Raw genomic sequence first — 61,227 nt, 5'->3', positions numbered from 1 at the left:
TTGGCCTTGGAGTACGGAATGAAGCAGGGCAAAGGCTAATAGAGTTTTGCCAAGAGAACACACTGGTCATAACAAACACCCTCTTCCAACAACACAAGAGAAGACTCTACACATGGACATCACCAGATGGTCAACACCGAAATCAGATTGATTATATTCTTTGCAGCCAAAGATGGAGAAGCTCTATACAGTCAGCAAAACAAGCCTGGGAGCTGACTGTGACTCAGATCATGAACTCCTTATTGCCAAATTCAGACTTAAATTGAAGAAAGTGGGGAAAACCACAAGACCATTCAGGTCTGACCTAAATCAAATCCCTTATTATTATACAGTGGAAGCGAGAAATAGATTTAAGGGACTAGATCTGATAGACAGAGTGCCTGATGAACTATGGGCGGAGGTTCGTGACATTGTACAGGAGATAGAGATCAAGACCATCTCCATTGCAAAGAAATGCAAAAAAAGCAAAATGGCTGTTTGGGGAGGCCTTACAAATAGCTGTGAAAAGAAGAGAAGTGAAAGGCAAAGGAGAAAAGGAAAGATATAAGCATCTGAATGCAGAGTTCCAAAGAATAGCAAGAAGAGATAAGAAAGCCTTCCTCAGTGATCAATGCAAAGAAATAGAGGAAAACAACAGAATGGGAAAGACTAGAGATCTCTTCAAGAAAATTAGAGATATCAAGGGAACATTTCATGCAAAGATAGGCTTGATAAAGGACAGAAATGGTATGGACCTAACAGAAGCAGAAGATATTAAGAAGAGGTGGCAAGAATACACAGAAAAACTGTACAAAAAAGAGTTTTACAACCCAGATAATCACGAAGGTATGATCACTCACCTAGAGCCAGACATTCTGCAATGTGAAGTCAAGTGGGCCTTAGAAAGCATCACTATGAATAAAGCTAGTGGAGGTGATGGAATTCCAGTTGAGCTATTTCAAATCCTGAAAGATGATGCTGTGAAAGTGCTGCACTCAATATGCCAGCAAATTTGGAAAACTCAGCAGTGGCCACAGGACTGGAAAAGGTCAGTTTTCATTCCAATCCCAAAGAAAGGCAATGCCAAAGAATGCTCAAACTACCGCACAATTGCACTCATCTCACACGCTAGTAAAGTGATGCTCAAAATTCTCCAAGCCAGGCTTCAGCAGTACATGAACTGTGAACTTCCAGATGTTCAAGCTGGTTTTAGAAAAGGTAGAGGAACCAGAGATCAAATTGCCAACATCCACTGGATCATGGAAAAAGCAAGAGAGTTCCAGAAAAACATCTATTTCTGCTTTATTGACTATGCCAAAGCCTTTAACTGTGTGGATCACAATAAATTGTGGAAGATTCTTCAAGAGATGGGAATACCAAACCACCTGACCTGCCTCTTGAGGAACCAGTATTCAGGTATGCAGGTCAGGAAGCAACAGTTAGAACCAGACATGGAACAACAGACTGGTTCCAAACAGGAAAAGGAGTATGTCAAGGTTATATATTGTCACCCTGCTTATTTAACTTATATGCAGAGTATATCATGAGAAACGCTGGGCTGGATGAAGCACAAGCTGGAATCAAGATTGCAAGGAGAAAAATCAATAATCCCAGATATGCAGATGACACCACCATTATGGCAAAAAGTGAAGAGGAATTAAAAAGCCTGTTGATGAAAGTGAAAGAGGACAGTGAAAAAGTTGGTTTAAAGCTCAACATTGAATACTAAGATCATGGCATCTGGTCCCATCATTTCATGGGCAATAGATGGGGAAACAGTGTCAGACTTTATTTTTCTGGGCTCCAAAATCACTGCAGATGGTGATTACAGCCATAAAATTAAAAGATGCTTACTCCTTGGAAGGAAAGTTATGAGCAAGCTAGATAGCATATTAAAAAGCAGAGATATTACTTTGCCAGCAATGGTCCATCTAGTCAAGGCTATGGTTTTTCCCGTGGTCATATATGGATGTGAGGGTTGGACTGTGAAGAAAGCTGAGCACAAAAGAATGGATGCTTTTGAACTGTGGTGTTGGAGAAGGCTCTTGAGAGTCCCTTGGACTGCAAGGAGATCCAACCAATCCATCCTAAAGGAGATCAGTCCTGGGTGTTCATTGGAAGGACTGATGCTGAAGCTGAAACTCCAATACTTTGGCCATATCATGCAAAGAGTTGACTCACTGGAAAAGACTCTGATGCTGGGAGGTATTGGGGGCAGGAGGAGAAGGGGATGACAGAGGATGAGATGGCTGGATGGCATCACCAACTCGATGGACATAAGTTTGAGTGAACTCCGGGAGCTGGTGATAGACAGGGAGGCCTGACATGCTGCAATTCATGGGGTCTCAAAGAGTTGGACACGACTTAGTGACTGAACTGAACTGAAATGATTATCTTTATAAAGCCTTTAAAAAACAAGATGCTCAATTCTCTTTGTCACTCATTCTTTAGCAGTCTTCACTCTCAGAGAGTTCTTCATTATGTTTAACTAAATCCTTTAAATCTCATTAGCAGTACACTTTCCGTATCACTAATTCTTAAGAAAATAAACAACTTGAATTTTTGCTGGTTTTCTTCTCTGCAGACACATACTTTTAATTCTAGTATATTTAGTGTAATTTAAAACTACATGATTTTACTTTATAAATCAAGGATGATTTCTGATCTATTTTTGAATATTCTAAAATACATACTAGGATTATATATCATATATTATTTAAGGAGAATATTTCATGGATTGAAAGCTTAATTGATAGAATCTTGGGGAAAAGGGTAAAGCTGGTGTACTGCCATAATATTTGAATGAGGGGATATTTTTAAAGAAATAATGAATATGTGCAGTTATTTAATAAATATTTATTGAGTGCTAAGTATTTGCCAAATATTGCACATACTTAACTTATCAAAGTACAATTTGGGCCAGTTGTTGCCCAATCAAAGTCTTTCAAGAACATACTTTTGAAAATAAACAGTCATTTAAAACTTCCTCATTAGTCATGTGAACATGATTGCTTCCAAAGTATTTAAAATGTTCTGTACTTTGTAATAGTGTGTTTTCTCTTACAATTTTTTTATAGTGTTAACTGTTCATGAAACTTCCCTTTTATATATAAGAAAAAGTGATACCTTACTCACATCCTTATTGGAATTATCACATCTTCTGAATTATTGAAATAAGGCCTGAATTATTGCAATAGGTTTCTAACTAGTCTTGTTTCCACCATTGCCCATTTACAACACATTCTCCATCCTGAAGCTAGAGAAATTTCTTATATAGCTAGTTTAACTTATGTCAGTTCTTTGCTTAAAAAACCCTATTTGGTTTCCCATTAAATTTTTTTGAACCGTTTAGTATATGTTATAAATTTTTTAGGCTAGTCACATTTTGCATGTGATTTTTGTGTAACAAATTTATGCAACAAAAATTTCACAGTATGTATGGATGAAATGATAAATCTAGTCAACATCAAACTTTGAAACAACTAGATAATTTAAAAAATGCACAAACATAAAGATCCCTTCAAGAAAATTAGAGATATCAAGGGAACACTTCATGCAAAGATGGGCTCAAAAAAGGACAGAAATGGTATGGACCTAACAGAAGCAGAAGATACTAAGAAGAGGTGGCAAGAATATACAGAAGAACTGTACAGAAAAGATCTTCACGACCCAGATAATCACGATGGTGTGGTCACTCATCTAGAGCCAGACATCCTGGAATGTAAAGTCAAGTGGGCCTTAGAAAGCATCACTACGAACAAAGCTAGTGGAGGTGATGGCATTCGATTTGAGCTCTTTCAAATCCTGAAAGATGATGCTGTGAAAGTGCTGCACTCAATATGCCAGCAAATTTGGAAAACTCAGCAGTGGCCACAGGACTGGAAAAGGTCAGTTTTCATTCCAATCCCAAAGAAAGGCAATGCCAAAGAATGCTCAAACTACCGCACAATTGCACTCATCTCACATGCTAGTAAAGAAATGCTCAAAATTTTCCAAGCCAGGCTTCAGCAATATGTGAACCGTGAACTTCCTGATGTTCAAGCTGGTTATAGAAAAGGTAGAGGAACCAGAGATCAAATTGCCAGCATCTGCTGGATCATGGAAAAAGCAAGAGAGTTCCAGAAAAACATCCACTTCTGCTTTATTGACTATGCCAAAGCCTTTGACTGTGTGGATCACAATAAACTGGAAAATTCTGAAAGAGATGGGAGTACGAGACCACCTGACCTGCCTCCTGAGAAATCTGTATGCAGGTCAGGAAGCAACAGTTAGAACTGGACATTGAGCAACAGTTAGAACTGGACATGGAACAACAGTCTGGTTCCAAATAGGAAAAGGAGTACATCAAGGCTGTATATTGTCACCCTGCTTATTTAACTTATATGCAGAGTACATCATGAGAAACACTGGACTAGAAGAAACACAAGCTGGAAGAAAGATTGCTAGGAGAAATATCAATAATCTCAGATATGCAGATGACACCACCCTTATGGCAGAAAGTGAAGAGGAACTAAAAAGCCTCTTGATGAAAGTGAAAGAGGAGAGTGAAAAAGTTGGCTTAAAGCTCAACATTCAGAAAACGAAGATCATGGCATCCAGTCCCATCACTTCATGGGAAATAGATGGGGAAACAGTGGAAACAGTGTCAGACTTTATTTTTGGGGGCTCCAAAATCACTGCAGTTGGCGACTGCGGCCATGAAATTAAAAGACGCTTACTCCTTGGAAGAAAAATTATGACCAACCTAGATAGCATATTCAAAAGTAGAGACATTACTTTGCTGGCTAAGGTCCGTCTAGTCAAGGCTATGGTTTTTCCTGTGGTCATGTATGGATGTGAGAGTTGAACCGTGAAGAAGGCTGAGTGCTGAAGAATTGATGGTTTTGAACTGTGGTGTTGAAGAAGACTCTTGAGAGTCCCTTGGACTGCAAGGAGATCCAACCAGTCCATTCTGAAGGAGATCAACCCTGGGATTTCTTTGGAAGGAAAGATGCCAAGCTGAAACTCCAGTACTTTGGCCACCTCATGCGTAGAGTTGACTCATTGGAAAAGATTTTGATGCTGGGAGGGATTGGGGGCAGGAGGAGAAGGGGACGACAGAGGATGAGATGGCTGGATGGCATCACAGACTCGATGGACATGAGTCTGAGTGAACTCCAGAAGTTGGTGATGGACAGGGAGGCCTGGCGTGCTGTGATTCATGGGGTCGCAAAGAGTCGGACATGAGCGACTGAACTGAACTGAACTGAACTGAATAGTGATGTGGAGAAAATCCCCACATGTTAGAACAAGATCCATAATCACAGTCTCCGTGGCTCTAAACTCTAGAAAAAGCAAAGACATTTACTTTTTTCTTCTTTCTATATTATTCCTCCAGTTTTATGATGCTACTTTGTGTTTCCTTTACGCTTTCAAGGCTGCCCTTGATTTTTTTATGACTGGACAATTATGACACATGGCGAAAATTAGAACGGTAGTTGTTATGGTTCAAAGGAGAATCCTTTGTTAATTGAGATTGTTGAGGAAACTAGAGAAAATGGGACTGTTCTATTAAGAAAGAAGTAAAAGATTAGTTATTTGATGAACTATGTATGGAGGTTCCTGACGTTGTAGAAATACAAGGATCAAGACCATCCTCATGAAAAAGAAATGCAAAAAAGCAAAATGTCTGTTTGGGGAGGCCTTACAAATAGCTGTGAAAAGAAGAGAAGCAAAAAGCAAAGGAGAAAAGGAAATATATAAGCATCTGAATGCAGAGTTCCAAAGACTAGCAAGAAGAGATAAGGAAACCTTCCTTAGCGGTCAATGCAAAGAAATAGAGGAAAACAACAGAATGGGAAAGACTAAAGATCTCTTCAAGATAATTAGAGATACCAAGGGAATACTTCATGCAAAGATGGGCTCGATAAAGGAGAAAAAAGGTATGGACCTAACAGAAGCAGAAGATATTAAGAAGAGGTGGCAAGAATACACAGAAGAACTGTACAAAAAAGATATTTATGACCAAGATAATCATGGTGCTGTGATCACTCACCTAGAGCCAGACATTCTGCAATGTGAATTCACATGGACCTTAGAAAGCTTCACTATGAACAAAGCTAGTGGAGGTGATGGAATTCCAGTTGAGCTATTTCAAATCCTGAAAGATGATGCTGTGAAAGTGCTGCACTCAATATGCCAACAAATTTGGAAAACACAGCAGTGGCCACAGAACTGTAAAACGTCAGTTTTCATTCCAGTCCCAAAGAAAGGCAATGCCAAAGAATGTTCAAACTACTGCACAATTGCACTCGTCTCACACGCTAGTAAAGTGATGCTCAAAATTCTCCAAGCCAGACTTCAGCAATACGTGAACCGTGAACTTCCAGATGTTCAAGCTGGTTTTGGAAAAGGCAGAGGAACCAGAGATCAGATTGTCAGCATCTGCTGGATCATGGAAAAAGCAAGAGAGTTCCAGAAAAACATCTATTTCTGGTTTATTGACTATGCCAAAGCCTTTGACTGTGTGGATCACAATAAAGTGTGGAAGCTTCTTCAAGAGTTGGGAATACCAGACCACCTGACCTGCCTCCTGAGAAACCTATATGCAGGTCAGGAAGCAACAGTTAGAACTGGACATGGAACAACAAACTGGTTCCAAATAGGAAAAGAAGTATATCAAGGCTGTATATTGTCACCCTGCTTATTTAACTGATATGCAGAGAATATCATGAGAAACGTGGGCTGGAAGAAGCACAAGCTGTAATCCAGGTTGCCAGGAGAAATATCAATAACCTCAGATATTCAGATAATACCACCCTTTGGTGAAAGTGAAGAGGAACTAAAAAGCCTCTTTATGAAAGTGAAAGAGGAGAGCAACAAAGTTGGCTTAAAGCTCAACATTCAGAAAACGAAGATCATGGCATCTGGTCCCATCACTTCATGGGAAATAGATGGGGAAACAATGGAAGCAGTGTCAGACTTTATTTTGAGAGGCTCCAAAATCACTGCAGATGGTGACTGCAGCCATGAAATTAAAAGATGCTTACTCCTTGGAAGGAAAGTTATGACCAACCTAGATAGCATATTCTAAAGCAGAGACATTACTTTGCCAACAAAGGTCCATCTAGTCAAGGCCTTGATTTTTCCAGTAGTCATGTATAGCTGTGAGAGTTGGACTGTGAAGAAAGCTGAGGGCCGATGAATTGATGCTTTTGAACTGTGGTGTTGGAGAAGACTCTTGAGAGTCCCTTGGACTGCAAGGAGATCCAACCAGTCCATTCTAAAGGAGATCAGTCCTGGGTGTTCTTTGGAAGGACTGATGTTGAAGCTGAAACTCCAGTACTTTGGCCACTCATGCAGAGTTGTCTCATTGGAAAAGACTCTGATGCTGGGAGGGATTGGGGGCAGGAGGAGAAGGGATGATATAGGATGAGATGGCTGAATGGCATCACCAACTTGATGGTCGTGAGTTTGAGTGAACTCCGGGAGTTGGTGATGGACAGGGAGGCCTGGAGTGCTGCAATTCATGGGGTCTCAGAGTCAGACTGAGCGACTAAGTGAACTGAAAAGGTTAACAAGGAGAAGGTAGAGGAGGTGGTTTGTTTGGTACTGGAGAATGGAGTAGCAGTGGTTAGAAAGGGTTGAGAAGATGATGAGAATGACATAATAATCAAAGAGAAGCTTTGCGAGGAAGTGGAGGTATCTGATGAAGATTTTTCGATGAAGTTTTCCCTTAAGGTGCCAAATGTATCCCTTTGTTTTCCAACAGGACAATCTGAATTGTTTGCTAATGCTTCATGGAATTAGATTTATTTAAGGGAATAGTGAGAACAAGAGCAAAGGTTGCCCACAAAATTAATTAGTTTATTTTAAGGACAACGTACTCCACAGTCAAATTTGTGTGTATGTAGATGGAGGAAAGCAAGAAGAATGCAGATATGTTGGGTTTGACCTTTTCTATTTTCAGGACCTGATGACTTAAAAATAGGTATAAATAGCTAAGAAGAGAGAGAGAGAAAGGAAAGATTATTTGTAAGATTTTTAGCCTTGTAGACCATCATATACTCGGATAAAGAGCCCTCTTTTTGTAGCCTATTTGGAATTGGCTTTAGAAGTGTTGCTAGAATGCCTAAAAGACAGCAGAATATCTGGGCCTGAGCGATAGCTAGGTAAGGGCTAAAGATAGATGAGGTGAGAGTCACGGCAAAGAGAAAACTCACAGAAGAATGAGTATGTGAGCCCTCTAAGGTTGGACTTAGGAGAAAATCTTTCTCTCAGTATTTTACCCAGGAGTGGTGGGAAGGCTCTTTTCAGATAAGTGCCTCTCCATCTCTTGACAGGTGCTCAAAGCCCCACTCTTGGGTCTTTATCCATTTCATTTAGGTGAAGTCTTTGATACTTTTTTCCTTCCTGTAGCATTAGCACTAGAGAAGGCAATGGCACCCCACTCTAGTACTCTTGCCTGGAAAATCCCATGGACGGAGGAGCCTGGTGGGCTGCCGTCCATGGGGTCGCTGAGAGTTGGACACGACTCAGTGACTTCACTTTCACTTTTCACTTTCATGCATTGGAGAAGGAAATGGCAACCCACTCCAGTGTTCTTGCCTGGAGAATCCCAGGGATGGCGGAACTTGGTGGGGTGCCGTCTATGGGGTCACACAGAGTTGGACACGAGTGAAACAACTTAGCAGCCGCAGTAGCAGCAGCAGCATTAGCAGAACACCTTACCAAGTAGTCACTACATTGGTGATTCTGACACCCTGGTGTTGGAGTTTCCAGGTGAAATACAAATATTCCACAGGCTGCATTTATACTAAAACATTATTTGTTGTTTACCTGAAATTTAAAATTACCTGGATGCTCCGTATTTTTATTTGCCAGTTTTATCAGGCTTCTTTGGAAGGGCTCACCAGTGTTAGCAGATGTCAGTCACTGAAAATGGAGTGTGAATTAATTTGTCAGATTTCTTTTTTACTGAAAGAAGTTTTTTTTTTTTTTCCTTTAAGAGGAGAAGTAAATGTATGGGCCAACTGTGAGCAAAAGAAGAGTCAGGGCAATGACCTCCAGGAATAGCCACTATGGATAAAAATAAATAATAAAATATCAGGAGTTATCCCAGGGGTCGTAGAAATGAGTATGAGGTCATGGGGGCTCTCTTGCAAGGGGAATAGCATGAACTGTTGAGGGAAAGCAGTGAGTCATGGTATGAGTTTAGGAAATATGCCCTGTTCAGTGTCACCAGAGTATCAAGAGGGCAGCAGGGAGAGGTAAGAACAAGGTAGGCTACAGCCAGATAATGGGTTTGGTATGCTATCAAGCTTGAACTTTATCCAAAGGGTGATGGGAAGCTTTTGAAGAATATTGAGGATGGGCTTGCTGTGCCAGACTTGTAGCAGTGTGAAGGAGGATGGATGGGGGTGGCAGGGCATTATCAACACCCTATTATTGTCTCTTTTGCAGTCCTGTGCATTTGTCTGGATGATGTGTTATGAAACATCATTTGTATCAGTTACCTGGAGACTTTCACAATTCATTTTTCTTTCTTCCTTTCTCTTATCTATAAGGCAAAGTATACTGTTATTGGCTTGTGACACTCTGACCCCAGAGTATTTATCCCACAGGCTGGGCATTGTGAGTTTGTCCACAATCTTGCCTGAGCTTTTGTTAACTCATCTATGACGGTTTATTTAATGAAGTGCATTCTAATAGTGAGTACAAAATTCTCTAATTACAGTCCTCTAAGACAGAATTGCAGTAAACATTGTTATATAATGGATAAAGCTCAGTCATCTGAGCACAGGGAGTGGTAATATGATACACATCACAAAGGAATGTCACTGAGAAAGCAGGAAAATTAATTTGCAGTTGAGGGTGAAATTCTTATACACAAAATCTTTTATTTCCTCTCGTCTTCATGAACTTAATCAAACATCTTGTAGGTGCTTTGTAGACTGAATGATACCTCTTAAAAAATTTTAAGAAAGGTATATATGAACATAATCATATTGAAAACATACATGTACATATATACATGTGCATTTACATAAATGAGAAAACACTGCACGTATTATTTAATTACTAGTTTTTTTTCATTAAACAATATGTTTTGTAGAGTTCCATGTCAAGTTGATTTCATATATTTTTCAGTATATTATTTTACATTATGGTGGATATTTGAATTGTTTCCAGTTTCTCATGATTACAAACAAAGCTGCATTGAATCTCCTTGTCCATCCATCTTTGTGCATTTATGCAAACATTTGTATAGGATAGATTCTGGGAGGTAATGCTGTCTTTTTCAATATTCATTTAAGTAATTAAAACCATAGCTTGGAATGAATTCAGTGCTTTACTTTTGGTTGTTGAGCAAGTAGAACATGGCTCCTTCATTTGACTCTGAAAATTACAGACATCGCAAGGTTAGTCACCACTGTGAATGAATAGTGATCATACTGGATATGTGCTAGAGGCAGTCAGTGATCTGAAGCCTGCTCCAGAAGGTCATGCATGAATCATATGCCTAAATAGGTATCAAAGAGGAGGCTGGATATTGTGCAGAAAACACAAACCTTTATCAAGGAATGGACTAGGCAGTCTTTAAAATTCCTTTGATTGGGAACGCATGTACACCCGTGGTGGATTCATGTCAATGTATGGCAAAACCAATACAGTATTGTAAAGTAAAATAAAGTAAAAATAAAAATAAAATTCCTTTGAACTTTGAAATGGTGACCAAATGAAGGCAATACTTACTGTTTCAAGGAAGGCAAGAAAGAGATCTTAAACTAGAAGCCCCTGAAAACTGTACTTACTGGCCTGTCCCAGGCTTAAAAATCTCAAAAAAGTTGCCACACTAAAAATCCATAAAATAAAATAACAGATATAAATATCAATACTAAGCTTTCAAAAATTTTAGAAAATTTGACTGTAATGGACCTGCATTCTTCCCTTTTCAATTTAGTGGAATTATTTGAGATGGATTAGTGTTAACTCTTATTTAAGTGTTTGGTAGAATGCAACTGAAGCCATGTGTTCCCAGACTTTTGTTTTAGGAATTTTAAAATTATTAATTTCATTACTGATAATTTGTCTGTTTATACTTTCTACTTCTTCCTGATTTAGTCTTAGGAGATTTAACATTTCTAAGAATTTATTCATTTCTTTTAAGTTGTCCATTTAATTGGCATATAATTGTTTATATATTCTCTTAAGGATCCTTTGAATTTCTGTGGTGTCAGTTATAACTCTTTCATTTTATTTATGTGGGCCCTTTCTCTTTTGTTCTTGTTCAATCTGGTTAAGGTTTTCATCAGTTTTGTTTATCTTTTCCAAAGAACCAGCCGGTTCTTAGTTTTATTGATATTTTAAATTGTTTTCTAAAGTTTCCATTTTGTTTATTTCTTCTCTGCTCTTTATAATTTATTCCTTCTACTAACTTTGGATTTTGTTTGTTTTTCTTTTTCTGTTTCCTTTAGGTGTAAGATTAGATTATTTATTTGAGATTTTCCTTGTTTCCTGAGGTAGTTTTGTATCACTATAAACTTTCATTTTAGATCATCCCATAGATTTTGGATCATTGTGTTTTCTTTTTCATTTGTCTTAAGGTATTTTTGGATTTTCTCTTTGATTTCTTTGGTGACCCATTGATTGTGTAGGAATGTATTGTTTAACCTTTATGTGTTTTGGGGTTTTGCAGTTTTTCTCTTGTAGTTGATTCCTAATCACATCCTGGTATAGTTAGGAAATATACTTCATATAATTTCAAACTTCTTAAATTTATTGAGACTTGTTTTGTGGCCCAGCAAGTGATCTATCCCAGAGATTATTCCATGTGTGCTTGAAAAGAATGTGCATTTTGCTGCTTTTGGATGGATACTGAAAAAAGCTTGAATTCCCAGATGATTTTTAGGTAAGTTTTTTTTTAATTAATTAATTAATTAATTTTTTACTTTACTGTATTGGTTTTTACATACATTGACATGAATCCGCCACAGGTGTACATGAGTTCCCAACCCTGAACCCCCTCCCACCTCCCTCCCCATATCATCTCTCTGGGTCATCCCAGTGCACCAGCCCCAAGCATCCTGTATCCTGTATTGAACCTAGACTGGTGATTCGTTTCTTACATGATAGTATACTTGTTTCAATGCCATTCTCCCAAATTGTCCCACCCTCTCCCTCTCCCATAGAGTCCAAAAGGCAACATTTGAGGTGATGGCTTGATGGCTGCATGATGTGTGACTTTACTCCTATTAATTGGTGGTGAGGTAGCAGGGTTCTGTTCCAGGAATCTTGTGCTCAGAAGTTACCATCCTCTGTCTCACCTCCTTGATCACTGGGTTGGCCAAAATGTTTGTTTGCGTTTCCCAGCATATCTTATGGAAAAACCCGAATAAACTTTTTCAGCAACCCAATAGCAAGTGTTATAATCTGCCCTTTGGAACTCAGGGAAGATCTGGGAGGCTGAAACATTTTCCCTTCAAATATGAAATGGAGAGAACAGAATTTTTAAACAAGAGGGACCCATAGAGTTCTACTGTTTCAGTGACCCCTTTTCTTTGATACTCCTCAGTCTTTGGACTGTAAGCAGACAGGTTAAGGGGTCCTCAAAAAAGCCTCCTGATGAAAGTGAAAGAGGAGAGCAAAAAAGTTGGCCTAAAGCTCAACATTCAGAAAACGAAGATCATGGCATCCAGTCCCATCACTTCATGGGAAATAGATGGGGAAACAGTGGAAACAGTGTCAGACTTTACTTTTTTGGGCTCCAGAATCATTGCAGATGGTGACTGCAGCCATGAAATTAACAGACGTTTACTCCTTGGAAAAAAAGTTATGACCAACCTAGACAGCATATTCAAAAGGAGAGACATTACTTTGCCAACTAAGGTCCGTCTAGTCAAGGCTATGGTTTTTCCAGTGGTCATGTATGGATGTGAGAGTTGGACTGTGAAGAAGGCTGAGTGCCGAAGAATTGATGTTTTTGAACTGTGGTGTTGGAGAAGACTCTTGAGAGTCCCTTGGACTGCAAGGAGATCCGACCTGTCCATTCTGAAGGAGATCACCCCTGGGATTTCTTTGGAAGGAATGATGCTAAAGCTGAAGCTCCAGTACTTTGGCCACCTCATGAGAAGAGTTGACTCATTGGAAAAAACTCTGATGCTGGGAGGGATTGGGGGCAGGAGGAGAAGGGGACGACAGAGGATGAGATGGCTGGATGGCATCACAGACTCGATGGATGTGAGTCTGAGTGAACTCCAGGAGATGGTGATGAACAGGGAGGCCTGGCGTGCTGCGATTCATGGGGTCGCAAAGAGTCGGACACAACTGAGCAACTGAACTGAGAGAAAGAGAAGCTTAAAATTTCTCTGATTTTTGCTGTTTGAGGAAACGCTGCTTTGGGAAAGATCTCTAGTGTTCTTACTTGCTGCTGCTGCTGCTAAGTCATTTCAGTCCTGTCCGACTCTGTGCGACCCCATAGACGGCTGCCCACCAGGCTTCCCAGTCCCTGGGATTCTCCAGGCAAGAATACTGGAGTGGGTTGTCATTTCCTTCTCCAATGCATAAAAGTGAAAAGTAAAAGTCAAGTCGCTCAGTCGTGTCCGACTCTTAGCGACCCCATGGACTGCAGCCCACCAGGCTCCTCTGTCCATGGGATTTTCCAGGCAAGAGTACTGGAGTGGGTTGCCATTGCCTTCTCCAATGCATGAAAGTGAAAAGTGAAAGTGAAGTCACGTAGTCGTGTCCAGCTCTTAGGGACCCCATGGACTGCAGCCTACCAGGCTCCTCCGCCGTGGGATTTTCCAGGCAAGAGTACTGGAGTGGGTTGCCATTGCCTTCTCCGTCTTACTTGCTACAAGTAATAATAAATCCTTCCTTTCCCTGACCTTTGGTGTGGCTGTATCTTTTGGCTTGACAGCCACCAAAAGGTGAACCTTGCTTTTGGGTAACAGGACAAGAAAGGGTATAAAATTTTGGATAGAAAGGTTAACTTGGCAGAGGAACTAGGTTTTAGGGGGAGTTGGTTTCAATGCCCACTCCTGTTTCAGCCTTCTCCCAATCTTTGAGGGAATGGGGTGCTAACTACTCTGGCTATTTCCTGCTGAAATGGGACATAGTTCTGCCTCAGTTTGTGGAATGGACACCAAGGGGTTGGAAATATCCGTGAATTCCAGGTTGTGAATCAGAGTTTTGTGATTAATATCTCAGCCCTCTTCTCCATCATTTTGAAGATATTAGACCCAGTTAGATTTAGAAGGAGAGGTGACAAGCTGAGTTTTAATAAACTTTGGAAAATAAATCTTTTTCCCTTGTGGATTCAGGGGAATAAGTCTAAAAACAAGTCTGCACTTGGCATTTTGGGTTAGGCTTGTTGCAATCAACACAGATTTTCTCCTGAGGACATCATGTTTTCTTGGATCATTTTTTCTCGTCCATGAATCTGTGTATTCGTTTGAAATAATAGTATATTTATCATATTAAATCTTTACACAATACTTAAACATCTGACAGAGATATATTTTCTCCCAGATTTGTCTTCATCAAAATTTTCTAGGCTCCTCTTTTTTTTTTTAATTATTTCAGATTAATTTTGGAATTGTCATCTAATGGGTAATTTGTATTTTGTTGGGTTTATAAACACCTCAAAACTCCTTTATTCATATTTCAGCATGTTACTTATTCCTAGTTTCTACTCCTATCTTTCTAAGTATTTCTTTTTAATTTCCTTCTTTTACTTTTCCTACTAGGGCTGTCTATTTTCTTTTGACACTACATGTTCTCCCTAGCTGATTTCACTCATGGTTTTAGCTTCAACAACTATTTTTGCCCATGTTAATTTTGAAACTCTCACTCTTGTCTTCTAGAACTATACTTCCAAATGCCTCTGGGACATTTTCAAAATAATTTCAAATTTCACTCATTCTAACTTGTCATCACTGTTTCTAATCTCAACCTGGTCCTTTGAGATTATTTAGTTCAGGTGGAAGAGTTACCATCCACTTAGGTTCCCAATGGAAATTGTAATGTTGTCTCTGTCTCTACCTTTCTATGTATTCTACATGTTCAGGTAGACACTAACTCCATCAATTTCCCCTGGAATTTAGCCTCTCTTTTCCAATATCATCACCACCACATCAGTTTAAGTTAGGAGATTACCATCTTTGTTTTCCAGAACAGTCTCCTAACTGTGATCTTTCGTACCAAACTGTTCTTTTGTGAGGCCAACTTCCATACAACTGCCAGAGACTTTTCCTAAAAAAATTCAGGTCATAGAAATTATAAAACTCATAGAGAGAACTAGGCAGTATACTCTTTGACATTGGTCTTAGCAATATCTCTCTAGATATGTCTCTTCAGGCAAGAGAAATAAAAGTGATAGCATTTTGAGTTTATTTTTGTGTATGGTGTTAGAAAGTGATCTAGTTTCATTCTTTTACAAGTGGTTGACCAGTTTTCCCAGCACCACCTGTTAAAGAGATTGTCTTTAATCCATTGTATATTCCTGCCTCCTTTGTCGAAGATAAGGTGTCCATAGGTGTGTGGATTTATCTCTGGGCTTTCTATTTTGTTCCATTGATCTATATTTCAGTCTTTGTGCCAGTACCATATTGTCTTGATGACTGTGGCTTTGTAGTAGAGCCTGAAGTCAGGCAGGTTGATTCCTCCAGTTCCATTCCTCTTTCCCAAGATTGCTTTGGCTATTCGAGCTTTCTTGTATTTCCATACAAATTGTGAAATTATTTGTTCTAGCTCTGTGAAAAACACCACTGGTAGCTTGATAGGGATTGCATTGAATCTGTAGATTGCTTTGGGTAGTGTACACATTTTCACTATATTGATTCTTCTGATCCATGAACATGGTATATTTCTCCATCTATTAGTGTCCTCTTTGATTTCTTTTATCAGTGTTTTATAGTTTTCTATATATAGGTCTTTAGTTTCTTTAGGTAGATATATTCCTAAGTATTTTATTCTTTTTGTTGCAATGGTGAATGGAACTAGATCACTTTCTAACACCATACACAAAAATAAACTCAAAATGGATTAAAGATCTAAACGTAAGACCAGAAACTAGAAAACTCCTAGAGGAGAACATAGGCAAAACACTCTCTGACATAAATCACAGCAGGATCCTCTATGATCCACCTCCCAGAATACTGGAAATAAAAGCAAAAATAAACAAATGGGATCTAATTAAAATTAAAAGCTTCTGCACAACAAAGGAAACTATAAGCAAGGTGAAAAGACAGCCGTCTGAATGGGAGAAAATAATAGCAAATGAAGCAACTGACAAACAACTAATCTCAAAAATATACAAGCAACTTATGCAGCTCAATTCCAGAAAAATAAAGGACCCAATCAAAAAATTGGCCAAGGAACTAATTGGACATTTCTCCAAAGAAGACATATGGATGGCTAACAAACACATGAAAAGATGCCCAACATCACTCATTTATCAGAGAAATGCAAATCAAAACTACATTGATGTACCAGTTCATACCAGTCAGAATGTCTGCAATCCAAAAGTCTACAAGCAGTAAATCCTGGAGAGGGTGTGGAGAAAAGGGAACCCTTTTACACTTTTGGTGGGAATGCAAACTAGTACAGCCACTATGGAGAACAGTGTGGGGATTCCTTAAAAAATTGCAAATAGAACTGCCTTATGACCCAGCAATCCCACTGCTGGGCATACACACTGTGGAAACCAGAATTGAAAGAGACACGTGTACCCCAGTGTTCATCGCAGCACTGTTTATAATAGCCAGGACATGGAAACAATCTACATGTCCATCAGCAGATGAATGGATAAGAAAGCTGTGGTACATATACACAATGGAGTATTACTCAGCCATTAAAAAGAATACATTTGAATCAGTTCTAATGAGATGGATGAAACTGGAGCTGATTATACAGATTGAAGTATGCCAGAAAGAAAAACACCAATACAGTATACTAATGCATATATATGGAATTTAGAAAGATGGTAATGATAACCCTGTATGCGAGACAGCAAAAGAGACACAGATGTATAGAACAGTCTTTTGGATTCTGTGGGAGAGGGAGCGGGTGGGATGATTTGGGAGAAAGGCATTGAAACATGTATACTATCATGTAAGAAACAAATTGCCAGTCTATGTTTGATACAGGATACAGGATGCTTGGGGCTGGTGCACGGGGAAGATCCAGAGAGATGATATGGGGTGGGAGGAGGGCGGGGAGCTCAGGATTGGGAACTCATGTACACCCATGGCGGATTCATGTCAATGTATGGCAAAACCAATACAGTATTGTAAAGCAAAGTAACGTAAAAATAAAAATTAAAAAAAAGTGATAGCAAACAAATGGGATTATATCAAACTAAAAAGCCTCTGCACAGCAAAGGAAACCATTAATAAAATAAAAAGACAACCTACCGAATGGGAGAAGATAGTTGCAAATAATATATCTGATAAGTAACTATATCCAAAATACAGAAAGAAGTCATACAGTTCAGCAAAAAAATAAATAAATAAATCAACCCAAAGAGCCCAATTAAAAAATGGGCAGAGGAATTGAACCAACATTTTTCCACAGAAGACATGCAGATGGTCAACAGGCACATAAAAAGATGTTCAGAATTACTAATTACTAGGGAAATGCAAATCAAATCACAATGATATATTACTTCATGTTTGTTAGATTGACATTATCAAAAAGCTGAGAAATAACAAATGTTGGCAAGGATATAGGAAAAAGTAGGAATGGAAATTTGTGCAGCCATCCTGGAAGACAACATATAGATTCCTCTAAATATTAAACTTTTAAGAATAGAACTGCTATATGATCCAGCTATCCCACTTCTGCATCTTTATCCAAAGAACTATAAAAAGCACTAATTTGAAAAGCTATTTCCACCAGTATGTTTACTATGGCACTAGTTACAATAGCCGATATATGGAAACAACCTAAATGCCCATCAGTGGATACATGGATAAAGAAGCAGTGTATATAAAGGGTTGTATGTGTGTGTGTGTGTGTGTGTGTGTGTGTGTGTGTGTGATGGAATACTACTCAGACATAAAAACAACATCTTGCCAACTGTGACAAAGTGAATGGACCTTGGTATTTTGCCAAGTGAAATAAGTCAGACAGAGAAAGGCAAAGCCATATGATTTTATCATATGTGAGATATAACAAATCAAAGAACAAACTCAACAAAACCCCCCAACCTTGTAGGGAACAAAGTAGTGTTTATCAGAGGGAGAGGATCAAATGGGTGAAGGGGATCTAATGTATTGTGATCAATGAAACCTAAATTTTTGGTGTTGAGCACACTGTAGGTTATATAGAAGTATAGATATAAAGTTGTATGCTTGAAAAAATAAATTGAGGTTAATTTTGAACTCCTAAAGTTTCAAAAAATTCAGATTGTATGATCTATTTTTTCCTCTATTGGCTCTTGGCAGTAGACATTCTAGTGAAGGAAAAATAATTTTCCCCCTAGACTTCTAAGTTCTTGGCTGAGACCCTTGTAATTAAAGATAAGTTCATAAGAGAAAAAAATAGAAGTTTATTAACATGTATACCTCATATATACATGGGAAATGCCCAGAGGAAAATGAGTAACTCCCCAAGATGGCTTAGAATTCCAATTTATATAGCATTTTCAACAAAAAGATAATAAGCTTGTGGAGAAATGACAGGACAAAATAAAGCAGATTTTTGCTTTCAAGGGTGAAGATAGACACTATTTAGTAAAGTTTGTTATGTAGATTCCTCTAGTGCTTTTTCCAGGCTGATAGAGTCTAAAGTTGTCTTTAGGTATTAACCTTTGTTCTTTGTCAATTTCTGTCCTGCATTTGGGCAGATAGCTTTTCTTGTGTCTGATTCCCAGTTGGCTTCACCTCAAGATAATCCTTTTGCCATAGTGGCATATTTTGGGGTGACTTGTGCTGCACTTCAATGTCATAAAACTGAAAGCCCTTAGTATAAAATATACCACTGTATCTAGTTTGGCCCTACCTTCCTGTTCATCCTTATTTTCTATCACTTGCCTTTTTATATCCTTTACTTCTACCACTGAACTTGAATTTGTTTTATTCATGGCTTTGATGAGTTCATTCCTTATTAGAATACTGTTTTCCATCTTCTCCTGCATATTCTTCATATGTCCAAACAAATAACACCTCCTCTGGGAACCTTTTCTAGAGAAGTCCAGGAAATATTTCTCTGTTTCCTACACTACTCCTCTCACATTGTCTTTGTAATCTTGGTTACATTTTTGCTATGTTTTATATATGTACACACACACACACACACAAAGACATATACAGTATATTCACATATGAAGTATAGTACTCTTCAGAAAGACGATTAAATGCATTGTGCCATATTTATACATACACATGCAAACAATATATATGTATATATGCATTTGTATATACAAACATGTATATGTGTGTTATATAGACACACACATATATGTGTATATACCCATACACATATATAATGTACACAGTACATTTAATCATATTCCTGAAGAGTACTTCTGTGTATGAAGAATGTTATCAATACATGGGTGGTGACATAAATATGTCCTTTTTGTTCTCAATGCCCTCATGTGTTGGTTAGAGAAAATAATAGGAACTAGTCAATTAGCTCTTGGAAAGGACTCCTTAGTGCTATCCTTAATCCTCATGTTACCTCAAAGTTCCCACTTCATTGTAAAATGGGGCAAGGTGATGATAATAGAGTCACTCAGTTGTGTCCGACTTTTTGTGACCCCATGGACTGTTAGAGGGAATGCCACAAAGATTAATGAAGTACTCTCAAACATGAAAGAGAGTCAATGGTAACGAGTTCTGTGATGGTCATACTAAGTATATTATCTCACTTTAATTTATTACTGTATGCTAGGATTTTAGGAGGAAAAGAGAACATTAAAAATAGTTTGTGTATGGCTGAGTCCCTTTGCTATTGACCTGAAACTACCACAATATTGTTAATTGGCTGTACCCCAATACAAAATAAAAAGTTTAAAGTTTGGGGAAAAAGAAGTTTGTGTTTGATGGGAAACCAGCAGTTGCTTAACTGTTAGATTTTCTCCCAATCTGATGTAAAAAAAAAAATCAGTGGTTATCAATGATAATGAACAGATAAAAAAGGTTTTGTTTGTTTACTTTGTTAATGAGTTTGCCTGCTATAATCCTCACACAGAATTCAGTAACAAACATATTCACACACCTACATTCACACATTCTTATACAACATGAATTTCACCAAAGATCCAGCTAAGTACTCAGTCAGGAATATGAAGTGCCCTTGAGTTGCCTTGCTCTGTAGACCCCTGTTGCTCCTCAGTGTTCCTTTGTTCTCATCTTATTTTGCATAACTGCTAAATATGATGCGAAAAAGACATACTTAAGTCTGTTTACTACACAGGACTAAGTACACAGACGTTGTAAATAGCATCCCATCAAATTTAGTTTGATAAAAATCAGTATAGTCCTGTTGATTGAATAAGATACCAACTACTTCAATTTGCCAATGAAATTTCCAGTTGGCTTATTATTATTATTATTATTTTGATCAAAAGAGCCAACACTGTACTTATCCACACTTCCATGAGAATCTTGGTTGGGGAAAGCATCCCGTAGCATTGGGTCTGGATTGGGAAGAGACTCTTCACACCCTGAAACATGTTCTTGAAGCACAGACATCTTTACTCAGAATATCGCTTTTCTTCTTTTTTTAAAAAAATATTTCATTCCATTCTCTTCTATTTATTTATTTTTATTATTTTTATTTTTGGCTGCATTGGGTCTTTGTTTCTGTGCACGGACTTTCTCTAGTTGTGTGTGGGGTTACTCTCTAGTTACTGTGTGTGGGCTTCTGCTTATTGTAGTTTCTCTTGTTACAGAGCACAGGCTCTAGATAATGAGGGCTTTGAAGTTGTGGCACATGGTCTCAGTAGTTGCCGCACATGGACTCTAGAACATGGGCTCAGTATTTGTGGCACACAGCCTTTGTTTCCCTGTGGCATATGGAATCTTCCTGGACCAGGGATTGAACCCATGTACCCCACATTAATAGGCAGTTTCTTAACCACTGTGCCACCAGGGAAGTTCAAATTTTCACTTTTCCTGTTCTCAAGTGTTTTTATGTTTCAAATAACTATTTTTATATCATATAAACATCCAATTGTTCCAGTACCACTTGTTGATAAGACTATCATGTCACTATTGAATTACCTAAGGTAAAAGGTACAGATTGCTTGAAATACTCATATTGCCAAAACTCTCTTAAGAAGAAACATATAACCTGAATAGTCCTACATCTATGAAAGAACTTGAATTTTTAGTTTAAAATTTTTCCCACAAAGAACTTCAGATTAAAGATGGCCTCACTGGTAAATCCCATTAAAAGTTTAAGAAAACAATAATGCCAATTATGTACAACTCTGCCAGACAAAGAGGACAGAATATTCTTCAACTTGTTCTATGAGTCCATCATTACATGGATACCAAAACCAGACAAAAATATTATGAGAACTTAAAGACAGATTAATATCCCTGACAGAAAAGAGTATAAAATTTCTCATCAGATGTTAACAAATATAATCATACTGCATATAAAATGGATAATATCATCGTGACCAAGTTGGGTTTTATTTCAGGAATGCTAGATTGGTTTAACAGACAGTGGAATTCACCATATTTATAAATACCATATTTATAAACTAAAACAAACAAAAAAGAGACCATCTCAACTGATGCAGAAAAAAGTAGTTGAAAAAGACAAAATCCATTCTTGGTGAAAATTGTCAGAAAACTAGGAACAAAAGGAATGTTCTTCAATTTAATGAAAAATCTATAGCTAGATCATGTTTAATGGTAAAAGATTGAATGTTTTATTCCTAAGACCAAGAACAAGGCAAGGATGTCTGATCTCCCCACTTTTATCCAAAATACTGGAGTTTCTAGTCAGTGCAATAATGCAGAAAAAAGAAATAAAAGACATTTAATTATAAATGAGAGAAGTAAAATGTCTTTATTTTTAGACAACATGATTGTTTATGTAGAGTATATAGGATCTACGTAAAGTTCCTAGAACAAAGGAGTGCATTTCTATATATTAGCAATAAACAATAAGAAATTAAAAAATTAAACTATAATATTCAAAAATGCTGAATACTCAGGATAAACATGACATAAAATGGGCACAGTGCTAAAAACTACAGAGGGAGAAATTAAAGATCTAAAATGGAGAGATATACAGTGTCATGGGTTATAAGACTTCACATTTTTTGTGATGTGAATTCTCCCCATGACCAGACACACTTTAAAAAGCTTATTAAACTTTATTCAGCCAACAAATCTGGGCTCACTCCCATATACCCTCCCATCTTTTTCTTTATCTTGATCATCTCCAAACTTGCCAATTCAGTATGTGAAAATCTATTTAAAGTATAGATTCTTATCATAAAGATAGATACTAGTTTCCATTTTATTTAGACTTTAGTCAGATGGGCTAGGATTTATTCTTACATCTGCAAGAAAGGAAACAACAGCTGTAAAATTTAATATATGTATATACATATCTGCAATTAAAATTCTAGGCTGAATTCTGAGACCCAAATAAATTTCTTATCAATGAAATGTAAGTAAAACAGCCAGAAGCAGCACTGGGAATAAAAGTATTTTAAGCAAATTGTAAAAGGGTTGGGGTCTTTTAGCTTCACTGACAGCTCTTGTCCTGGTTGGCTTTAATGTCCTGTCCCATTGGGTCAGGATGGCATTTCTGGCCCCATCCCACTTCCCTGGTCCCATCAGTCGAAACTGGTATGGGCTACAAGGACCAAAGTACACCTCCAGGGCCAGCTGGGGATCAGTCAGGAAGAGCCATGGTATGTTAGGTTTGGCCCCTATGAAGGAGCCCAGTTCATCCATGTATGTGATGTAATCTGTCTGCAAAGTCTGGCTCTGGCCAAACCTGAGGAAACAAAATAACACATTGCAGTGAGTGCCACATTTGTAAACAGAGGCACAAATTTCTTTTTTTCTTTTTCTTTTTTTTAACTTTCAGAAAAGTAGCGTTTTACTCGGACGGTAAAGCGTCTGTCTACAATGTGGGAGACCCGGGTTCAATCCCTGGGTTGGGAAGATCCCCTGGAGAAGGAAATGGCAATCCACTCCAGGACTATTGCCTGGAAAATCCCATGGACAGAGGAGCCTGGTAGGCTACAGCCCATGGGGTCGCAAAGAGTCAGACACGACTGAGCGACTTCACTTTCACTTACCTCCAGTAATACCCCATGACTCCTCTCTTTTCTCACAACATAGAATGCATCATATGTTCTTTGACTTAAATGACCTGTTTTTGTTTTTTCCTCTCCTTTCTAGCCTCTATTCAACTATGATGTCATTTTGGGCTTTTGCTTCTAGCCATGGGTGAACTGACCCTAGGGTCTCAAGGTGACTGATTAACTTAGTCTTTGATACATGATTATTCTTTATATGACACTTGCTTAAGATCTTCTCCAGAGTTAGATTTTTATATTGATGTGTTTTAAATTGGGTTTATGAATAGTTTTAATATTTGCTGAAATTTATAAATTGTTTCATACATTTAGTTGGAATGTGATCTCATTTGCTTTTAGAAACTCTTAAGAATAAGATTGACATTGAGGCCTCTCTTTCCCCTCCTCTTTCTTCTTATTGGCTTCAGTCATAAAGGGTAGTAAGCAGAGTAAGCTGCATGAACTGTTAGCACATAGGAGTGCTCATTTCACAGAGCTATCCTGTGAACTGGAGGAGGTGCAGGGGAGGTATTTTTTGGCTGATCTTTTTATTTTAAAAAAATTATTTATTTTAATTGGAGGATAATTCCAATATTGTGATGGTTTTCTATATGAAATAGGGAAGGTTTTGTTGAGTCTGAGTATACCCATGTCTTCTCTTCTTTAGGCCCTTAGCCAATGACTTTCTTGGGCCTTTAATGAATGACATGTTAGAGATTTTAAAGTAGAAATACTTCCTATATGGTCACTTATTCATCTATATGTGATCCATTACCTAATTATTTTTAATAGATTTTAATGTTTAATTTAAAAAGGACTGATTTTTATAGGAGTGATTAACACAAAAGAGTACATTTATACATCTGATGTTGAGTCACTTAACTTCCTACCAGTCCCATTTATAGTTATGTGAAAACTCATGATTGGATGGATCAGAAGTGACTATTCTTTTAGTAGAAAATATTAGGGCAGGTGAACTCTATTTAATACTGTATTTGGTTTTCTTGTTACAGCATTGCCACTGCTCACTTTCCAGTTAGATAATTTGTGGTAGACATGTGGCTGATGGGAAAGAAGCTCTTGGGAAAACAGTCATTTCTCAACCTCAGCACTATTGACACTTTGAGATGGATAATTCTTTGTATAGGTGGACTGTCCTCTGCATTCCTGGTTTCTACCCATTAGATACCAGTAGCATGCCCTCTTCACTTGCAATGACCAGAAATGTCTCCAGATTTTGCCAAATGTCCCCTGCGGGGGAAAATCACCCCTGTTTGAGAACCTGTGTGCTAGAGTTATAGAGGAGAAATATAATGATTATTATTTGCCCATCTAATACTGCTTGATTATAGCAAGTATTTCAAAAATGTGAACTGACTAATGACAAGGTTATAGAATCTATTAATGTTTTCCTATATAAAAGGCAAATTTTAAGATTTGTTCATTGGCAAATACCATCTCTTACCATTTGAGTTTCTTCCCCATTTTCTCCTCAATGTCATCCATCATTTCATTTGTAGTTGGCAAGGTACATGAATCTAAAAAAGAAATGAAGTCAGAGATATTGAAAAAGAAAAAGAAATCAGAAATATGCAATTACACATGATGAATTTCATTTAGTGTTTATGAACTATATCCATAAAAGATTTTCTATCAAGAGGAACTATCTTTAGTGTGTTTAGCAGAATAACAATTCACAGAAACAAAGATTTGAGAAGCCAATGAACTTTCTCTGGGAATGCAAAGCAGGCCTTCCATGAGATAGTGACAGTGGAAAAGTTTGTAGCTTCAAGTGACTGAGTCTTATACTTCTGATGACATTATGGAGGGCCTAGTCCTCAACATGACTCATGCATATAATAGCTTACCAGTGTCTTCATATTTCTTTCTGCATCCTCTTACTAAGAATTATCTCAAGAGATAGTCTGGTAAAATAATTCAATCTAAGGTCCATGGCAATTCAGTTGGGACAATGGAAGGAAATCTGGATTTTCCAACATCAGCCTGCAGCCAAGGAGGATATTTTAAGGGATGACAGAAAATTTTTAGTTTTTTGTAAATTTCACATTAATAGAGGCCTCTTCCGATTGCTAACTGTAGCTCATTTGGCTCTGTAATAATGGCAGGGGATATATGACATTCTCATGAATACTCCCCAATCATTGTTAGTATTTCACCTCAGCCTGCTGGTACCCTGTGGTCAGATATTTGCTGTGCCCCTATGAGAAAGTAAGGGACCAGAATTCTGGTCATTTTGCTCGATGTATCTTAAGTGCCAAGACAGAGCCTTGTGCATAGCAGGTGTTCAGTGAATATTTGTTGAATGAATAAATGATGCCCTTAGTTTTATGTGGGCTTCCCTGGTGGCTCAGAGGTTAAAGCATCTGCCTGGAATGCAGGAGACCCGGGTTCGATCCCTGGGTCGGGAAGATCCCCTGGAGAAGGAATTGGCAACCCACTCCAGTACTCTTGCCTGGAGAATCCCATGGAGGGAGGAACCTGGTAGGCTACAGTCCATGGGGTCACAAAGAGTCAGACACGACTGAGTGACTTCACTTTCACTTTCACTTAGTTTTATGTAAATTTCTTGGATATATGAACTGTATCTGATCTTCCCATAAGAGTGTTGTGCCTTTCAAGAGAAAAAGATAATAGGATCACTTACAAAAGATTTCATGATGGGTTTTTGATAGTAATGATCCTTCATGGTACATTTGAAATAGAAATTTACTTATCCACAACATGTTAAGAAAACATACACATATGCTCTTTGATTATAACTTTTTCTTTATTACCTATAGTCTAAATTTCTATGGACAGTATGTTAGGTAAGGTACAACTATACTGGCCAAGGTTTTTGAATCCTTGAATAAAAGCACACTTTAACAGTGGTGATCAATATGATTCAGTTCAGTTCAGTTCAGTTGCTCAGTCATGTCCAACTCTGCGACTCCATGAACTGCAGCACACCAGGCTTCCCTGTCCATCACCAACTCCCCGAGTTTACTCAAACTCATCTCCATGGGGTCAGTGATGGCATCCAACCACCTCATCCTCTGTTGTCCCCTTCTCCTCCTGCCTTCAATCTTTTCCAGCATCAGGGGCTTTTCAGATGAGTCAGCTCTTTGCATCAGGTGGCCAAAGTATTGAAGTTTCAACTTCAGCACCAGTCCTTCCAATGAACACCCAGGACTGATCTCCTTTAGGATGGACTGGTTGGATCTCCTTGCAGTCCAAGGGACTCTCAAGAGTATTCTCCATCACCACAATTCAAAAGCTCAATTCTTCGGTGCTCAGCTTTCTTTATAGTCCAACTCTCACATCCATACATGACTACTGGAAAAACCATAGCCTTGATGAGATGGACCTTTGTTGGCAAAGTAATGTCTCTGCTTTTTAATATGCTGTCTAGGTTGGTCATAACTTTCCTTCCAAGGAGTAAGCGTCTTTTAATTTCATGGCTGCAGTCACCATGTGCACAGTCAGCCACTGTTTCCCCATCTATTTGCCATGAAGTCATGGGACCAGATGCCATGATTTTAGTTTTCTGGAGTAAATTAAATCAATATTTGAGACATTGTTTTTCTCCATGTAACCCTTATATTCTTGATTTGTCCACACAGACATACTCGTTGCCCCTGAAGCCCACAGGATCCAGGTGGAGGAAGGGGGAGAAGATTATCAACAGAGCATAGAAGTGGCCTGACACTGCTATTTTGACAGAGTTGACACCAAAAATGTCTCCAGCATGACCTGACACCCATCAGGGCCCTTTCAATCTTTGCAGTGTAACTTGACATTGCAGTGACCCACTGCTGTCCTCTTGCTTTTATAAGGCTTTCAAAGTCCTATCAATCCCCTATGAGAAGTTTAAGCCCTCTGACATAGCTTGTAAGGCCCTCCATGCTCTGGTTCCTTCCTTCCTTCCTTTCTTGTTACTCTCTACCTCTGCTTTATATTTCATTACACCAAAATGCTTCTCATTCTTCACACATTCCATGCTGAGTCTTACCTTTATACCTTTCCTCAGGCTGTTCTATTTTTAGACAATAACTTACAACCCAGTTATCCTCACCACAACACCCTAAACCTTTCCCTGTTGTAGCATTCCCGCTACCCTGTTTGAAGCTCTATGAGGTCAAGGCTCATGTCTGTCTTATTCCCTTTATATCCCCAGTGCCTGTCACAGAGCTTGGCATGCAGTATGTGCTTAGTAAATATTTGTTGGCTAAATGAATGAAAGACAGAATGGCCCACTTACTTGCAAATACTTTAACAGCCCAGCGGGCCTGCAGGTCAGCTGTGGGGATGGCAGCACCAAGGGACTGGACAAGGCCAATCACAGCCAAGGTTGGCTTTTCCAAGAATGGGGGGAAGATGCCTTTGAACAAGGTGACCTCATTATTTCTGCTTTTGATGATGGAGTCATCAAGGAAGGGGTAGGCATAACCATAGCCGGTTGCGAAGATGACATAATCAATGGCCTCATACACTGTCCCATCCTCAAATATGGCTGAAGTCTCTGTAAACTCCTTCACATTGGGCTTGATGGATACAGTGCCACATAGGATGCGGGAGGGGAGCTCATCATTGAACACAGGCTCTTTCCTCAAGGTGCTGTGGAGAAATAAGAGAAAGAGGCCCATGCTATAAAGTACCTCATTTCCAAGAAATATCTGCAACAGTCCATAGCACTGAAACCAAATTTAAGCAGTTGAACATCAGCATGAAGACATAGAGGGCAACTAAACTCTCTTCTTTTGGGAAAATTCTTTCCTGTTGATATTGATAGTCCTTAAGACATCTGTTTGACATATGGATGGCCAACAGGCACATGAAAAGATGTTCAACATTGCTAATTTTTAGAGAAATAATAAATTACAATGATGTACTAACTCACAGTGGTTAGAATGGGAATCATTGAAAAGTCTACAAATAATAATTAGGAATTTCAGATACATACTACTATATAAAATAAGCACAGGGAAATGTATTCAGTATCTTTTATTAACCTGTAATGGAAAAGAATCTGGAAAAGAATATATTTTAACTGAATATATCTATATGTCCTCCATCCCTTAGAAGAAACAGAGTAGCCCTCATAGTCAGTACTTGGGTGCAATCTCAAGAACGACAGAATGATCTCTGTTCAGTTCAGTCGCTCAGTTGTGCCCAACTCTTTGTGACCCCGTGGACTGTAGCACACGAGGCCTCCCTGTCCATCACCAACTCCCGGAGTTTACTCAAACTCATGTCCATTGAGTTGGTGATGCCATCCAACCATCTCATCTTCTGTTGTCCCTTTCTTCTCCTGCCTTCAGTATTTCCCAGCATCAGGGTCTTTCTAGGTGAGTCTGTTCTTCACATCAGGTGGCCAAAGTATTGGAGTTTCAGCTTCAGCACCAGTCCTTCCAATGAACATTCAGGACTGATTTCCTTTAGGATGGACTGGTTGGATCTCTTTGCAGTCTAAACTCTCAAGAGTCTTCTCCAACACCACAGTTCAAAAGCATCAATTCTTCGGTGCTCAGCTTTCTTTATAGTCCAACTCTCACATCCATACATGACTACTGGAAAAACAATAGCTTTGACTAGACCAATCTTTGTCAGTAAAGTAATGTCTCTGCTTTTTAATATGCTGTCTAGGTTAATCATAACTCTTCTTCCAAGGAGCAAGGGTCTTTTAATTTCATGGCTGCAGCCACCATCTGCAGTGATTTTGGAGCCCCCCAAAATAAAGTCTGACACTCTTTCCATTGCTTCCCCTTCTATTTACCATGAAGTGATGGAATCAAATGTCATTATCTTAGTTTTCTGAGTGTTGAGTTTTAGCCAGCCTTTTCACTCTCCTCTTTCACTTTCATCAAGAGGCTCTTTAGTTCTTCTTCACTTTCTGCTATAAGTGTGGTGTCATCTGCATATCTGAGGTTATTGATATTTTTCCTGGCAATCTTGATTCCAGCTTGTGCTTCATCCAGCCCAGCATTTCTCATGATGGACTCATTTCAAGGCAAAAAGGACATCTTTTTTTGGTGTTAGTTCTAGAAGGTCTTGTAGGTCTTCATAAAACCATTCAGCTTCAGCTTCTGTCTAAAAGACAGAAATGGTATGGACCTAACAGAAGCAGAAGATATTAGGAAGAGGTGGAAAAAATACACAGAAGAACTATACAAAAAAGATCTTCATGACCAAGATAACCATGATGGTGTGATTACTCACCTAGAGTTAGACGTCCTAGAATTTGAAGTCAAGTGGGCCTTAGGAAGCATCACTACAAACAAAGCTAGTGGAGGTGATGAAATTACAGTTGCGCTATTTCAAATGCTAAAAGATGATGCTGTGAAAGTGCTGCATGCAATATGCCAGAAAATTGGAGAACTCAGCAGTGGCCACAGGACTGGAAAAGGTCAGTTTTCATTCCAATCCCAAAGAAGGGCAATACCAAAGGATGTTTAAACTACTGCACAATTGCACTCATCTCACATGCTAGCAAAGAAATGCTCAAAATTCTCCAATCCAGGCTTTAACAGTATGTGAACAGAGAACTCCCAGATATTCAAGCTGGATTTAGAAAAGACAGAGGAACTAGAGATCAAATTGCCAAAATCCATTGGATCATAGAAAAAGCAACAGAATTTCATAACATCTACTTCTGCTTTATTGATTATGCCAAAGCCTTTGACCATGTAGATCACAACAAACTGGAAAATTTTTCAACAGATGGGAATATCATATCACCTTACCTGCCTCCTGAGAAATCTGTATCCAGGACAAGAAGCAACAGTTAGACCCGAACATGGAACAACAGACTGGTTCCAAATTGGGAAAGGAGTACGTCAAGGTTGTATATTGTCACCCTGCTTATTTAACTTATATGCAGAGTACATCGTGCGGGATGCCAGGCTGGATGAAGCACAAGTTGGAATCAAGATTGCTGGGAGAAATATCAATAATCTCAGATATGCAGATGACACCACACTTATAGCAGAAAGTAAAGAGAAACTAAAGAGCCTCTTGATGAAAGTGAAAGAGGAGAGTGAAAAAGTTGGCTTAAAGCTCAATATTCAGAAAATGAAGATCATGGCATCCAGTCCCATCACTTCATGGGAAATAGATGGGGAAACAGTGGAAACAGTGTCAGACTTTATTTTCTTGGGCTCCAAAATCACTGCAGATGGTGGCTGCAGCCATGAAATTAAAAGACCCTTGCTTCTTGGAAGAAAGGTTATGACCAACCTAGACAGCATATTAAAAAGCAAAGACATTACTGACAAAGGTTGGTCTAGTCAAAGCTATGATTTTTCCAGTAGTCATGTATGGATGTGAGAGTTGGATATAAAGAAAGCTGAGTTTTGAAGAATGGATGCTTTTGAACTGTGGTGCTAGAGAAGACTTGAGAGTCCTTTAGACTGCAAGGAGATCAAAGAAGTCAATCCTAAAGGAAATCAAGTCCTGAATATTCATTGGAAGGACTGATGCTGAAGCTGAAACTCCCAATACTTTGGTCCCCTTGATGCAAAGAACTGACTCTTTGGAAAAGACCCTGATGCTGGGCAAGATTGAAGGCAGGATGAGAAGGGGACAACAGAGGATGAAATGGTTGGATGGCATCATCTATTCAATGGACATGAGTTTGAGAAAACTCTGGCAATTGGTGATAGACAGGGAAGCCTGGCATGCAGCAGTCCATGGGGTTGCAAAGAATTGGACACGACTGAGCGACTGAACTGACTGAATATATATATATTTAATTGAATTACTTTGTATACCTAAAACATTGTAAATAAACTATACTTCAATTAAAATGTCTGCAAATATTAAATGCTGGAGAGGGTATGGAGAACAGGGAACCCTCCTACGCTGTTTGTGTGAATATAAATTGATGCAGCCACTATGAACAACAGTATGGATTTTCCTTCGAAAACTAAAAATAGATTTCCATATGACTCAGCAGTCCCACTCCTGGGCATATATCTGGAAAAGATAAAAACACTAATTCTAAAGGATACTTGCACCTCAATATTCATTGTAGTACTGTTTATAATACCCAAGACATGAAAGCAATCTCAGTGTCCATTGACAGATGAATGGATAAAATAGATGTGGTACACACACACACACACACACACACACACACAGGAATATTACTCAGCCATAAAAAAGAATGAAATAATGCTATTTGCAGTAATGTGGATGGACCTAGATATTATCATACTAAGTGAAATAAGATAAAGACAAATATCATATGACATCACTTACATGTGGAATCTTTAAAAATGGTACAAACGAATGATATAAACTCACAGACAGAGAAAACATACTTATGGTTACTGAAGGGGAAACGAGGAATGGATAAGTTGGGAAACTGGGTTTAACGGATACACAACTACTATGTATAAAATTCCCTTCTCTAGTGCTTCAGATGGTAAAGAATCAGCCTGCAATGCCGGAGGCCCGGGTTTGATCCCTGAGTCAGAAAGATCCCTTGGAGGAGGGCCTGGCAACCCACTCCAGTATTCTTTTCTGGAGAATTCCATGGACAGAGGAGCCTGGCATGCTACAGTCTGTGGGGTCACAAAGAGTTAGACATGACTGAGCAACTTCCACTTTACGTTTTTTGTATACAAAATAGGTAAACAGCAAAGACCTGCGTAGCACAAAGAACTATATTCAACATCTTATAATAATGTATAGTGGAAAAGAATCTGAAAAAGAACACATATGTATAATAATCACTTCACTACACCTGAAACATTGTAAATCAACTATACTTAAAAAAATAAAGGATATCTGTCTGAGCTGCTTCTTTTGGCTTCTTGAAACTTGAATATTCTCTTGTGGATAACTTAAACTATTTGAAGACTCACCAAATAGATGAGGATAAAACTAATTCCTAGTCACAATAAAGTTGTTAAGAGTGCTGACTGTGGAACCAGGTGGCCCAACTTCATAACCTAGCTCCTTCTCTTACTAGCTGCTGCTTCTCTGTATTTGTATTTTGTATTATATGGAAAATAGGGATAGTACAGAAGCTATCTCGTAAAATTGTTGTGAGAGTCAAATGAACAGTTATCTGTAAAGCACCTAAAACAGTGCCTGGCATGTGCAAGCATCATTATTCTAAGTGAACTGTTATTATAAATAAGCTCTCATTTTACATGAGGAAATCAGATCTACTGTGGTGAGATGTTTTAATGCTATGTTTGGTTTCCTTTCATTAACTGTAGTTGCAAAAAAAAAAAAGTACAATGTTGATACTGCACTTCAGTTGCCAAGATTCTAGGAATGCTGTTTTTTGATGACATTCTTCATTTTGACTTAAGTTTCAAGGATTCTGGAGTTTCCTCTAACTATCTCAAAGACTAAGAAACTTTATAAATTTTAGAATTTATTTCTATATTCCACACTGTTCTCTACCTCTTTAATTCTGCAACCTCTTCTTTAACCCTATGGGCAATAAGTAAGTCACAGCCAAACCTGTTTTTCTCCCCTGTTACCCTCCCTACAAAGGGAGGAGTGAGAAGGTATCATCAACACCTTTTGGTAATTGGAACCCTTCCTGGATAAGTGGATTTCCAATTCTATGTTTTTATTGTCTGAAGGAAAAAGCCAAAATATGGTTTGCAGTTACTATTACAAGACAAAAAATCTTTACCAGTTCAAGCTCTGAAACTTCTATTACATTAAAAAATTTTTTTAAATGCATGAAATCAACATTTTTCTCAAGAGGGTATTGCAGTCTGCCAGACAAAGTAAGATAAGTGCTACAGAGTGAGAATTTGCTACTAAACCTTGTATTTATTACTACAGTTTACAATTTGCTCTCACTTTTTAAGCCTGTATTTCTAATCACAATGAAAAGCTTTTGCTTTTCATGGACCAAAGATGAAATTTCTAAGGAATTCTTTTTTTTTCTTACCCACTTAAATGTTCTTTTTTTTCAGATATACTGATTCATCTACCTAGATACCTTTTTAATTAGTAGCTGTTGGACTCTGTCTTTATAGAGAAGTAAATAAATGAATCATTAATTTGCCAGGTTACATCAGTTCTGTGCCTCTCCCCTGTCTTATATGTTCCACGCCTCCTCACTGTCCTGCAGAAATGTCAACCCTTCCATGGAGGCATGCACATTCATTTTGAGACTCTACTTGCTGAGACATGTTGATTAACACTACTTTGTTAATTGCTCCTCATGCCCATTAGAAGACACTAATATGAACTGATATTTGCAAAGCTTTATAGTTCACAAAGTAATTCTTATATTTTAAATTTCACTGAATACCACAACAGTCTTGAGTACATCTTACTATTGCTATCCATATTCATCTATAAGCATGGACAAAATATTCCTCAAGAAAAACATTTATGAGATGTCTCAGCCCTCAAAATTCTGTGTTATTGCTTGTGGCAACCCCAGATGAAACTTGCATGTTAGGGTGTTCTAGCTACCAGATCCATCCCCACTTTGTATTCTTTCTTACTACTTTTACCACTAGACTAATTTCAAAAAGATTTTCATCCCATTCATGGTCTCTGATTATACCATGTCATCTATGCAGTCCTTAATTTAATTTCACCAGGCTTAATGTGATAACTAAAGCAAGGCTTAGAAAGAATTCAACTTAAACCAGTGCTTCACTCTTTTTAGGGCTTTCCTGGTGGCTCAGAAGTTAAAGCGTCTGCCTGGAATGTGGGAGACCTGGGTTTGATCCCTGGGTCGGGAAGATCCCCTGGAGAAGGAAATGGCAACCTACCAATGGCAACCCACTCCAGTACTCTTGCCTGGAGAATCCCATGGAGGGAGGAGCCTGATAGGCTACAGTCCATGGGGTCGCAAAGAATCGGACACGACTGAGTGACTTCACTCACTCACTTTTTTTTAATAATAAGATATGTATTATTTGTAGTACCTATTTAAAGGCATCAGGCCGTAGTTCTCATGTTTAAACCACTTGTTCATCTTCTTGACATATAACCAGTCAGAGACAAATGAAGGAAGGGCATTCCGGAGAAAGGATGCAAAGCGGGTAACATACAGCATGTCCCAAGGATAGCCGTCATCCCAAACCCGACTCATGACCCAGGAACCACTTCTGGTGCTGATAATGACCTGGTAGGGAAGGTAACAGATTTCAATATTGCTCTGTAAGAATTAAGCAGATACAACACAATTCTATGGACATCTATATACGTTATTCAGGTAGGAAAACTTTTAAAGAGGTAGGTCAAGATGAGTAGTCCATGATAGAAGCTAAATAGAGGCAGAACTACCTCTCTTGCTCCACCTCAGAGGGCGAGGGCATAGGTGTTGAAAGAATGACTATCTGACATCTTGGAATATGAGAGTTCTCTGTTGCCTGGTGGCTCAGTGGTAAAGAATCTGCCAGCAGTGCAGTAGCCACAGGAGAGGTGTGTTAGATCACTGGGTGGGGAAGATCCCCTGGAGGAGGGCATGGCGAGCCACTCCAGTATTCCTGCCTGGAGAATCCTATGAACAGAGGAGCTTGGTGGGCTACAGTCTGTACGGTCACAGAGAGTCATGCATGACTGAAGTGACTTAGCATGCATGCATTATTCAACTGTGACAAGTATAATCTTTGCAGACCCTTAAGACTAAAATGGTAGGTCTAGTAAAGATCAGTCAATGGTGGTGGCTGGTGGTAGTTGCTTGGCTGAGTGGGGGAAATGCAGCTAACTTGCTGGCCAAAATTAGCCTGAGGAAATGCCAAGGATTTGATTCTGTTCTCTGTGCCTGGTCTTCTATTCTAGTCCTTACTACACACACACTCCAGGACCCTGGGCAGCTGCTTTAGCCCAAGACAAGCCCAGACTACTTATCTATTTTATCACTTTTGTGATAACCCAAGGGAGTCTGACTTTGAATAATCCTTAGGTATTTTTAAATATCCATTTACGAATTTATTTATTGAGCACCTATTTCCTTTAGAAATATGTTAGTACGTATCTATGGATATCTCCATATACATTTCCCTTAATATCCAGGTAGGAGAACTTTTAGAGGTAGGTTAAGATGAATAGTCCATGATTGAAACTAGGTATTTAGAGGCAGAACTACCCTCTCTTCACCCCAGAGATCAAGTGTGTAGGTGTTGAAGGAATGACTACCTGACACCTGGGAGTAAGAGAGCTCTCTATACAACTGTGACAAGTTTAATCTTGTATTAGAAATATGTTAAGTTCTTTTGGGTTTACTGGTTATGTATGACTCAGCACAGAGTCCTCTGGGAAGCCGTCTTTGACAATTCATCCAGCAAAGTTCGATTATCTAGTCATGGTGCTGCCGCAGCCACAACTGAAGTCTCATTGCTTCCTTTCATGATGATCGTGTACCTGCCATCCTGCTTCTACCCATTGATTCCTCCTTGAAGTCGAGAAGTAGCTTGACTTCTGTGTTTATTTCTAGCCTGATGCAGTGCTGACACATAAAAAACAGTCTGTTATTTGTTGGCTGTTGAATAGGTAAACAATAGTAAAACCTAAATTTTGTTTCTTCCAGAGTGGTAAGCATAGTACTGTTGCATGGTAGGTGATAAGAAATACTGTTAAACAAATAAAGGCAGAGCTTGACTAGCAACCAGTTTGCTTGGAGGTGATCAGAACATAAAATGAAAACCAAAAATGCATGTTTACATATATATACATGCACTTAACTCTGGTTTCAGCAGACTATACTTCCTTATTAGCATGGGACACATTACATTGCTTCGCAGGGAGAGTGTCTCAAGTCCTTGATTGGATTGGCATATACAGCAGGGATCTCTTGTGGTGTGACATGGTGAATGCCATCCTCAGTGCTTGGGATACTGCTGTTGTAGCATAGCCATCCTAAGTTTGTTTCCCCAGACATTTCAGATCTCATACCTGTGTAACCAGACGGCTGAGCTCAACAGCAATGTCACATCCTGAGTTTCCCAGGCCAATCACGAGGACCCTCTTCCCCTTGTACACTTCTGGGCCCTTATAGTCCCGGCTGTGGAGGTAGTAGCCTTGAAATCGGTCGAGGCCTAAACAGACCATGGGGAGTGGTTTGAGTTGACTTCCAGAAGAAATGCTTAACAGTCACTTTTCTTCCCCCTACTATTTTTTTTAATATAAATTTATTTATTTTGATTGGAGGTTAATTACTTTACAATATTGTATTGGTTTTGCCATGCATCAACATGAATCTGCCATGGGTATACACGTGTTCCCCATCCTGAACCCCCCTCCCTCCTTCCGCCCCATTCCATCCCTCTGGGTCATCCCAGTGCACCAGCCCCAAGCATCCTGTATCCTGCATCGAACCTGGACTGGTAATTCATTTCATATATGATATTATATATGTTTCAGTGCCATTCTCCCAAATCATCTCACCCTCTCCCTCTCCCTCGGAGTCCAAAAAACTGTTGTATACATCTGTGTCTCTTTTGCTGTCTCGCATACAGGGTTATTGTTACCATCTTTCTAAATTCCATATATATGTGTTAGTATACTGTATTGGTGTTTTTCTTTCTGGCTTACTTCACTCTGTATAATTGGCTTCAGTTTTATCCACCTCATTAGAACTGATTCAAATGTATTCTTTTTAACGGCTGAGTAATACTCCATTGTGTATATGTACCACCACTTTCTTATCCATTCATCTGCTGATGGACATCTAGGTTGCTTCCATGTCCTGGCTATTATAAACAGTGCTGCGATGAACACTGGGGTACACGTGTCTCTTTCAATTCTGGTTTCCTCGGTGTGTATGCCCAGCAGTGGGATTGCTGAGTCATAAAACAGTTCTATTTCCAGTTTTTTAAGGAATCTCCACACTGTTCTCCACAGTGGCTGTACTAGTTTGTCTTCCCACCAACAGTGTAAGAGAGTTCCCTTTTCTCCACACCCTCTCCAGCATTTATTGCTTGTAGACTTTTGGATTACAGCCATTCTGACTGGCATGAAATGGTACCTCAATGTGGTTTTGATTTGTATTTCTCTGATAATGAGTGATGTTGAGCATCTTTTCATGTGTTTGTTAGCCCCCCACTATTTTTAAATGTTTGATTCTCCTATTAGCAATTTTAATTTTAAAAATTTCCCTAATTGAAAAACACTTATCCTTTTGGATATTTTTGGCACTAAATCCCTAACTAATTACTTTTAAAGACTTCATAAAAAACTTAAGGAATTTGAACTTATATTTGCTAATAATCATAGTATTTGTTGAGGGTTTACTTGTCTTTGTCATTTAATCCTGATAACACCTCTGAATGGTAGGTGCTAGTATTATCTCTATTTTAAAAGAAAAGGAAATTGAGACAAAGAAGTTTAGTGAGTTGTCTAGGGTTACATGGTAAGTATCTAGTAGAATAAGGAGTTGAGCCCAGGTATCTACATTCAGAACCCCCAAATATTCTGCCTCTTAGCATTAATTCTGTCAATCTTCTATTATCCCTTAATCTCTACTCTTTTAATTACCTTGTTTTATGAACAATATGGGCCTCCCTTGTGGCTTGGCTGGTAAAGAATCTACGTGCAGTGCAGGAGACCTGGGTTTGATCCCTAGGTTAGGAAGATCCCCTGGAGAAGGGAAAGGCTACCACTCCAGTATTCTAGCCTGGAGAACTCCATGGACTATATAGTCCTTGGGGTCGCAAAGAGTCGGACATGACTGAGAGACTTTCACTTTAACTTATATGAACACCAGCCTCTGCATATGAGCTCTAATATTTTTGAGGGGAAGCATTCCTGATGCGAAGGAAGGAATGAGGGAAGGTAAATAGGAAGGAAGGAGAGGGGGAAGCAGGGAGGAGGAAAGAGGAAGGAAAGATGAAGAAAGGAAAAAGGAAGGGAGGTTGCTTATGTATTTATTTGCTATTTGCCACTTCTGCAGAGTAATGAAATGTATCACTACACACTCACACACATACATACTCTCACTGTGATTTTTAAAGTTAATTTGCAAAACGTGGATATAGATGAAATTTTAAGACCCAAGTTTATTCTCTATGGACCTGTGTCTTCATCTAATCTCTGACCTGCAAGTCCTTGATTCTTTTAGGATGAAGGCAATGATGAGTATATTTGACATATCATCACACAATTAAAAAAATATTTGGAACCTTAAGAATGATCATTATGTACAATCTGTGGAAAACTCTATCTTATTCCATGATGTTTGTGTATAAGATTCTTATATATTTTCCAAACTTACCAGGAAAGGAATCCGTTGGTAGATTGGGGTACACATGATGTCCTGAACAGATCATTACAGCATCAAAAATAGTAGATTCCTGTTTCTCATCCTTTTCTGAAACAATTTCCCATTGGCCAGTGATCAAGAAGTTGGGACATTTCTTTATACTAGTAACCAGGGTCTTAAAGAAAACCAGAAAGAAATTGCTTCTTTTTACAGTTTTACAAGGTTTTTCTGTTTGTTTGTTTGTTCCTTGCAGTATTTCTGTGGAAAAAATAATTGTTGTGTGTTCTCATGGTCATTGAGAATAATGTGGAAAGGCATTAAAATAGGAAGTCACAGTGAATCTTCAAATTTCACAAGAATAATTACTCACTGGAGGATATTTATTTTTTTGACATCTAGTTAGTAGATTTGGGATACTTTGCACTGCGTATTCTTATGAAAGGTGCCATATCATTTGCTTGCTGTCACCCTGCATTGACATCCATGGCTGCTTCCTCTCTAGTTTCCTCTTCTATCTGCTCCAATAATATGCGATTATCTCAGGCTTCAATCCTTGATCTCTGTTTTGCAATATAAGGACACTATCCTTTGGAAATATTAGTCACTTCCATTGTAAGACTGTTATGTTGATATCAGCTCAGTTCAGTCACTCAGTTGTGTCTGACTCTTTGCGACCCCATGGACTGCAGCATGTCAGGCTTCCCTATCTATCACCAACTCCTGGAGCTTGGTATAAGTAAAATTGTTTAAAATTTAATCAGATAAATAAATAAAATATTAAGTAAAGTTCCAGTTTATGATTTTGCTTCTTATTTTCCCCACTATATATGTGTGCTCTGCACATAACTAATGGATTGAAGTTGAGTTCTAAACAAATGGGAAGTATTACTTATAATTACGGAGACAGTGCTGCTATGCCATAACTCCTAAGGCTTTTAATCTAAGGAACTAAGTGTGTGAAGAATAAGGGCAATAAAATTATTCTTTTACATTGTTACTCTCTTCTTAAAGGCAGAATCTCTAACAAATGCACATCTATTAGAATTACAACTCCTTGGGCATTGAACCTACAGAAGTCTAAGTGTGAACTAGAGACTTTGGGGTTGTTTCTAAAACATAAGTATGTGAGGGTGGAAAGTTCATTAGGCTGGTACAGCTGCCTCCACCGTTTTCTATGATGTTTTGAAAGCTCTTAGAGACTTTGGAGAACACATTTTAAGGGGAAATAAAAAAATTCATGAGTGCTTTATAATCTGAACCAACATTTGATTGGTGAGGTGTCCAAACCTTTGACTCTATTTTCTAGGATGATGTCCTGTAAGTCTGCTTCTCCTCCAATACTTAAACACATTGATGTCAACAGCACACGTTACAAGGTCCTTACCTCAAACTGTATATATCTGAAAAGATTCTTCTTTTGAGCAAATGTCTTTATGTAGTCCTGGACCTTGCTTTGGTGCATGTAGTTCGGGTAATCGTCAGGGTATGGGAAGTCTGGAAAGCACATCATCTCTTTGGAAGAGTTGGTGAACACAGACTTGTAGATGCTGGCTCTGCCTTCTTCTGAATGGTCCTAAGGAGAATAAGACGACAGGAGAATAGATGGTTGGATGGCATCACTGGCTTGATGGACATGAGTTTGAGTAAGCTCCAGGAGTTGGTGATGGGCAGGGAAGCCTGGTGTGCTGCATGCAGTCCATGGGGTTGCAAAGAGTTGGACATGACTGAGCGACCAAACTGAAGAAGAATAATAAGGCTTAAAAAGGAAACCAAGAATGGCATTCCCCTCAGTGACTATTCAATGCTCAGTTGATTGAAACTTTTTCCATATGTTAGAAAAAAAAAAACATGAAAAAAATTGACTGCTGTCTGTAAGACATGGAAAGGAAAGCCTTCAACAACATCTGGCACAGAGCTGGTGAATCTTCCATCTTGATCCTTTTACTCTGATTAGCTCCAGTTTAGCTCTTTTTTTTTTTTCCCCCAGTCACAGCACTGGGTCTGATCTCATACTCATTTTAAGAGCACTAAGAACATTTAAGAACATAACTAAATAGTCCAATGGATGCTGTGGCTTTTAGCCTATTTGATTGGCTGTATGGAATTCGGTGAACTCTTCTCTTCACTAGCCATAGAACTCTCTAAAGAAGTCATTTCCTGAAGGGCTCCTTAGACTGTCGCTTCCTGGGTCCCACCTCTGAATTTCTGTGTGTCTGGGGTGAGGCCTGAGAATGTGTATTTCTGACAAGATCCCTGTGCTGCTGATGCTGTTGGTCCAGGGACCAAGCCTGAGGACCACTTCTGTAGTGTGAATGAATTCTGTGCTTGAGGAGTTCCTGAACTCACCAACTAGTGGCATTCACTCCTCACCAAAGAAACAAAAAGCCTTAGAACTTGTGTTAAATTTTGGCATCTTACAGTAAAACCACCATGTAATTGAAAAGTGGCTTCTTTTGAGGAGCAGTGGAAGGCTAAGTTCAAAACAAACATTTCCTCTCTGTTTCAAGAACAGGATAAAAGTTCACAGAATGTGCTGCCTTGAAAGTACATCTGAAAGCTGGCAACCAATCTTTCCTCACATCTTGAAGGAATTCTCATGAAAGGAAGGAAAAGGATGAAATGTTATATTGCTTCTGGATTCAAGACAGCTAACTCCCTCCAGTCCCACAACCCCAAATGAGAGAACTGTGTCTCTGGGGGGCTGCCTGAGTCTTCACTGTTTCCCCTTAAGTGACAAAAATAAACTTCCTCTACTCGTGGTTGCTGCATTTCTCATGATAAGTAAGCCCAGAGATTTTAACTTTTTAAACCTCTCTTGGAAATTTCTGCTAAGGTCAGAGAAAGAGTGAACGCTTTGGCTTGGTGGGTTCTCATGTTTGGGTTTGTTACTGTTCACCCCTAGCCAGTAACTCATGTTAGTGTTTGTGAGAAGGAGTTTTCTAAGCTGCCCACTAAAGGGAGGGCTGAGCTGTGAGTTGGAGACTGGTTTAAAAAATGTATGATTTTGCTCTGAGAAACAGAGATAATAAGACCATGAATTATTTCCACCATTAATGAATTACTGGACTCTTTCACCACTGGACTCCAGCCAATCTTAACACAAGAAGAGAAGAGTACATTCCCTACAGCTCCTTAGAATTTCCCCTAAAAGACTGTTCTGCAAACAGAGGAAAATAAAAATTTTATGTAACAACAGACAGTAGCTCCAGAGAGTTCACATTTTCAAATATGTGGGGTAGTTTGAGCCAGTAGGGAGGAAATTAAGCTCAGATGCTCCCTGCGGGCTGGAAGAGCTTGTCATAGACCTAAATGTCACACTATGGGGCATGTTAGCATTGTCTGTCTTGGGTTGTAATTGTATCCATCTCCTATCATCCCCACTAGAACATAAGTAACTTGAGGGCAAGGTCAGAGACTAATTCAAAACTATTGTGCATGCATTTTAGCAGTCTGCCTTGATCATCTTTCATATTCCCATTTTATCAGTCCCATTTTTGCTTGCTTAGATATACCTTCAAGGTCCAGCTCAAAAGTTGTCCCCTTCTCATGCCTTTCCTTATCTTCCATCCCACACATCGGAAGTCATCTCTACTTTCACCAAGCTCTAATTGTCTTTACTATCCTAATCATATTCTGTTTATTCATTTGTATTATGATTATTCTAAGACTTCTTTTCGTTCTGCTTTTAGAATACTGCATGCCTGCTGTACCTCTTGTTTGCAGTTATGCCTAATGTAGTACCCTATGCATAATGAACTCAAATATGTATTTGCTGAATGAATAAAGGAATGAATGAGTGAAACAAAATTTCAGATAGTTCTGGTTCAATACTTTTCCCTTTGCAATCCAAATGACCTATTGTATGTGGTTTGTTGAGCAACCTTTTATTACAGCCACAACAAAATCTTTTGAGGTCATGAGGTCCTATATTAGAGTGTATGAAATTTAAGACATGCTCCCATTCAGCCTGCCAGTTTTTAAATCCCATTTGATTTTTATTTTACAGAAAAAGCACACAGAGAAAAGTTCAGAATTCTCAGGTTTCTCTCTCCCAGAATACCTTCTACATGACAGAACTTGTAAGATAAAAGCTTAATGTAACACACTTTTCAAAAATTCCTCTCTGATACTACAGCATACCAAGCAACTTTTCTTAGAAAAGAGGGAAGAAATGGGGTGTATGGAGAGGGCTAAAATTTAGAATATTTGTATATGTTTATACTCCCACACGGAGAAGGCAATGGGATCCCACTCCAGTACTCTTGCCTGGAAAATCCCATGGACAGAGGAGCCTGGTAGGCTGCAGTCCATGGGGTCGCTAAGAGTCGGACACGACTGAGCAACTTCACTTTCACTTTTCAGTTTCATGCATTGGAGAAGGAAATGGCAACTCATTCCAGTATTCTTGCCTGGAGAATCCCAGGGCTGGGGTAGCCTGGTGGGCTGCCATCTATGGGGTCGCACAGAGTCAGATATGACTGAAGCAACTTAGCAGCAGCAGGAGCAGCATACTCCCACAGGGCTTTTGAGAATAATTCTGCTTATACACAACGACTTTATGAAAAATATATCTTTCCTTCTTGTGGATAACCCAGAGTCTGACTTTGAATCATATTGATCTATCATCTGCTGCTGCTGCTGCTAAGTCGCTTCAGTTGTGTCTGACTCTGTGCAAACCCATAGATGGCAGCCCACCAGGCTTCCCCAGCCCTGGGATTCTCCAGGCAAGAACACTGGAGTGGGTTGCCATTTCCTTCTCCAATGCATGAAAGTGAAAAGTGAAAGTCAAGTCGCTCAGTCGTGTCTGACTCTTAGCAACCCCATGGACTGCAGCCTTCCAGGCTCCTCCATCCATGGGATTTTCCAGGCAAGAGTACTGGAGTGGGGTGCCATTGCCCTCTCTGGATCTATCATCTAGTGCTTCCTAAAATAAATTTCCTGATCTAGCTGTACTGGTTAACTTACAGATCCATGAACATACCATGTTCATTGTCTTCCCTGCACCTTTCATGGACTGCTGGTCACTGCTACCTAGAAGCCTTTCCCGCCTGATGCTGGCACAGTGCTGGTGTCTGTACTGCTGGGAATGCCCTGCTTTCTGGGGCTGTGTCACATGATGGTTCTTCACTTTCCTCATCTGAGAACATCCTTCAAGTCTCAGCTAAATGTTATCCTATAGGAAATTTCTCTTGACCTGCTAGTATTTTAGGAGTCCAGCCTTATCTAAATCTCAAGGCATTTATTTACTTAATTAACAGTCACCACGGGCTATCTTGTTGTAAAGTTATATAATCTTTTGTTTCTACTCTTAGGACCAGACATATTAACATTTTGGAATTTGTAGATTTTTGAAGTTTCTCCTAAAGTATTCCTAGTGAGATCTGGTGCAACACCTTATCATCAAATGTAATAAAACTACTACAGCAAAACCTGGAGTTGGACAAAGAGTACATATATAGTGTCATATCAGTTCAATCATGTTTCCTGACCATATGATTTCAGGGCAGGTTTTGCTATTAAATGAGTTTTTCTGTCACGAGATTGTGGACCTTTAGTAAGGCTTGCTACACCAAATGAAGTAGAAACCATTTTCATAAAGTGGTTATGACACATATTTGTCATCCCAGGACTTAGTACAAAACTCTGTCAAAATAGATGCTCAGGCAGCACTTAATTACTTCTAATAAGTCAATGCAAAGAAATAGAGGGAAAAAACAGAATGGGAAAGACTAGAGATCTCTTCAAGAAAATTAGAGATACAAAGGGAACATTTCATGCAAAGATGGGCTCGATAAAGGACAGAAATGGTATGGACCTAACAGAAGCAGAAGATATTAAGAAGAGGTGGCAAGAGTACACAGAAGAACTGTACAAAAAAGATCTTCATGACACAGACAAGCATGATGGTGTGATCACTCACCTAGAGCCATATATCCTGCAATGTGAAGTCAAGTGGGCCTTAGAAAGCATCACTACGAACAAAGCTAGTGGAGGTGATGGAATTCCAGTTGAGCTATTTCAAATCCTGAAAGATGATGCTGTCAAAGTGCTGCATGCAATATGCCAGCAAATTTGGAAAACTCAGCAGTGGCCACAGGACTGGAAAAGGTCAGTTTTCATTCCAATCCCAAAGAAAGGCAATGCCAAAGAATGCTCAAACTACCACACAATTGCACTCATCTCACATGCTAGTAAAGTAATGCTTAAAAATCTGCAAGCCAGGCTTTAGCAATATGTGAAGTGTGAACTTCCAGATGTTCAAGCTGGTTTTAGAAAAGGCAGAGGAACCAGAGATCAAATTGCTAACATCCATTGGCTCATCAAGAAAGCAAGAGAGTTCCAGAAAAACATCTATTTCTGCTTTATTGACTACGCCTAAGCCTTTGACTCTGTGGATCACAATAAACTGTGGAAAATTCTGAAAGAGTTGGGAATACCAGACCACTTGACTTGCCTCTTGAGAAACCTGTATCCAGGTCATGAAGCAACAGTTAGAAATGGACACGAAACAACAGACTGGTTCCAAATAGGAAGAGGAGTACGTCAAGGCTGTATATTGCCACCCTGCTTATTTAAGTTATATGCAGAGTACATCATAAGAAACGCTGGGCTGGAAGAAGCACAAGCTGGAATCAAGACTGCCAGGAGAAATATCAATAACCTCAGATATGCAGATGATGCCACCCTTATGGCAGAAAGTGAAGAGGAACTAAAAATCCTCTTGATGAAAGTGAAAGAGGAGAGAGAAAAAGTTGGCTTAAAGTTCAATATTCAGAAAACTAAGATTATAGCATCTGGTCCCATCAGTTAATGGGAAATAGATGGGGAAACAGTGGAAACAGTGTCAGAATTATTTTTTTGGGCTCCAAAATCACTGCAGATGGTGATTGCATCCATGAAATTAAAAGATGCTTACTCCTTGGAAGGAAAGTTATGACCAACCTAGACAGCATATTAAAAAGCAGAGCTATTACTTTGCCAACAAAGGTCAGTCTAGTTAAGGCTATGGTTTTTCCTGTTGTCATGTATGGATGTGAGAGTTGGACTGTGAAGTAAGCTGAGCGCCAAAGAATTGATGCTTTTGAACTGTGGTGTTGGAGAAGACTCTTGAGAGTCCCTTGGACTGCAGGAAGATCCATCCAGTCCATCCTAAAGGAGATCAGTCCTGGGTGTTCATTGGAAGGACTGATGCTGAAGCTGAAACTCCAATACTTTGGCAATCTCATGCGAAGAGTTGACTCACTGGAAAAGACCCTAATGCTGGGAGGAATTGGAGGCAGGAGGAGAAGGGGGCGACAGAGGATGAGATGGCTGGATGGCATCACCGACTTGATGCACATGAGTTTGAGTGTGCTCCGGGAGTTGGTGATGGACAGGGAGGCCTGGCGTGCTGCGATTCATGGGGTCACAAAGAGCTGGACATGACTGAGTGACTGAACTGAACTGAACTGAATAAGTCAATTAACAACCATTTCATGGTTTAGATTAAGCTGATCATGTCTCCCTGATCAAATGTAAATTAAAAATTGAATTCATAAAATAAATACCTTGATTATTTGCTAGTGGAAAATACAAATTGATGGTCTGTATTTCATGCAATATTTTCAGAGCTATAGGACCCCCAGAGCAACATATTTTTGCAGGTTGGGCAATACAGAGATCAGGACAGACTGAGGTTACAAGATAAATGATGTGGCTAGAATAACTTCAAGCCAGATAAGTATCATCTATATATGATCCTAATGGCTAGGAAGTTCAGGATAGAAAATCTGGAAGTTCCACAAAGTTGCTTTTTGAAATTTAAGAATTGGTTTTATAATGAATATTTCCTGATTATATTGTTTTTCTAGCTATGAACTTACTGGCAGAGATAATCATTTTTCTCTCTGGATATGGCCTGACAAGAGTATTTAATATCCATGTACACACCACACACAGTCAAAATTTATAATAACCTATAATATGCGCCTAATAGACATGAATTAATTAAAAAATCAAAGCCTGCTATAATTGTGAGGCAGGTTAGAAGGAACTTAATTTTCAGCTTCTGCATTTGACTAATAAGCATTTGAAGGGTGGGAGAATAAACTGACTTTCCTGAAATCTGTCTGCTTAAAAAATCAGAGTTGATATTGGAACTCAGGACTCTGACCCCAGTCTAGGTTTTTCTTTTTCACATGTCCCCCATGTTCTCAGGATTTAATAGCAATAGGCATAGGATGGTCTCAGGATTTAATAGCAATAGGCATAGGATGTTCTCAGGATTTAATAGCAATAGGCATAGGATCTTTCAGTTACATGGGGAGGCAGTAGTATAGTTTTTCTGTTAACTTCTGACCCTTTAACCCTTAAAAGCCTAGAGATTTGGGCTCTGCCATGTAGGTGGCAACATTTAATGAGCTGGAAGAGTCTTCTTCAGGATAAGCCTTGCTGGTATGAGATAGTTTTATTTTTTTATTTTTATTTTTTTTGAGATAGTTTTAAATGATAGGACTTGAGTAGGATGGGAGAGAGAAGATTTTATTTTTCAGAGCATCTGGAGCATTGTGATCAAGTCTGAAAGAACTGTTCACATTTGATTTGCAGTGTAAACCCATCACTTTCTATTGTCTTACTCACCGAGAATTCCCACAGACCTCCAACTTCATTGCTCCTTTCAAAGCAGGTGGGCTCCAGCCCCTCTTCCAGACAACACCGTATGGAGGCCAAGCCACTGACACCAGCTCCAATGATGGCCACTCTCTTCACCATTGTTGACTGTAGGAGGATCTGGAAAGAACTTCTTCAGAAGATATCCCTAAATGCTTAAGTTTTTTCAGTAGAAATAATCAGCTGAGGTTTGTATGTCACAATCCTCATCTTAACACTCAAGAAGACATAGATACACATTAAGAGTTTATGCTAAAAAAAAAAAAGTTTACGCTGTTTTTTTTTTTTTTTTTTTTTTTACCACTTTTGCTATAGTAAGATACTGAATCTGACTTCTTCTGGTTATTCAAGATGCCAAAAATAGCAAAGCCAGTTAACCCCAGAGCAGTGAGGACCTTATAAATCATCTATCTAATGCTCTCAATTGCAAATGAAATGACTGTCATTCCAAGAAGTTTAGAAATTACTTCTTCAGGGTCTCAGAGTTTATAAGTATAAGAACTGGAACAAGAATTCAAGCCTTCTACATAAAAACCCACCATAACAGATCCCTTATACTTACTTGGAATGTTTGGCGCTAAGGGGCCTTACTCTTAATCAACAACCTTCTTTCCCCAGAGAAGTTACAGTTCTCTAAACATAGAAGAGAATGGCTTTTAAGAATGTCTTTTGATGTAAAAATTGGGAAAGGGGAGGAGTTATTTTTCTTAAAGTAAAAATTCCTTTTTACTTGTATTTTTCATGACGTAGAGCCCTGGGAAGAGAAAACTTGGAAGAGAAAGGTTGAGTGTGGTAGGCATAGGAGAACAGGGGCGGGGAAGTTGGTGGGGGGCAGAGGAAGAAAGGAAAAGGGTAAAGGCAAGGATGAAGTCTGTGGTTCTAGTTCCAAAAAATAAGGCAGTATCTATGATATGGTTATTAAAGCTGTAAAATGAACCCCCTGGGAGATTAGAGGAACAATGGTTTTTAAAATTTCTTTTCGCTCTGGAATTATAGGATATGTAAACAAAGACTATGCACCTGGACTATAATGAAAGGTTTTGCTTGGCCAACAGTGGAAAAAAAAGTCTCAATTTTCTAGAAATTTAGGAGGGCTTGATGAGATGAGTTAACTCTTGGAGACGATGAGCTTCAAAGTTTGAAACAGGCAGAATTTCAGTCACTGAATCTTGGCTCTGTCTCCATCTCACTTTTCCTGTTTCTGTATACCTTCTTCCTACTCTTCCCCCCTTCCCTTCCGTCCACTTCCCTGAGTGCTTCCCACGTCATGCATTATAGTAGTCTGTTGGGGGCTCAAAGATGGAAAGAACACTTTTACCATCTAGAAACATTTAGTCTAATGGAGAGAGGTGATCAAAGTCACAATGGAAGTGTGATTCAGTGGAGTGCTGGCACTCAGGTAGGAACATCTAGGTCCACCTGGAAGAGGAGTGAGAGAAACTTCAAGAGGAAGTGAGAAGAAAGCTGAATCTTGAAGGAAGAATAGAGGTTTCTTAGGTAGATGATGGGCAAGGAACATAAAATAGAAAGAAAAATACGTGCAAATGCACAAAAAAGAGAACAAGATAGGGCAAGCTGCAATTAGTTCAGTGTTGCTGAACTGTAAGGTGATGGGATCATGGCATCTGGTCCCATCACTTCATGGGAAATAGATGGGGAAACAGTGGAAACAGTGTCAGACTTTATTTTTCTGGGCTCCAAAATCACTGCAGATGGTGATTGCAGCAAATTAAAAGATGCTTATTCCTTGGAAGGAAAGTTATGACCAACCTAGATAGCATATTAAATAGCAGAGACATTACTTTGCCAACAAAAGTCCATCTAGTGAAGGCTCTGGTTTTTCCAGTGGTCATGTATGGATGTGAGAGTTGGACTGTGGAGAAAGCTGAGCACCGAAGAATTGATGCTTTTGAACTGTGGTGTTGGAGAAGACTCTTGAGAGTCCCTTGGACTGCAAGGAAATCCAACCAGTCCATTCTGAACGAGATCAGCTCTGGGATTTCTTTGGAAGGAATGATGCTAAAGCTGAAACTCCAGTACTTTGGCCACCTCATGCGAAGAGCTGACTCATTGGAAAAGACCCTGATGCTGGGAGGGATTGGAGGAAGGGGGAAAGGGGGATGATAGAAAATGAGATGGCTGGATGGCATCACCAACTCTATGGACGTGAGTTTGAGTGAACTCCGGGAGTTGGTGGTGGACAGGGAGGCCTGGCATGCTGCGATTCATGGGGTCGCAAGGAGTCAGAGTTCCTCAACTGAGCGACTGAACTGAACTGAACTGAAGGTGATGGGAATAGCAGATGAATTAATCAGGCAGGGCCCAGATTATGAAGAGCACTAAAGTGCCACATTCAAGGGTGTTGATATATCCTCTGGGTTGTGGTGATCCATTCAGGAATTTTTCACAAGGGAGTGATAAGATCAGAAAAGACCAGATTCATATGGAAACTAGAATGGACAATAACTACAATAAAGCATATAAAAACCCAGGAGGTTATTTCAGAGGTCTAGGCAGAGATGTGGGGGACCTAAATTAGAGCAATGTCAGCAGAAAGGAGAATAGAGACTGGCCATATGAAATATTTAGGAGATAGATGTTTGGGGACTTGCTAGGTGATTATAGAATTGATGCCTCCAAGAAGGTCCTTCCATCTTTAAGATTTTATATTCATGGCCTATATGCATATCACTCATGATTTAGAACAGGAAGCAGAAATTTTTCTATTTCACAAAAAAAGGAGTAGATAAAAGGGCAGGAGGAGCAGAAACCAGAGGGCTGCCACAGGCCTTGTAAGATCATATCATTAGAGCTACCACCCAAAGGACAGGAAACTTCTGCTGTTACAACAGATGTCTTCAAACAGTGAGGTATGGAGTCTGACTGATGTAAACACATCTGTTGGAACATGTTTGCCCACCAACCTGTCACAGAAATGTAGCCTCTGCTTCCCTTTGCCTTCTAAGCCCAGATATTTATCTTAATGGGAAAACCTAAATTGTATCCAAGCTTTAACTGCAAAAAAGTCTTAGAAATGTAGTATTGAACCTTCCAATCCTTGGGATGCAGGAGGGACCCTACAGGAGTGGGTCAATGTCACTGAGCAGTGTCTAGCACCGTGGGTTATGTGGTATGACATGGAAGCCAGGGACTTCCCCAGGTGGTCCAGTGGTTAAGAATCCACCTTCCAATGCAGGGGACAAGGGTTCAATCCTTCGTTGGGGAACTAAGATCCCCCATGCTACAGGGCAGTTAAGCCTGTGTGCCACAACTAGAGAACCCCACATGCTGCAACTACTGAGCCCGCACACCCTATAGCCTGTGCTCCCCAGCAAGAGAAGCCCTTGCACTGCAACTAGCAAAAGCCCACGTGCCCCCAAAAAGACCCAGCACAGTCAAAAAAAAAGAAAAAAGAATTGGAAACCAGTTTTGTATTCCTAGAACCCCTAAACACATTCATACTCTTCTCTAATGGCTATATAATAAATACTCAGTGATTTACCCCTTTGGTTGTATATTTTGTGTTAATTCTCACAAGACTTCAGATCTCTACTCTGTAAAATGAGAAAACTGAACTATTAATGACATCCTTCCAACATTCTCTGAATCTGTTGGTTTACTGAATGCATGAGTGCATGCTAAATCTCTTCAGTTGTGTCTGACTCTTTATGACCTCATAGAGTGTATCCTGCCAGGCTCCTCTGTCCATGGAATTCTCCAGGCAAGAATACTGGCGTGGGTTGCCATGCCCTCCTCCAGGGGATCTTCCCAACCCAGGGATGGAACCCATGTTTCCTGCGGCTCCTGCATTGCAGGCAGATTCTTTACTGCTGAGCCACCGGGGAAGCCCAATCTACTGAATAAATCAAACTAAACCTTTCAAAGATAGAAAATGTAAGCTAAAGACAACACAAATATACTTAAACTGCTTAAGAGATTGTTCTATATGACCCTAATGTCCAAAAGTTGATTTAATTTGGCTGCTAAGAGCCAAGTTAAAATGGAAGCTTCAGCTGATGCAACTGAAAGTGTAAGAGTGTCAAGAAAATGGAGCTTGAGAGAGAATCTTGAAATGAATCTCTCTGGAAAGAGCTGCAGGTGTGCTGTGTGTCTCTTTTCCATCAAAGCGATGGGATCAGAAGACCTGCTTCTTGCCACATGCATAAAGGAGGAGCTCCATTCAATCACTTAGAGAGAGGAACTTTGTCTACCTGCCTCCTGCCTGGGAAATCTAGAGGACCAGATTCTGGCTGGCTACCTAGGAAGGACCTTCTGTGTTGGCTTTGGCATGGACTCCGAGGGGTTTCAACAAAATGTGTGAAATGGTTTATTGAGGGCCAAATGTGAGCCTCCCAAGATGAGCTAAAATGGGGTTATATTAAATCCTGTCCAGTACAGCTGCCTAGAAGCAGCATGGGACCCCATTGTGAGGAGATGTTGCTGAGGAAGTACCTCCCAGTGCCTCCCCTTCTGGGTCAAGGGGACTATTGTGGAGAAACTACTACTGTTTAGGGCCTCTGAAGTATAAGCCAAATGAGCTATATAAGAATTGTTGTTATTGTTGTTCAGTCACTAAGTTGTTTCCAACTCTTTGCCACCCCATGGACTGCAGCACACCAGTCTTTCCTGTCCTTCTCCTGGAGTTTGCTCAAACTCATGTCATTTGAGCTGATGATGCCATCCAACCATCTCATTCTCTGTTGCCCCCTTCTCCTCCTGTCCTCAGTTTTCCCCAGCACCAGGGTCTTTACCACTGAGTTGGCTCTTTGCTTCGGGTAGTCAAAGTATTGGAGCTTCAGCTTCAGAATCAAGTCTTTCCAAAGAATATTAAGTATTGATTTTCTTTAGGATTGACTGGCTTGATATCCTTGTTATCCAAGGACTCCCGAGAGTCTTCTCCAGCACCACAGTTTGAAAGCATTAATTCTTTGATGTTCAGCCTTCTTTATGGTCCAACACTCACATCCGTACATGACTACTAGAAAAACCATAGCTATGACTAGACGAAACTTCATCAGCAAAGTGATGTCTCTGCTTTTTAATATGCTGTCTAGGTTTGTCATAGCTTTTCTTCCAAGGAGCAAGCATCTTTTAGTTGCATGGCTGTAGTCACCATCTGCAGTGATTTTGGAGCCCAAGAAAATAAAATTTGTCACTGTTTCCATTGTTTTCCCATCTATTTGCCATGAAGTGATGGGACTGGATGCCATGATCTTAGTTTTTTGAATGTTGAACTTTAAACCAGCTTTTTCATTCCTCTTTCTTCAGTTCTCCATTTTCCAAATTCCATAGGTGGTTTGTAGTTTGAATGCTGGACAGAGCAGAAGTAGTTTGGACAGGCTGCCTGTTGTCTGACTTCCCTGGGAAGCAGACTAGAATTCTTGGAGGCTAGGGGAGAATAAGAGAATTTACTGTGAGCCTTGTATAAGGCGTGAGAAGCACTGATGCTTGACAGACAAGCTGATTACTGCAGACTATGTGAGGGTTTGGGAAGATTTTCCAGATCACTTCCTATCTTGTAATTCTCATTATTGTATTTTGCTGAACCTAATGGAGTCTTGGGAGACTCACAACTGTAGCCAGAGGCCTTGCTTTACTGTGATTCTAGATCCCTGGGGTTCACGTCATTGCATCTCCAGAACTGCTCAGACCACAGAGTTACTCCCTTACTCCTTTCCCTGAGCTGATGCCTAGCTTTACCTGGTTTATACCAAATATAGAAGAGGGAGATGGGAAAAGAGATTTAGGTTTCTCTTTCCTGGAAGTTTTCTTCAAGAACAAGATTTTATGGCAATTGCCTTGAAGGTGACCCCTCAGGTTTATCTAAGAGGAGGCCTTGGGCCACAGAGAAGAAAGCTGTTCAGTCAGAAGAAAGTCTGAAGGGTCAGAATGGCAGTATCCCCTTTCCTTTCTTCAGTGATGACTTTAATGAACTTAGACTCACCTCCATTCTCTTTGAGGAGCTCTTCTGCAGCTAGCAGTGTTTCTTTTTTTTTGCTCTTTCCCAAGGGTCATTCTTCTGAAGCTGGGACTTCAAGTGACTTTGAGAAATTAATCTTCCCAAAGCACCTATTATGTCATGCCCCTTCTTAGGAGTTGAAGATCACTTCCTGCTGGCAGTCACACTCTGCCCTGCTCTAGCCATCCACCATTTCTGTGCACAGACCCTGTCTACCCATCACATACACCCCACTCCTTCTCATCTCTCTGCTTGTGGTCATGCTCTCTCCTGGTGCAGGCCTCTAAATTCAGGGGTGGAGGAACTCTTCCACCTCCATTTGGTCTGTACAAGTCCTGTGCATCATTCAGACCCTGAATAAACTTCAGTCTCCTCAAGAAGCCTTCCTAGTACCTAAACACTTTGCTGATGAGTTCCTGTAGATCAAATATGATGTCCCACACTGACTTACCTTGGAGACTTCTGGGATGGTGTGCTCATTGTCACATAAGTCTTACCTCTGTTTGACTGATTCAATATTTCCCATCATGGACCATAATGTGTACCTAAATTTTATCTTCCTCAGCACCCAGTAGAGTTGGGTATTCTGTAGGAGCTCTATAAGTAAATGTTGATTTAACTTGGTGACCCTATTCTAAATATTTTCTTATTAGTAACACAGAACAGTGATTCAGCTCATCTGCCAGAAGTATTTTTTTGGTTTCTTGGGATTTGGAACAGACTTCATCTCTTCCCACAAGAACACTTGGAGCCATCCTTCCTTTGTTCTGAGTATAATATTCTGTTTAACTTTTCAGATAAGTCTACACCAGATGCTCTTTTTTAAGTTTGTTTTTCTTACTGGTTGCAAAATATGTTCTCTCTATTTGTTGTGTTATGTAAAACTGGCTTCAGTTTTTGGATCCACTTAAGTCTGTGAAATTTTGGCATATATCCCCCTTCTGACATGGTCAGGAGGATAAGGAGGAAGGTGCAGTGAATTAGATGCTGAGAATTTTCCTGAGTTTGAAATTGGGTCAATCACCCCACAAAGAGGCCATTTTCTTCTATTTCCTCAAATGATATATTGTTTAACCAAGGTGTTCCTATGTTCAAAAACCCCTAGTGTTATCCAAGTCTGATTTCCCTAGACTGATACTCAATCAGTTAAATTTATTTACTAACTTAGTCACTCATTAAAATATGTATGCCTACTATGTGGCAGTGAATCAATACAACTAGTTATTGGGAAGTCACAGGGGATGTGGAGAGAGGTGAATTACTGTTTCAGTATTCACTAACCAGCATGGATGTGTCCATGTATGGAGGAGAAGGACAATGGGGAGGGGAGAGATTAAGATAAGTACAAGCATAAATCTACTTAGGGAAAAATACAAGTGATGCCAAAAGGAAACCAAGTTACTATATTGACTCAAGTGAGAGAGAACAAACATTTATATGGGAGTAACTTGAGAGGCTTTATGGTGGAAGTGTGGTATTTGACAGAGAAGGCAATTGTACCCCACTCCAGTACTCTTGCCTGGAAAATCCCATGGATGGAGGAGCCTGGTGGGCTGCAGTCCATGGGGTTGCTAAGAGTCAGACACAACTGAGCGACTTCACTTTCACTTTTCACTTTCATGCATTGGAGAAGGAAATGGCAACCCACTCTAGTGTTCTTGCCTGGAGAATCCCAGGGCTGGGGGAGCCTGGTGGGCTGCCGTCCATGGAGTCGCACAGAGTCAGACACAACTGAAGCGACTTAGCAGCAGCAGCAGCAGTGGTATTTGGGATGGGTTTAAAGAATGCTGGCTGATTATTTTCCTTTGACTCAAAGTCGTTAAAAATTTTTTAATTGTTTTTAATTTTTATACAATTTAAAAGTTAATTTTAAATTATTTCATCATTATTATAATTCATTCATCATTATTAGAAAATATTGGCTATATTCCTCATGTTGTACAATACATCCTTGAACCTATCTTACACTCAGTAATTTGTACCTGCCATTCCCCTACCCCTATATTGCCTTCTACCCCATAACCACTAGTTTATTCTCTATATGTGTGAGTCTGCTTCTTTTACGTTATATTGACTGGTTTGTTGTAAGTTTTTAGATTCCACATATAAATGATATCATACAGTATTTGTCTTTCTCTGACTTATTTCACTTAGCATAATGCCTTCCATGTCCACCCATGTTGCTGCAAATAGCAGAATTTCATTCTATGATTGAGTAGTATTCCATTGTATATATGTCACATTTTCTTTATTCATTCATCTGTTGGTGAACACTTAGGTTGCTTTTATCTTTTGGTAATTGTAAATAATGATGCTATGAACATTAGGGTGAATGTATCTTTTTTAGAGTGTTTTTGCTTTTTTTCTTGTATATACCCAGGAATGGAATTGCTGGGTCACATAGTAGTTCTGTTTTTAGTTTTTTGAGAAACGTCCCTGCTGTTTTACACAGTAGCTGCACTAATTTACTCTCCCACCACTAACGTATAAGGGTTCCCTTTTATCCACATTCTTGCCAGCATTTGTTATCTGTAGAGTTTTGGTGATAGCCACTCTGACAGTTGTGAGGTGATTTCTCACTGTGGTTTTGATTTGCATTTCCCTGGAAGCAACAGTTAGAACTAGACATGGAACAACAGACTGGTTCCAAATAGGAAAAGGAGTACGTCAAGGCTGTATATTGTCACCCTGCTTATTGAACTTATATGCAGGGTACATCATGAGAAACGCTGGACTACAAGAAGCACAAGCTGGAATCTAGATTGCTGGGAGAAATATCAATAACCTCAGATATGCAGATGACACCACCATTATGGCAGAAAGTGAAGAAGAACTAAAAAGCCTGTTGATGAAAGTGAAAAGGAGAGTGAAAAAGTTGGCTTAAAGCTCAACATTCAGAAAACGAAGATCATGGCATCCAGTCCCATCACTTCATGGGAAATAGATGGGGAAACAGTGGAAACAGTGTCAGAATTATTTAGTGTCCAAAATCACTGCAGATGGTGATTGCAGCCATGAAATTAAAAGACGCTTGCTCCTTGGAAGAAAAGTTATGACCAACCTCGATAGTATATTCAAAAGCAGAGACATTACTTTGCCAACTAAGGTCCGTCTAGTCAAGGCTATGGTTTTTCCTGTGGTCATGTATGGATGTGAGAGTTGGACTGTGAAGAAGGCAGAGCGCTGAAGAATTGATGCTTTTGAACTGTGGTGTTGGAGAAGACTCTTGAGAGTCCCTTGGACTGCAAGGAGATCCAAGCAGTCCATTCTGAAGGAGATCAACCCTGGGATTTCTTTGGAAAGAATGATGGTAAAGCTGAAGCTCCAGTACTTTGGCCACCTCATGCGAAGAATTGACTCATTGGAAAAGACTCTGATGCTGGGAGGGATTGGGGGCAGGAGGAGAAGGGGATGATAGAGGATGAGATGGCTGGATGGCATCACAGACTCGATGGACGTGAGTCTGAGTGAACTCCAGGAGTTGGTGATGGACAGGGAGGCCTGGCATGCGGCGTGATTCATCGGGTCGCAAAGAGTCGGACATGACTAAGCGACTGAACTGAACAGAACTGAAGGTTAATGATACTGAGTATCTTAAAAAAAATTTTTTTTCATTGCTTTACAATGCTCTGTTGGTTTCTGTTACAACAACAGTATGAATCAGTTGAGTATCTTTTAATGTGCCTATTGGCCATCTGTATTTCCCCATTGGAAAAAAGCCTATTCAGTTCTTCCACCCATTTTTTAATCAGGTTGTATTTAATACTGAATTGTATGAACTGTTTATATACATTGGATATTAATCCCTTATCATTCATATCATTGGCAAATATTTTCTCCCATTCAGTAGGTTGTCTTTTCATCAAACCTGTTCTTTTCTGCTCTACATTCTGGGCCTGGAACTCTGCAAACCTCATTCTTCTTTGCCAGCTGGCCCCTTGTCTGGGGGAGTTTAGAACCTAGAAAAGAAGGGACTTACTCCTTTCTATTTGCTTCCTGTTCTGCAGCAATATACTGGTTCCATGGCTAGTTCCAGGTTATAGTTGTTCCAATATCCATAGAGCCAGTTTCTACATGCTGCTTCAAAGAGCCAACACTAGCCAGCTGGCACCCTCCTCAGAGGTGCAATCTCAGGTCTGCAAGTTTCCTTTAAGCTTCTAAGTTCCGATCATACCAGTCTCTTAGGCCTGGAGGTGGTAGCCCTTTCTGTAGTTACTACCTCTATGATATTCTGTATCCTCTTTTTGTTCTTTAGGGTTTCTAGCATCTCACCAACAATTTTTAATATTATATTATTTATATTAAAATAAATGGTGAATGGGTACTGACTAATACAAAAGTTGCTGTCAGGAATGGTCCAATACAACAAACACTTAAAAAGAACATTTGGGAGCTGGCTTGGTCATGTCCTTAGATCTGAATGTAGTGTTGAGCCCTTTGATAACTGTGAATCAGGATGCAGTAATCCATGGAAAATGGTGGTATCACAGCTAACCATATTATCACCTATGTTTGATTTTGGCAAATAGTGTACTAAAGCAAGTGCCTTGTAGGAACAAGTGGCTCTTATGTTTACCTGTGTGGCAACAAAGATGCTCAAAAGGTCAAGTGGAGGGATGTCTACTTCTGAACAAACTGAAGTGCTTAAGAAGGAAAATGACAGGCTTAGGTCTTTAGACTCTGGGCTCAATGAATGGTCAGAGAGGCAGAGCTTTTGTGGTGGACTTAAAAGAACCTCTTTTTTCTTTTAGCTTCAGTGGTAATCTTGCTGGAAATCAGAGCAAATTTTACTTTTGTAGGTTTCAGAATCATAGCATAAGCTGAATCCCCAGCCTCATCAAGTCTTTCAGTGAAGTTGAGAATCTTATACTTGTGAGTCACTCTACTCCTGGAAGCAGCCTACCTTACATATCTGAGGATGCTTAAAGATCCTGTAATAACTGTGAAAGGGTGGCTGTTATCCTCAAGATACACCCCTATCTATCCTTTGTTGCCTTTAGATCCATAGTCAGAGTTAGACCTTAGCATGTTCCAGGGGAACAGGTAAAAAGTCTGACTCAGCAGGAAAGAGTTTAGATTTAAGATGGGTTTGAAAGATGCTTAGACTCCAAGCAGAAAGATAACTGTATCTGTAGGCATGAAGGGGGCTTCCCAGGTGGCACTAGTGTTAAAGAACCTGCCTTCCAATTTTAATTGGATCCCATTTGTTTATTTTTGCTTTTATTCCAGTGTTCTGGGAGGTGGGTCATAGAAGATCCTGCTGTGATTTATGTTGGAGAGTGTTTTGCCCATGTTCTCCTCTAGGAGTTTTATAGTTTCTGGTCTTACATTTAGATCTTTAATCCATTTTGAGTTTGTTTTTGTGTATGGTGTTAGAAAGTGTTGTAGTTTCATTCTTTTACAAGTGGTTAACCAGTTTTCCCAGCGCCATTTGTTAAAGAGATTGTCTTTAATCCATTGTATATTCTTGCCTCCTTTGTCAAAGATAAGGTGTCCATATGTGTGTGGATTTATCTCTGGGCTTTCTATTTTGTTCCATTGATCTATATTTCTGTCTTTGTGCCAGTACCATACTGTCTTGATGACTGTGGCTTTGTAGTAGAGCCTGAAGTCAGGCAGGTTGATTCCTCCAGTTCCATTCTTCTTTCTCAAGATTGCTTTGGCTATTCGAAGTTTTTTGTATTTCCATACAAATTGTGAAATTATTTGTTCTAGCTCTGTGAAAAATACCGCTGGTAGCTTGATAGGGATTGCATTGAATCTGTAGATTGCTTTGGGTAGTATACACATTTTCACTATATTGATTCTTCCAATCCATGAACATGGTATATTTCTCCATCTATTAGTGTCTTCTTTGATTTCTTTCATCAGTGTTTTATAGTTTTCTATATATAGGTCTTTAGTTTCTTTAGGTAGATATATTCCCAAGTATTTTATTCTTTTCGTTGCAATGGTGAATGGAATTGTTTCCTTAATTTCTTTTCCTACTTTCTCATTATTAGTGTATAGGAATGCAAGGGATTTCTGTGTGTTGATTTTATATCCCTCAACTTTACTATATTCATTGATTAGCTCTAGTAATTTTCTGGTGGAGTCTTTAGGGTTTTCTGTGTAGAAGATCACTGTTTATAATAGCCAGGACATGGAAGCAACCTAGATGTCCATCAGCAGATGAATGGATAAGAAAGCTGTGGTACATATACACAATGGAGTATTACTCAGCCATTAAAAAGAATGCATTTGAATCAGTTCTAATGAGGTGAATGAAACTGAAGCCTATTATACAGAGTGAAGTAAGCCAGGAAGAAAAACATCAATACAGTATACTAACACATATATATGGAATTTAGAAAGATGGTAATGATAACCCTGTATGCAAGACAGCAAAAGAGACACAGATGTAAAGAACAGACTTTTGGACTCTGAGGGAGAGGGAGAGGGTGGGATGATTTGGGAGAATGGCATTGAAACATGTGTACTATCAGGTAAGAAATGAATTGCTAGTCTCTGTTCGATACAGGACACAGGATGCTTGGGGCTGGTGCACTGGGATGACCCAGAGAGATGATATAGGGAGGGTGGTGGGAGGGGGGTTCAGGGATGGGAACTCATGTACACCTGTGGCAGATTCATGTCAATGTATGGCAAAACCAATAAAAATAAATAAATAAATAAACAATGCTACACTGAAAAAAAAAAAAAGAACCTGCCTTCCAATACAGCAGACATAAGAGATGCGAGTTTGATCCCTGAGTTGGGAAGATCCCCTGGAGGAAAGTGTGGCAACGCACACCAGTATTCTTGCTTGGAGAATCCCATGGACAGAGGAATCTGGTGAGCTATAGTCCATAGGGTTGCAAAGAGTCAGACATGACTGAAGTGACTTAGAACACACATAGGCATGAAGATAGGTTTATTCAGAGTGTGAAATGTAAATCGTCTAGTTAGTTTGGAATGAAGTTTTTCTTTTAGTCCTGTCTTGGTATATGCTTCTTGGAGTACCCTGGACTAAAACTTTCTCTTATGACTGGACTTTTACCCTCTTTGTTTTTAAAATCAGAAAAGTTTAAAAAGACCCTAATCTGGTCTCCAGGCCACTTGAGTGGTACTCTGAGAGCCTGTATGGTTCTTATCTATAATCCCTTCTTTCCATTCAATAGCTGGAATTTTTCATACCATCTACTTCTGGCTGGATTCTTACTCAAATGGGTAGACCATATTGAACCACAGTGTTTTTTGGAACCATTTGTAAGACTTTGACTATTGCTACCACTTGGAAACTCACTGTCTTGTCTTCATTATTGCTACGAGAAAGAAATTACCACCTTGCCATCCTCTTGAATATCAACTGATTCACTTTGTTGTACACCTGAAACTAGCACAATAATGTAAATCAGTTGTTGTTGTTCAGTTGCCCAGTCATGTCTGACTCTTTGTAACCCTATGGACTGCAGCATGTCAGGTCTCCCTGTCTCTCACCATCTCCTGGGGTTTGTCCAAGTTCACTTCCATTGCATCAGTGATGTCTTCCAGCCATCTTCTCCTTCTGCCCTCAATCTTTCCCAGCATCAGGGACTTTTCTACTGAGTCAAATCTTTGCCTCAGATGACCAAAATACTGGAGTTTCAGCTTCAGCATCAGTCCTTCCAACGAGTATTCAGTGTTGATTTCCACTAAGATTGACTGGTTTGATCTCCTTGCTGTCCCAAGGACTTTCAGAAGTCTTTTCCAGCACCACAGTTCAAAGGCATCAATTGTTTTGCATTCTGCCTTCTTTCCGGTCCAGCTTTTACAACTGTACAAGACCACTGGGAAGACCATACATATCCTTGACTATATGGAAATCAACTATACTCCAATAAAAATGTACAGAACAGAATTAAAGTACTAATCATGTAAATGAGATGTTGAAATATACATCTCAGCAGAGATGATATTGTCAGCAGTTTTCAGTAAACCTTAATGAAAGTGAATTACAGGTTTTTTGTTGAGGTTAGTGTGAAAGTAGGGGAAGTATGAAAGCATGTTATAGGAATAACATGGCAAATATACCAAGGAGCACAAAAGCATAAAGGGAAATCTTGTAACTCCAAAGCAAACCCCATTGCCTCTATAGTTTCTCCCAGTGTCAGGGAGTGCCTTGGACTTTCTACATATCTGTGGCATGGACTCAACACAAAGTTGAAACCTGTT

The 61,227-nt window shown here is 39.4% G+C and overlaps 1 protein-coding gene and 1 non-coding gene across 3 annotated transcripts; one reads left to right on the top strand and one right to left on the bottom strand.

The window, feature by feature from the left end:
- Nucleotides 1-22,586: 22,586 nt before the first annotated feature.
- On the bottom strand, nt 22,587-47,183 carry LOC138090393 (putative dimethylaniline monooxygenase [N-oxide-forming] 6). Of its 2 annotated transcripts, XM_068985943.1 has the most exons (8): nt 47,046-47,183; nt 39,811-39,999; nt 38,439-38,601; nt 36,122-36,264; nt 34,150-34,349; nt 27,498-27,853; nt 24,702-24,774; nt 22,587-22,929 (listed from the first exon to the last, which is right to left on the bottom strand). In XM_068985943.1, exons 1-8 carry the CDS (start codon nt 47,175-47,177, stop codon nt 22,587-22,589), a joined length of 1,599 nt encoding a protein of 532 aa, XP_068842044.1. In that variant the 5' UTR covers nt 47,178-47,183. The 2 variants fall into 2 exon arrangements, with proteins under 2 accessions (XP_068842044.1, XP_068842043.1); XM_068985942.1 differs by lacking the exon at nt 39,811-39,999 and having other exon boundaries at nt 47,046-47,177.
- TRNAS-GGA (transfer RNA serine (anticodon GGA)) lies at nt 25,594-25,665 on the top strand. The gene has a single exon. It is a non-coding gene; the product is annotated as a tRNA-Ser (tRNA).
- Nucleotides 47,184-61,227: the final 14,044 nt, after the last annotated feature.

Source organism: Capricornis sumatraensis, chromosome 14, assembly GCF_032405125.1.
Source record: "Capricornis sumatraensis isolate serow.1 chromosome 14, serow.2, whole genome shotgun sequence".
Taxonomy (NCBI): Eukaryota; Metazoa; Chordata; class Mammalia; order Artiodactyla; family Bovidae; genus Capricornis; species Capricornis sumatraensis.
The sequence above is the reverse complement of the archived record's forward strand: the minus strand, read 5'-3'. Positions and strand labels throughout refer to the sequence as shown.

Coding starts and splice junctions, on each gene's coding strand:
- LOC138090393 (XM_068985943.1), bottom strand. CDS start 47,177: ATGGTGAAGAGAGTGGCCATCATTGGAGCTGGTGTCAGTGGCTTGGCC. Junction 24,775..27,497: donor GGCTGTTAAAGTATTTGCAA/GTAAGTGGGCCA, acceptor TTTCTTTTTTAG/ATTCATGTACCTTGCCAACT. Junction 22,930..24,701: donor ATGGGGAAGAAACTCAAATG/GTAAGAGATGGT, acceptor TTGTTTCCTCAG/GTTTGGCCAGAGCCAGACTT.